The sequence below is a fragment of the Vombatus ursinus genome, unplaced genomic scaffold (assembly GCF_900497805.2).
Source record: "Vombatus ursinus unplaced genomic scaffold, bare-nosed wombat genome assembly UNPS02000582.1, whole genome shotgun sequence".
NCBI lineage: Eukaryota > Metazoa > Chordata > Mammalia > Diprotodontia > Vombatidae > Vombatus > Vombatus ursinus.
In genome coordinates, this window is record NW_020940360.1 from 15986116 (window position 1) to 16054553 (window position 68438).

Genomic DNA, 68438 nt, shown 5'->3' on the forward strand with positions numbered 1-68438 from the left:
CCACAGTCTTTCTTTATATAAGATTCATTTTGTCTCCATGAAGGTGCTTAGAGTCTTATAATCTAGCCAATAGCTCACTAATTTTCAGACTACTTAAGAGTCTGCCTAATATGACAGATGTTCTAATAAACCTTGTCTTTGACTGAAAAAAAAAGAAATGAGGTATGTGATGAATAAAGAGAAATATGAAAAGACCTAAATGAACTGAAATAGAGTAGAAAAGCCAAGTTAAATAAACAAAATACACAATGATTATAACAATGTAAATGGAAAAAAAAACCCAACAATCACAAAATAATTAAATTACATGCTTTGAAATTATAGTGCCCAAGCTTGGTTACAAAGAAAAGATATGAGAAAAAATTACCCATAATTCTTTGCAGAGACTGAGATCCACTTGTATGGAACATTGTGTAGAATGCTAGATATTTTTTAGTATGTTTACTGATTTTGCTGCCTTCTTTCATCTTAAAAAAAAAAACACAAAACTTTGCCATATGGAAGATAGAGGTAGAAAAGAGGAAATATGGATGATTTAAAATTTTGTATACATATATACATATATTAAATATCATAAATCATTTTAATACATACATCATTGAAATACATACATCAATTGAATATCCAATCAATCATCAAGAAACATTTATTAAATGACTAATATGTGTCAGGTACTGGGCTAAACATCCAGAAGAATGAAAGGGGGAAGAACTAATAGAAAGACTGTACTTAGGCCAAAAATATGTCTGAGCCTTAAAATGGCCTCAAAATAATGAACAGAATAGTGATTCTAGATGTACCATTAAAGCCATTTTCAAAGAGGACACACATCCCCCAAGGAGGAAAAAGAAAGAAAATACACAATTTTTGTCAATTATCAAAAGAATCTTTCAACATAAATATAAAAGTCATGAAAACTTCTTCTCCCCTGGGTGCAGAAACAAACAAACAAACAAAAAATGGCAAGGATTAGTTCTATTCATGGAGAAATCTCTAGTCACAGTCTGATCTTTTTTTCCACATCCCCAATAGGATGGAAGCATCATTCACATCATTTCTTGAGCACATCATTTCTAAAGCCAAATGATCAAGGTACATAAGCCACATTTACTACTTGTGTGATTATGGGTAAGTTAAATAACTTCCCTGAGCTTCAGATTTTCATCTGCAAAATTCAGGTTATTATAAAAAAAAAACTCCCATGAGTTTAGGAATGATATCAAGATATCAATAATATAATGAAAAAAAAGTTGGAAGACCTGGGTATGAATCCATATTATAACACTATTAATTGTTTTTAATGTTAAGGTGGATATACTTCAATGAATATGTATAATGTGTTGTCGATAAGACAGCCAAAAAAAAAAGTTTGAATTAAAGATGGATACTTTAAGACTTGCTGTTAAATGAGCCATTTATTTAAAACACTGCCTTGATGTTTTATCCTGTAGTATAAAATGAGCTATCCTGTCCTGGAGAGACAGAGAGAAGTGGACATAAGCAGATTTAATGGTCTGTTCCTAATGGAGTAATTTAAATATAACACCTATTCAGAATGTTCTAATTTTGATGAGTCTGTATTTATTTCTTTTTGTAATACAAGGACCTTGCCTTTTCTGTGTTGCAACATGAAGTTGAATCCCTTAAATAGATCAAAGTTGTCCACACTCCATATTGCCATAATATTCCTATTAGCAAAATCTAGACACAAGTTAAAATAAGATATTTCAAAATACAGGAACTCGATCATTGTAAAACCTTATTTATTTTATCTAAGACCTGGAAAGAAAACCAGTTGCAACATAAATCATGAAACCTCTCTTAGCTTTAGTTTCTTGATCTATAAAATGGGATTATAATATCTGTAGGACCTAACAATATTTCTGTGAAACACAAATGATATGATGTATGCAAAGGATTCTTAAAACATCAAAAAGTGCTACATAAAATTATATTATGCTTACATCATCAGTATTTTTTGTGTTTAATGGAATTCAGATTGAAGTGATCTTCTTTGCTGAGAGGAGGAGAAGAAAGAGGAGGAAGAAGAGCAGGAGAAGGAAGAAGAGCAGGAGGAGGAAGAAGAGCAGGAGGAGGAAGAAGAGCAGAAGGAGGAGGAAAAGGAGGAGAATTCTGTTTTTAAATTTTGCAAGCTCCCAGACAAGTCAGTTAATTTTTTTCCCTTTAAATTAATTTATTTCTTTTTAGTTTTTGACATTCATTTCCACAAAATTTTGAGTTCCAAATTTTCTCCCCATCTCACCCCTCCCCCCAACCCAAAATCTGCCCTCCTTTCTATCTCCCTGCCTTCTCTAATCTCCTTCTTCTTCTATTTTCCTGTAGGGAAGGATAGATTTCTATACCCCATTGCCTATATATCTTATTTCCCAGTGGCATGTGAAAGCATTTCTTTTAACATTTGTTTTTAAAACTTTGGGTTCCAAATTTTCTCCCTTCCTCCCTTTCCACCCACCCTCATTGAGAAGGCAAGCAATTCGATACAGGTTATTCTTGTGTAGTCTTGCAAAACACTTCCATTGTAGTCATGCTGTGGAAAACTAACTATATTTCCCATCATCCTATCCTGCCCCCCCAATTTATTCTATTCTCTCTTTTGACCCTGTCCCTCCTCAGAAGTATTTGCTTCTGATCACCCCCTCCACCAATCTGCCTTCCTCTCTATCATCCCCTCTATCATTTTGTCTCCTTGCCCCCCTATTTTCCTGTAGGGTAAGATAGATTTCCATACCCAAATGAGTGTGTATATTATTCACTCCTTAAGCCAAATCCTATGAGAATAAGATTCACTCATTCCCTCTCATCTTCCCCCACTTCTTCTCCATTGAAAAAGCTTTTTCTTGTCTGTTTTATGCGAGATAATTTACCCCATTCTACCTCACCCTTTCTCTTCCCAGTATAATCCTCTCTCACCCCTTAATTTTATTCTCCAGATATCACCCCTTCATCTTCAATACATCCTGTGCCATCTATCTATCTATCTATCTATCTATCTATCTATCTATCTATCTATCTATCTATCTATCTATCTATCTATCTATCTATGTATCCATACACACACACATATATATTACTCCCTCCAACTAACTACCCTAATACTGAAAAAGGTCTCATGTGTTATAAATCTCATCTTTCCATGTGTGAATGTAAATATTTCAACTTCAATAAGTCCCTTATGATTTCTCTTTTCTTTTTACCTTTTCATACTTCTCTTCAGTCTTGTATTTGAAAGTCAAATTCTCTATTCTGCTCTGGTCTTTTCAGCAAGAGTGCTTGAAAGTCCTGTATTTCACTAAATGTTTACTTTTTCCCCTGAAGAATTATACTCAGTTTTGCTGGGTAGGTGATTCTTGGTTTTAATTCTAACTCTTTTGACCCCTGGAATATCATATTCCAAGCTCTATCATCCCTTAATGTAAAAGCTGCTAAATCTTGTGTTATCTCCCTCTGTCAGCCCAGAAGCAGCTGCCACCCTGTGGCTGTGCTAGGACTGGGGCTGGACCAAGCTCCTCTCTCACTATGGTTGATAGACCTTTCCTACTGACCTTCTATGTCTTTGGAGTTTGTAGGTTGAAAAGTCTGGAAACAGCCACAGTTGCCCATGATTCAGTCCCCTGAGACTTACTCCAGGTTTACTGAGGCCTGGTGTTTGTTTGCACAGCTCAAGCTGAGCTGTGTTCTTCTCCCAGCCAGGTGTGACAGACTTTTCCAATCAACCTTTCAGATTGTCTTGGGCTGGAAATTTGTTTCACTTATTTTTTTTTTGTGCATTCTGCTGTTGTAGAATTTGTTAAGAGCCATTTTTTACAGGTATTTGGAAGGGTTTGGGGGAAGAGTTCAAGTAAGTCACATCTTTTACTCCACTATCTTGGCTCTGCCTCCAGTTAACTTCTTTGAGTGTTGCCTTCTCCATATATAAAATGGGATAGGTGAATGAATGAACTCTAATATCCCTCCCATCTCTTAGTCTATAACATTATGATTTATTACCCTGAGATCCTATGAATGATGGAACCATTACATGTTTATAAAAAGAGGTGGCCTGAATTTGGTTGACACTTCCAAACAGGATGTTTCCCTATGCAACAATAGAAAATTATATAGTCCTATAATCTCAGATGTAGAAGGGATCTCAGGGTCATCTAATCCAGCCTGTATCTGAAGAGGAATTATCTTTGCAAAATACTTTAGAAGTGGCTGCACATCCTTCCTTGAAAATTCAAATATAAAAGCTAATCCACACGGTAGATGATTGTACTTCAACTTGGCTTAATCATTTGAGAATTTTTTCATCAGACTTAGTAAAAGTCTGTCACTGTAATTCCCAGACACTGCTCCTAGATATATCCTTAGGGGCCAAGTAGAAATATATTGTCTTCTAATTTACCATATCCTTGAAACCTTTACCTTCCTCCAAGTCTCTTCTCTAAGCTAAATAGCCCCAGGTCTTGAAAATGATCCTTGTACAGGTAAATCTCTTGTTTCATCATCTTTAAAATGACTTGTGGGGGGGGGCAGCTAGGTGGTGCAGTGGATAGAGCACCAGTCCTGAAGTCAGGAGGACCTGAGTTCAAATCTGGCTTCAGACCAAACACTTGACACTTACTAGCTGTGTTACCCTGGGCAAGTCACTTAACCCCAATTGCCCAAAAAAAAATAAGTAAACAAAATAAAATGACCTGTGCAAATTTGACTATGTCCTACATAAGGTTTGATACCTGCAAGTAACAAAAAGTATCCCAGAAGGGTTCTGATCACAGCAGAATATAATAAGACTATAAAATTCCTCATTCTAGACATTGTGCTTCTATTAATGCAGTCTAAGTTTCCTCTAGCAGGCAGGACTAGTTAATTCCTAGAGGTAGAAATAATTCATAAGTCATAGAAATACATTCTAAAATGTGGATTCAGTTTCCACCTTATCATTATCAGCTTTCTCAGGTGAGCAGACCTCAAACCATGGGACAGCTTCATGTCTTCCATGTCCTGCTGGGAACAGAATTTCCCCTGAAGGAAGTTTGCAAGGAGTTAGGCCAGTTCATCTATACCAAAACAGTGACTCCCATCTATGATAGCACAAGACAACCACCAGTTACTACTGTCAGTTCAATCTCCCAGCTGGGATATAGAGAACCTCTGGTACAAAGAGGAACAACCTACTCTCTGATGTCATGTCTTCTTTGTCTTATTCCACTGATCCTTTGAGGTAAGTGGATAAGGAAATCTGGTGGAGAATAGAGCTTCTTTCTTCTTCTGTGCAGGCTTAATTTCCATCTTTAGCTATGCTCCTTTCCTGCCCAATCTCCAGGTTTTGGAAGAAATAGTACTTATGAAACAGGTTTCCTGTTTGACTGTCTGACTGTGTGCCTCTCATCTCATATTGTACTTGCCTCCAGATTTCCAACCTCCTTTCAGTAGAGGAGTGGTACCCTCCACTAATGATGAATATTCTCATACCTGGTCATATACTTCACATATTTGTAGCTCTGAAAGCCTGTAGATAATCATATAAACTCCATCTCCCACCCTCAGCCACCTGATTCCTCATCTTCAACTCCTTCAATCCTCTCACTGCAAGTTTCAACCAAACACTACCCAGCCCTTTCACTGTGCCCTCTGGAATGCTTGTTCCATAGGTAACAAACTTCCCTTCATCATTTTTTTTCCCTCTCCAACTTCTTCCATCTATTAGCTTTTATTGAAACCTGTCTCTCTACTGATGATGCAGCTTTCATGACCACTCTTTTTAGTACTGGCTGCACCTTCACTCATTCTCTATGGTTTACTGGTCTGAGAGAGGGTGGTTGAAGTACTCCTCATTTACCATTTCCACTTTCAGGCCCTATCCCTACCTCTATCACATGAAAATATCTCTTCCTTTGAGGTCTGTGCTATTCATGTCTACCACCTAATCAAAATTCTGGTAGCTGTTGTGTACAGACACCCCTGTCAACCCTCTGGCCAGAGCATTCTTCTTTTTTCTTCATTGAGCTTGGTACCTGGTACATATTTTTTTTCCTCCTCTCCAACTTCTGCTCACATACTAGGGAACTATAAAATGCATATTGACTATTTCTCAAAAAAAGAAACCTAACCAGTCATTTCCTCAACCTACTCACTTACCACAAGCTACTCCTCCATCTCGGCACAGCCACACACAAAGATGGTCATACCTTCGATCTTGTCATCATCCAGAAATGCATTATTTCTTTTTTCAAGAATTCTGAAATCCCCTTATCCAACTATAATCTATTGACTTTCTCCTCCCTCTGCCTTCCCTTATAAAACCTTATTCTTCATCCATACTGTGACCTGTAATCCTTCAATTCCTTAATCCTTTTTTTTTTTTGGCTTTTTGGTGAGACAATAGGGGTTAAATGACTTGCCCATGGTCACACAGCTAATAAGTGTCAAGTTTCTGAGGCTGGATTTGAACTCAGGCTTTCCTGACTCCAAGGCTAGAGCTCTATCCACTTCGCCACCCACCTGCCCCAGATTCCTTAATTCTTAAGCCATTTCACCTCTTCTAACCATTCTTCTCTATTCCCTATCTTGACTGCTTCATGAAGCAATTCAACTCTGTACTATCTTCTTCTCTTGAATCCCTTGCCTCCTTATCATATTGCTGATTATGCCCAACCAAGCCAGAGCCTTGCTTCACACCTACTATCCACCTCTACACATGTGTTGATGAATGAAGATGGAAAAAATCATTTTGGCTCAATTCACTACAAATTTATGTTGCACAACCTCAACTGGACCCTCACTGCTGCTAGGCAATCCTATTATGCCTCCCTATCTACTCACTATCACACTTTTCACAGAAGCTCTTCCAAACTTTTTCATTTCTTCTCAACCCCACAATGGCTCAGCCTCCCTCAACTCTTTCAGCTAAAAACTTTGCCTCATAACTCACAGAAAAAAAAAATGAGGATATTCACCATGAGCTCCTTCTTCCTCTCTTCCCATCTCTATCACTCAGATGCCTTCTGTCACTAACTCCTCCTTCAACCTTGTCTCACATGGTGAAGTAGCCTTACTCCTTTCTAAGACTAATCCCTCTATTCAAGTGATCCCTATCTTAACTTTTCTAATTAATTGCCTCCTCTGTCATCCCCACTCTTTCACTTATTTTCAATTTCTTCCTATCTACTGGCTCATTAGCCTACTGCTTACAAACATACCCATATATCCCCCACCCCAAAAAATCCTTCACTTGTTCCTTCCTTTCCCATTATCATCTTGTATCTATTATGGTATTTGTAGCTAAACTCCTCTCAAAGCCCTTCTACAATAGGTACTTCCATTTTCTCCTCTCTCTTTTTGACCCATTACAACCTAGCTTCTGCCCTTATCATTCCACTAAAACTGCTCTCTCCAAAATTATTAATGACTTCTTAGTTCTCAAATCCAATGCCATTTTCTCTACCCTCATTCCTTTTGGTTTCTCTTAGTCTTTTACATTGTTGATCAGCCTGTCCTCCTTGATACTCTCTTTTCTCTAGATTTTTAGGAGACCACTATCTCCTGGTTTTTGTCCTATATAGCTGACCACTCTTCTGATTCCTTTGCTAGATACATTTCCAGATCATTCTCTCTAATTATAGGTGTCCCTCAGGGTTGTGTACTGGGTGTTTTTCTCTTTCCCTCTATACTACTTCACTTGGTGATCTCATCAGCAAACCTGATTTAATTACCTCTTTATGTTGATGGCTCTCAAATCTATTATTTTGTCCCAAATTCTCTGCTTACTTTTAATCTCACATTTTCACCTGTCTTTTAGACAACTTAAATTGAATGTTCAATAGACATCTTAAACTCAACATATTCAAAACAGAACTGTTTATCTTTTTCCTTGTCCTCCCCTACTCCTACTTTCCCTATTGCCATAGAAGGCAACATCATTCTCCAGATCTGGGCCTGGAATCAGAAAGACCTGCATTCAAATTGGGCCTCAAACACTCACTAGCTGTGTGAACTTGGGCAAATCACTTAACTTTTGTTTGCCTCAATCTCTTAATATGTAAAAAGGGGAAGGGGGGAATAATAGTACCTACGTCCCAGGGTTGTTGGGAGGATAAACTAAGATAATAATTGTGAAACACTTAGCACAGTACAGTGCCTGGCACATTGTAAGTGTTATATGGATGTTAGTTACTATCATCATCATCATCATCATCATCATCATCATCATCATCATCATCATCATCACCATCATCATCATCATCACTATTATTATCCTGAACTCCTCATTCTCACCCCTCATAGTCAATCTTTACCAAGACCTGTCACTTTTACCTTTACCACATCTCTTGAATATGCCTCTTCCCACTTCTCTCTGCTGTTATTTCCACCGTTCTAGTGTTTCCCATCTAGAACCATTGATTTTTTCTATCCTTATTTTAACAGTTAAATCTAACTCTATCAGCCTTTCCTTTTATTCCCCCAGAAACAAGAAGCAACAGATTTTCTAATTAAAATAAAAAAAAACAACCAAATACAGAAAACAACAATAACAAAAAACCTAAAATTTCTTTTCAGGATATTTGTAGTAGAATGGGATTCACATAAGGGACACGTTGATCAACTGAATACTTATTTAACTAGGAGGATTATCAAGGACTGATTCAATAGTGTACAGTCCAGTGAAGAAAACAATGGATTAGTGGGCAGTGGAGTTCTGGAAAGCCCTTTTTAGAATATTATCATTCTTTTATTTACATTAGTTAAGGGTAGGAATTTTTTTTCCTTGCATAAATCTCCTAATGTGAATCCCTTTCCTAATTACTTACTAACAGCATTTTATCTTTCAAGCTAAGAGCTTTGTTTTCAAAATAGTCAGCAGAACAATAGAGATTGTTTTGCACTTCTGGTTTATGTAACAGTTCAACAGGATCCTAGGAAGAAAAGTAGATAAGGCCCTCTATTTAGATTGTTTCTATTGTGTCTTAATCTACTTTTGCTCCTAAATGAGTGGAATTTAATATGTTAAAAATATTTCTATATCATGAACTGAGACTTTCTTTTGGAAATTTAGGTGAATGGTAGGTGTACCTGGGGTGGGGTAGCTGGTGTCAGGAATTGTTAATAGCCTTGAATGACTGCACTGATTGCACCAAAATGCTTGAGGGGAAGAAATTGGGGCAAAGGGAGGTGTTTGATAACTCTTGGACAAGTGGGCTCTTTTCTGTTAGTTGGAGAGAACTGATTTATCAACACAAAAGAAGAAAGGGCTTCAGAGCTTCAAGTCAATCCCACTAGAACTTGGAACATACACACACACACACACACACACATCATACATATATGCATATATACATATGTGTATATATATGAATATATACACACACATATGTACATACATATATATACACACATACACACATACATACTATGTGTGCATTTGCCTTGTTTTAGTGAAAATGGATCAGAGCAGAGGATCTGTTCTGACACCTATCTTTGCATGTATGGAAATTATCAGAAGTGGTATCATAAGAAATCACCTCACTAAGAGGGATAACTCTGATATTGCATCACTAGAACTATAGTACTCTCTGGAGCACAGCCCTTTTGGCCTCTTCCCCCAGTTGGCAGAGTCTACACAGAAAGATAGACAGCTTATTGTTAGAGAATGATATAAATGCAACATCATATGAGAGGCACACTGGAGCTATTCTTGAGTCTGCATCCTACAATCAGTGGTCAACAGGAGAGAGAAAATAGACATTAATAAGATGCATAGAAGGTATCAGAAAGAGGGACAGTCATTTTGGAAATAGTACTGTGAACAAAGTCAAGGCTTCTCTAATGAATCAATTAATCAATTGGAATGCCTCTGTCCATTGGATGGATGAAATGAAGTGAAGCTGCACAAGAAATTATATTGGGATTGGCTGAGGAGACTAAGCCATACACTGAGAGAGCAGCAAAATAGCAACCTAGGTTGGAACACAAATACTCAAGTCTCTGGAAGTCTTGAGGAAATAGCAGTTCCAGCCAAGTCTATGAGAGGATATGAGAGAGATTTGGGAGAATAGCAGAAGAGCTTCTGTCTAAGCCCACTTCACTCCATTCTTGACCAGAGGAAGACTCTTCAAACCTCAAAACATCTGGAAGATTTTGAATATTTTATTGGTGACCCAGCAATGTCCCCAGAAGAGTTGCTTAAGCAGCCAATTACAAACTAGATGCAGTGAGGAAAGGTAGTTTCAAGATTCTATCAGGAACCTAGTAAAAAGCTATAGCAAGCTTAATGATAACTTCATGAAGGCCCATGGAAGGAAGAAAAAAAAGTCTTCCAACAAAATTACTTCCAATAGGCATGAATAACAAACACTCTTTGTCATATCATATGTTCTAAGACGGAGCCCACTTATCCTGGACTTCCTAGGCATTTGTGGAATAATATACCCCGGTTTGTGTGATGTTTTGTCTCAACTGCTCTTACTAAATCACGTTATTATGTTCCAATTAAAGAAATAATTAAGTTTGGCAATCTATTTGATATTAACATATAATGGATGGAGGAAACACACCTATGGGTGCACCAGAACTAGAGTATTAAATAAAGATACTCCCAGCTCCTCAGGGTTACCTCTTCATTCCAATTCAGACTACCCTCCTGACTGTCCTCCTAGACTTTTCCTATAATGCCCCAGAAAACTCTCCATGCTAGAAACTCACTCTAGCTTCATACATTGGTGCTTTGATATGAACCAGTCAATCTCTGTTTGGTTGATTCTTCCCAGAACCTCTATTCTAAGGAGGATTCCTAGACCACATGTATCTTCATTCTTCTCCAGACTACATTTGTGACTCTCCTCCTGGATTTTCTTTACAATGTCCTCAATGTGTATCTTCATCCTCCCCTCCCACTTGTATATGATGTTTTATATAATGTTATATGATATGCCTTTTATATGTGTTTTTTCTTCCATTAGAATATAATCTTCTTGAGGCCAGGGATTCTTTATTTTCTATTTGTATTGCCAGCTTGTAGCACATTTCCTGGCACATAATAAGCATTTAATAAATGCTTTTTGTTAACCTGTTGACATCAAGAACCCTGAAGGCAAAAGAAATAGCCAAACTCTGGGAATCTGATCTGATCATGCTAGTGAGAATTGGGAAAATGAACTGAGATACCAGACCAAATACCAGACTGAGATACTAGTGACCAAAGCTAGTACTATATTTAATTGGTATGTTTTGATTTCTGTGAGTTGTGAGTGTACTTGTACAAAATATGCTCACGTCACATGTATGAAGATCAGTGATCCCCATTCCCACTTGGCACTTTGGCTAAACTTTATCAAGAATGATCTATCAGGTTCAACTTTATGAAAAAAAAATATTTTCCCCTCATATCAATTAAGTCTCTCAGAACGCATATTAGCTACAAATGTCTGTTTCCCATAACTTATATACTGATTTCAGGATTTTAGAATTAAGCTTCATTTGTAATAAGCAGAGGACAGCTGGACTAATAATCTCAGCAGGCCTACTTAATTCTGGGACACTAGAATTTGCTATACTTGCTCTGTGGGACACTATTGCTTTTATCATTAGGAACAAAAAAAATAACAATGATAATATCTTACACTCATATCACACATTTTATCCTCAAAGGTTTTGAAACATATTTTAAAATGTGTGTCAGGCTAGATTCTTAAAGTGAAAGGAAAAAAAAGTCAAAAGAATAAAGGTAGCTAGTTTTAAGAAGATACAGATAATTCTGGTCCCTGGAGAATGTCCTGGCCTACTTCTCTCTCAGTCACATAGTTGAGATTGGATTTAAATTGGTGAATTTAGAGAATTATAAGCTGAAAGGTATCTCAAGAGATCATCTTGTTCAAGCTGGGGAATATCTATACCACCCAAAGCAGATGGTTATCTATTTGTTTCTTAAAGACCTTCATAGATTTTGAGGGACCCTTGACCTCTCCATAGCCCACTGAAATGCTTGAGAACCTTAAGAAGAAAAATAAAACCTTTCTTTCTGTCAACCCAAATATCTTCTTGTTTAATTTAACACATTTCCTTTTATTCTATCTTCTAGGGAACCAGAGAACAACTCTTATTTAAAAAAAAAAGTTCCTCTTTTTGCCCACCCAGCTTAATATTATTTTCACATTCAAAATCTGAGCACAAATTTAGGAATCAGAAGATTCTTTCCTCTGCTCCTTACTATTTGTGTGACCTAATATAAAGTACTTAACATTTTGGAAGTAGAGCAGAAAATACTACTTCATCTACCTCATAAGAATATCATGAAAAGCAGATGAACATTTTCTTTCAACTACCTTATTTCTTTTGATTGTACCACTATCCTCATAGTTTTCTAGTTTTGAGATCTAAGTCATCTTTGTCACTTTACTTTGCTTCCTCTATCCAAACAATTTTCAAGTCCTTACCTATATATTCAAATGTCAGGTTCTCAACATATCTTGCCTGGAATACTGCAATAGCCACTTAATTAATGTCTTTGCCTCAAACCTATTTCCATTTCATTCCATGTTCTACAGAGTTGACAAAGTGATTGTTCTAAAGCATAGATTTATCCATGTCACTCTACTACTTAATAAATAACATTTACTTCCTATTACCTCTGCATCAAATACAAACTCCTCCATGTAGCATTTTAAGGTTTTCACTAACTGTAACCTTCATTCTTAGTCATGTAGTGGATCAGAGTCCTGGACTTGGAATCATGAACACCTGAGTTTAAATCCTGCTTCAGATACTTACTAGCTATGTGACTCTGGGCAAGTATCTTTACTTCTTTTAGCCTTAGTTACTCATCTGTAAAATGGGCATAATAGTAGTATCTCCCTCACAAGGTTATTGTAAGAGTCCAATGTAAAGTAAATACCTGAAGTATTTTACAATCCTTAAATCATTGTATAAATGCTAGCGATTGTTATTAGTTTCAATATTATTATTATTTCTCCAGTCTCCTTACAGATCTCTGCCTTTCAAATACTATGGTCTAGACATACTGACCCACTTGCTATTTCTTACACTCTAAGATCCATCTTCCATCTCTGCAGCTGTACACTAACTCCTTGGAATTCTCTCTTCTCACATCTGTTATTGAAATCTTTTACTTCCTTTAAAACCTCTTCTCAAGTGTCATCTATTGCTGGAGGCCTTTCCAGATCTTCTTAGCTTTTTGTTCTTTCCTAGACAAGATTACCTTTGTCCCCTTGCACATACCTTCTATTTACTTATACATGTACATATTGTCTCCCTTGAGAGAATATAAACTTCTCAAGGGCAGGGACTATTTCTATTTTATCTTTATAGCTCCAGAGCCTAGGACATTTCCCAATGCCTGGGAAAAAGTAAGCACTTAATATATGCTAGTTGATTGGGTGATCTTTCATGTCTATGCCATCTTTCCATTTTTGCTGCTACCAACCTAGTTCAGACCCAAAGACCCTCTTCTCTCCCTTTAAAAAAAATTACATCAATACATATTTATGGAATAAAACAAGCATTTCTATAACATAGTACAATAAAAAAGATGATTGTACATGAATCTTTTCAAATATATTAAAAATTGCAAATCTTTCAAATATATTACAAAATTATCATGTAAATTTCCTTTTTTCTCATATTTTTCTATCCTCCCCCATCCCACCCTAGAGATGCCTACCATTAAACATACACACATATGTGTGTATATATACACATATATGTATACATATGCATATGTATACATGTAAATGTAAATATATTTATGTATATGTGTGTGTATATGTGTATATGTATATATGTGTACATATATATATATATATATATATATATATATTTCCAGTTCTTTCTCTGTATGCAGATAGCATCTTTCTTCATATGGCCTTTATAGTTAATTTGAGTATTTATAATAGTGAAAATCATTTTTTCACTCAAAGTCATTCTTAAAATAATATTGCTGTTACTGTATACAATATCCTCTTGGTCCTGCTTGTTTTGCTTTTCATTGTTTCATACAAGTCTTTCTATGTTCTTTTAAGATTATTGAGCTCATCATTTCTTATAACACAGTAGTATTCCATCACAATCATATGCCACAGCTTGTTCAGCCATTTCCCAATTGATTGGCATCCCTGCAATTTCCAGTTCTTTGTCACCACAAAGAAAGCTGCTATTAACATTGCTATAAACCAGATCCCCTCTTGGTTAGAATTTTTTGATATCCTCTTAATAACTTTCTGCAACCTGCAGGTTTGCTTCCTTTAATATGACTTATATGTAGATCAGATATTTATCTTCCCAAACCACAGCTTCAACCATGCTGTTCATCTGCTTTAAAACCACCATTAACTCCTCAATGCCTAAATAATTGTCCAAGCTCCTCTTCCTAGGGTTCAAGGATCCCTATAATATTTTGTGCTTATACGTTACTAGTTTCCTATACATAACCCATGGCTCAGCCAACGAGCTTTTTCAGCTTCAGAACGCCTGTACCCAAAATACCTTCTCTCATTTCCTGACTATCCTCATCCTGAGTAACCTCAAAAATGGCTCATTTAGTGCTCTAGTCAGGAAGGCCCAAATTCAAATCCAGCCTTATTGGGTATGTGATCCTGGGCAGTCACTAAAACTGTGTTTGTCTTAATCTACTGGAGAAAGAAATGCCAAACCACTCCAGTATCCTCACCAAGAAAACCCCATGAACAGTAGGGTCCACAGGGTAACAGAGTTGAACAGGACTAAACAACAAATTCTTTATGTCATCAATAGTATTTTCACATAGTGGCTGAATGTAGTAAATAATGAATAGTAAATACTTGTGAGACTGTATTGTATCTTAACTGTGAGTCAAATCAACAAGCATTTAATATTTGTCAGACACTATGCTGAGTATTAGAAATACAAAGAAAGGCAAAAACCAGGGGCGGGGAACCTGTGGGGCTCAAGGCTACTTGTGGCCTTCTAAGTCTTTGGGTGTGGCCTTTTGATTGAGTTCAAGTTTTACAGAATAAATCTTTTATTAAGGGGATTTGTTCTGTGAAATTTGGATTCAGTTAAAGGGTCACATTTAAGGACATAGAGCACCACGTGTGGCCTTGAGGCTGCAGGTTCCCCATCACTGGGCAAAAACAGTCCCTGACCTCAAAGAGCTCACACTCTAATGAAAACATTCAGACAACTATATCCACACAAGATATAATAAAAAAAAATAAAGGTAATCTCAGAGTGGAGGCACTCATTAAATAATCTGAACTGGCTATAGGGATAGCACAGTATTGAAAAACAAAATGTTGGACTGAGGTTGTTGCTATGATTCTAGTAGGCCAATCTAAAAGTGGAGGAAATGGAAGAGAGAAAAACATTGTGCAAGTCCATGTCATGCAGAACCTGGAAGAGAACAAACTAATAGACAAATGAAAAAGTAAGCAAAATCAAAGAGATATAAAAAGTTCAAATGTTAGGCCCAACTTCCCACCTCCCCACTCCAGACCTATATCAGTAGTTAGTTGCAAATGGGAAATTAGATCATGGGAAAAAGCTAGAGAAGGAGGACAGGATAATGGTAAAGAGGTGAAAGAAAATAGAGAATAAGTAGAGGGGAAAAAAGGCAACCAGAATGTTTGTTTCATAATGAATACAGGAATAGAGGAAAGCAGAAGATAAGAAAGTACATGGAATTTCCATTTGAGATGGAGGGCAGTAGAAAAAATATATTTGAATGAAGATTCATTGTTAGAATCTGTGTAGCTGAGGAGTGGTTGCCCAGGAAGAAATTATATGGAGGAGACATTGAGCATTAATTCATTTGGGATGAACCCAAGAGTTATATTTGACATAATTACTTGAAAGCAAAACAAAGAGTTTGGTGAGAGTGTTAGATTAGTAGAGAAATTGAATTTATTTGGTAGACTTCATAAGTCAAAAAATGACCAGAATTGCTAGTGATAATCCACTGAGATGGTTAAGATTAAAGTTTGTTTATTCTTCTCAGAAATGAGACAAATGTGTGTGTGCATGCATATTCACACACACAAACACACATACACATATACATATACACACATATATGCATAACTACCTATACAAATATTGATATGTGTGTGTGTCAGTGATTACACAAATGTGAAAAAATGTTGTGGGAAGAAGAAGCTCAGGTTAACTATCTGTAAGTTGCTCTTTGATTTAACATTAATAACTCATATTATTTAGATCTTTAAAAACATTATCTCCTTTGCGTCACACAACAACTCAGGGAGGTAAATGCTACTGAAATTCTCCCTATTTTAAAATCAATATAGATTATCTCTCCCTTTTTAAACTAAAATTCAGTAGTCTATCCACTATATCATGTTGCCTCTTTTCTACCTTAGGGACAGTAAAGACTTTATAGTCAATATAAAGGATAACCAAAGATACAATACAAACATGGCTCAAGAAATTCTTTGACTGTAACATGAAGTCAGGAAAAGCGTTCTAGGTATGGAGAATGGATGATGAGGAAGACATAAATATTTCTTCTTAATGATAATATTTATAAATCCAGAAGAATATAGGTAGTTCATTTTTCTAGGTGTTAGGTTTGTTTGCTTGCTGGATGAAGATGATGATGATGATGATGATGAAGATGGTGATGATGATGATGATAACAATAATGTTAATATTTATATAGTTCCTACTATGTAGCAGGCATTGTGCTAAGTGTTTTACAATTATCATCATGTTTGATCCTCACAACAATCCTGGGAGATAAGTACTATTTTTATTAAATATTTTATAGATTAGGAAACTGAGGCACACAGGGGTGAAGTGATTTGCCCATGGTCACATAGTTAGTAAGGATCTGAGTTTGCATTGGATCTTAGGTCTCCTTGATGTCAGGTCACTGAGCCACCTAACTATTAGAACTTGGTGTTCTGCCATTTAGAATGGCTACTGAAAAGAACCTACCTTTCAAGCCTGAGAGTTAATGGTTTCTGACAATTTCTTTCCCTATTCATCTCAGATTAAGGGAAAATGTCACTTGGAACCTTAACAGAATCTTTTGCTTTAGCAGATAATGGTGACACATGCCATTTTGGGGGAAGCCTTAATCTCTTTTATACATACATTTATATATGCATACATGATAGGACATATTAAAATACAATATTGTAATTATAATCATTAAATAATGTATAATAATAACATATAATATAGAATAGAATGTATTATATATCTATTATACATTCATAAATATACATATATAAGATGAAATGTTATTATAAATATGGTAGACTCATTTTCTACAAAAATTATATTTTTATTATTTGACATCCATGGATGAGTTCCATATATAGCCAAACAAAGACATTAGATATATTCCTTTTCTTACAACAGTAATTTTTTTTCCTTATAATTTTAGGGAATGTGTGATTTAATATAAGCAATGTTTTAAGCAAAAGTAAACATTTATAGAAAAGTTTCATATTTAAGCTATTTTAACCCTTGTCTCATCATGCATATTTATTTATGGTTTATAAGAAGACCGGAAATTGGATTGTAAAATAGCATTACTATAAAGTATCAGATAAGCTTTTAAAAAATTGTCCACTTAAACAATCACCTTTTTGGCCTATATTTCATGTAGTTTTAAAATAAAAGCACTGGTTTTATGGATGCCACTCTTTAGCTGTCTAACAATGACTTCTAATGTCATTCAGTAAATAAACATTTACTAAGTGCCTACTATGTCCCAAACACTCTGCTAAGTGCTGAGTATACAAAAAGAATCAAAAGACAATCCCTGCCTTCAAGGAACTCACAATCAAAAGAGGGAAACAACAAGTAAACAAATGTATATAAAAAAAGCTAAATATAAGATAAATAGGAAATAATTAAACAAAGCATTAGAATTGAGATTAAAATCTTACCTTCAAGTGGAAGATAGGGATTTAGTTGGGATTTAAAAGAAGCTAGAAAAGAGAGATGAGGAGGGAGACATTTCAAGAACTAGGGGACATCTAGGGAAAAAAAAATTCCTGAAACCAAGAGATGGAGTATCTTTCTTTGTGGAACAGCAAAGGAGCCAGTGTTGTAGAGTACATGGCAGGGTATAAATAGACCAGAAAAGTAATTCTGACATTTCATAAATCAAGCACCTTTCAGACATTTTCCCAGTATGTAAACGATTAGAGAACTATCTATCACCTTAGATGTAGAAGGTTGGTTGGTTAGTTATTGTCCTTCCTTCTCAAAGAAGATTAAAATGACAACATTATGTTGGAGTCAAGGTACACTGCAGCCAACTGCAGCTGATCACACTAATATGCACTCAGAAGGCTCTACTACAGGTTGTCACAAATAGTCCATATGAACATTTGGAATGGAGATGTGTTTAAATTTGCACATCTCATATTTCTTTTGAGCTACTGCAATTCTGCTTCACTCATAGAGCACAGTACCTTATTTAATACAGGCATGCCATGATGAGTGGTCCTTTGTCAGTGTCTCCCACATCACACACTCAATTCTAAAGTTCTTCAGAGAGACCTTGAAAGTGTTCTTGTAACGCTTTTAGTGACCTTCACGTGAGCACTTTCCTTATTTTAGGCCTCCATAAAATAGACTTTCAGACAAATGTATATTTGGCATTTGAATAACATGTACAGCCCAATCTGAGGTTGCATTCTCTGCAGTCAAATTTGAATGCTTGACATTTTAGCTCAATAAAGAAACTCAATGTCCAGTATTTTCTATTGCCAGGTGATCTTCAGAATCTTCCTGAGACAATTCAAATGGAAGCAATTCAATTTCTTGGCATGGCTCTGGTATACTGTCCAGGTCTTTCATAGGCATACAACAAAGAGGTCTGAACAACAGCTTTGTAGACCTTCAGTTTGATAGGCAGTCTAATATCTCTTCTCTCATAGACTTTCCTTTGGAGCCTCCTGAAGACTGAACTAGCTGTCAATGCACATGTCAACCTCATCATCTTTGTGGATGTCCCTAGAAAGTATACTGCCAAGGTAAGTGAATCATGTATCCACAGCATTCAAAAGTTCTCCATTTCCTGTAAATGATGATTCCACATATGAATAGTGTGGTGCTACCTGGTGGATAACCTGAGTTTTCTAGGTGTTAGTTAGGCTAAAATTAGCACAAGCAGCAGAGAATTGATCCATACTTTGATGCATCTTAGCCTCAGAGATTTATTGAGTGCATAATCAATTGTAAACAACAACAACAACAAAAATATGCACTAACTCTCCTTCTACTTTAATCTTCGCTTGTAGTCTTTTCAAGTTAAATAATTTATTGTCAATGTAGTCGAGGTATAAAAGTGACTAATTTAAAGTTACACAGGTAGTAAGTAGCAGAGTTGAAATTTGAACCCACTTCCTCAGACTCCCAAACCCAGGGCTTTTCCATTCATTGTTACTTAATAAAATTTCAAAGTTCTAGTTACAAATATTATATTTTTAGGATGTGGAATTTTAAAAATCAAGATTAAAAACCTGATTCCAATGGAGACAAGATGGTAGAGAGAAGTCAGGAAGTTGTCTGAACTCTCCCTACTTTCCCTTGGAAACAGAGTTAAATGTAGCTGCTAAACAGATTCTGGAGTGACAGAACCCACAAAAAGAATGAGTGAAACAATTTTACAGCTTAAAATAACTTAGAAGGACTTCAGGAAAGTCTGTCTCACCTGGGTAAAAGGGGAATACAGCCCAGCAAAGATGGTGTCCGAGCAAACCTGCAAGAGACTCTTAGCCACAGCACAGATCAGCAACAAAGGCCTTTCAGTTCTGGCTCACCAGCTGAATGGCACAGCAGGCCAGCTGTGAGGCCTCCAGCCCCAGTGCAGAAGGCAAATTGCCAACACCAAAGCACTGACTCAACAGGCTCGACTAGGCTGGGCCACCACAGCACAGTGGGCAAGTTGTAAGCACCTGAGGCCCCAGCATGGAAAGCAAGTAACCAGATTCCTGGCCCTCAGCACAAGTGCTTGGGACAGTGCAACTTGTGCCCCAGGAGTAGAGCTTAACATTAAAAAAATGAGAAAAAAAGAGAGTCCTGACCATAGAAAGCTATATGGCCACAGGGAAGATCAAAGCACAAAGCACAGAAGAGGACAACAATGCTAAAATGGCTACACCTGAATCTCCAAAGGGGAATATGTATTACTCCTATACCCAAAAAAGTCCTCTTGGAAGAGCTCCAAAAGGATTATAAAAATCAAGTAAAAGAAGTAGAAGAAAAACTGGGAAAAGAAATGAGAGTTATGCATGAGAATTATGGGGGGGGGAGTCAAAAACTTGGAAAAGCAAGCAAAAAATTAACTGAAGAAAATTCCTTAAACATAGAATTGGTCAAACGGAAAAAAAAATCCAATGGGGGGAGGGGAGGACAGCTCCTTTAAAAGATGAATTGGCCAAATGGAAAAAGAGGTGCAAAAGCTAACTGAAGAAAATAATCCTAGCAGAGCCAAGATGGCAGAGAGAAGCTGGGAAGTTGCCTGAGCTCTCCCTAGTTTCCCTCAAAAACAACATTAAACCAAGTCCTTAAACAGATGCTGGAACAACAGAACCTATAAAAAAGATAGGATGAAGCAATTTTCCAGTTTAAGATAACTTAGAAGCACTTCAGGAAAGGTATATCTCACTTGGGTAAAAGGGCAGCACAACCCAGCAATGACAATGTGAGGGAAAGCCAGCAGGAAGCTCTTATCCAAAGCATAGAAAAGCAATGGAGGCCTTTTGGTCCTGTCTGAGCAAGCCAGTAGCACAACAGGCCAGCTGTGAGGACTCCATACCCAATGCAGAAAGTAAATTGCCAGCCCCAGAAACCAGGGAACAATAAGGTTATTCTGTTTATATCCCTACAAAGGAAGATGATATTTGTAACTCTTGAGAGCTGTGTCTTATTACAGCAGTTAGAAGGGGGTACACATAGACAGAGAGTACGGGTATAAGCTGAGTTTAATGTGATGATTTAAAAAAAAAACAACTAAGGGGTGGAAAAGGATTGTATTTGAAGAAGAGGAAAGGGGGAAGCAAAACAGGGTTAAAAAAAATATCAGATGAAGAGGCACAAAAGACCTATTACAATAGAGGGAAAGAAGAGGGGGTGAGCATTATTTCAACCTTAATCTCATAGGATTTGACTCAAGGAGGGAATAACATACCAGTTCAGTTGAGTATAGACATTTTTCTTGCCCTATAAGGAAGTAGGAGGAGAAAGGGGAAAGAAAATGGAGGGGAACTGATAGAAAGGAGAGCAGATTGGAGGTGGTGGTGGTCAGAAGCAAAACACAGCATACTAAAAGGTACCATAGACAGTGAAGCAATATCAATACAAAACAGTTGTATGGCGACCAAATTCTTAGAGGAGAAGTTCAGTGAGTTATAGGCAGAAATAGAGAACAAAGCAATACTGGTGGGGGATCTTGACCTTCCCCTCTCAAAATTAGATAAATCTAAAAATAAAATTAAAAAAAAGAAACAAAGGAGGTAAATAGAATTTTAGAAAAGTTAAATATGATAAACATCAGGAGAAAACTGAATGGAAATAGAAAGGAATGTACCTTTTTCTCAGCAGTACATGACATCTGCACATGGCATGTATTAGGGCATAAAAACTTCACAATCTAATGCAGAAAGACAGAAATATAAAATGCATCCTTTTCAGATCATGATGCAATAAAAATTATATGTAATAAAAGACCATGTAAATGTAGACTAAAAGTTATTGGAAATTAAATAATATCCCAGAGAATGAGTGGGTCAAACAGCAAATCACAAAAACAACCAATATCTTTATCAAAGAGAATGACAATAATGAGACAACATACCAAAACTTATGAGACACAGCCAAAGCAGTTCATAGGGAAAATTTTATATTTCTGAATGCTTACATGAATAAAATAGAGAAAGAAGAGATCGATGAATTGAACATCCTAGTGAAAAAGCTAGGAAAAGAACAAATTAAAACTCCCCAAATAAACACCAAATTAGAAATTCTGAAAATCTAAAGAGAGATTAATATAATTGAAATTAAGAAAATGATTGAACTAATAAAACTAAGAGCTGATTTCATGAAAATGCAACAAAATAGATAAACCTTGGGTAAATTTGATTAAAAAAGAAAAAAAGAAAGAAGAAACCCAAATTGCTAGTATCAAAAAATGAAAAGGGTGAATTCACCAAAAGAGGAATAAAAAAAAATTGGGAGCTATTTTGACCAACTGCATGCCAATTAAATCTGACAATCTAAGTGAAATGGATTAAAATACTTAAATAACCCTATTTTAAAAAAAGAAATTAACAAGCCATCAATGAACTCCCTAAGAAAAAATCTACAGAACCATATGGCTTTACAAGTGTATTCTGCCAAACATCTAAAAGACAATCACAATACTATAAAAGTACTTGAAAAAACAGGCAAAGAAGAAGTCCTACCAAATTCATTTTATGACACAAATATGGTGCTGATACCTAACCCAGGAAGAGCCAAAACAGAGAAAGAAAATCATAGACCAATCTCCCTAATGGATATTGATGTAAAAAAAATTTAAATAAAATATTAGCAAAGAGATTACAGCAATTTATCAGCAGGATAATACACTATGAGCAGGTGAGATTTGTATCAGGAATGCAGGACTGATTCAATATTAGGAAAACTGGCAGCATAATTGACCATGTCAATAACTAAATTATCAGAAATCATATAATTATCTCAACAGATGCAGAAAAAAAAGATTTTTGACAAAATACAGCACCCATTCCTATTAAAAACACTAGAGACAAGAGGATTCTGGAAAGATGGTGGAGTAGTTCAGAAAATTCCAAGCTTTCAAGATTTTCCTCCACAAAAGAGATAAAACAGCACCTCAGGGAAATCAGAGAGCAGTAAAAATAAACAACAGAAGGGGCAGAACAGGGATCCTCCTGGGACAATCAGAGAAGATCTGAAGAAATCCCAGGACCAGGTTTGGTCTCTGTGAAAAACAAATACCTCCAGCCCAGAGACCACTAAAACAACAAGAGGCAAGCCCTGGGCTTAGCTGGGTTGCAGGTTGCCTGGCCCTAACCACAAGAACCTGTACCACTAGGACAGTGAGGGGATTTCAGCATTTGAGTAGGAGAAGATTGAAGGAATTTTTGCTGACAAGGAATGCCAGGCCCAGCTGTGCTGCTGAGATGAGACAGGGGTGAGAAGGAACCATCACATGCCCAGTGAGTGCAAAAGCAGTGGGGTGGGGATGCTGCTGGGGACTTACAGGAGGATGGAGGTCTTCGTTCAAGGTCAGAAGGAAGAAATGAAGAAGGATCTGAGGACAGAGGGAGCATAACCTAGGAATAGAGGTGATTACAAAAATTAAACTTTTTTTTAATTCATAGGCAAAGGAGAAAGAATCAAACCATAGAGGGTTATTTATTATTACATGTAGTTTTTTAATTGATTCTCTAGGATTCTCTAAGTGTACCATCATATCATCTGCAAAGAGTGATAGTTTTATTTCTTCATTGCCTATTCTAATTCTTTCAATTTCTTTTTATTCTCTTATTGCTAGTACAAAATTGATTAACAGACTTTAAAAATCAAATGAGAGAGATTGAGGAAAAACAAGAAAAAATGTGAACAACCCAGGAAAAACAAGAAGATTATGAGAAGAAATTCAATCAATTAGAAAAGGATATCCAGAATCTTAAGGAAGAAATAACTCCTGGATGGTTTTAGATAGATGCTTTTTATCATTTTGAGGGAAACTCCATTTTTTCCTATGCTCTATTTTTTTTCTTTTTAATTTTACTAAAACTTAAATACATAACAAGAAAAGAAAAAGAAACGGTATAGATTTAAGTATTAAAACTTAAATATAAAATTAGAAATGAAAAAAAATGTGCCATGTGCAAGCAGAACATAAGAAAGGATTCAAAATATATAGCAATAAATTTCTATTTCAAGAAAGCCTATATATTAAATACTACATGTTGTGTTGAAAGTTGTCCATCTTTTCTTCACTTCCTTGAAGGTTTTCTTTTGTTCTCTGCTGTATACTTTTAACTTTGATTGGTATGGCACTGAATAATTAAATTAATTTAGGTAGAATTGTCATTTTCCACAAAACTGCAGAATATAAAATAAACCCACATAAAACATCAACATTTCTATATATTACTAGCAAGGAGAAATTAAATTTAAATGAATTATAGACAATATAAAAATATTTGGGAATCTACCTGCCTAGACAAACCCAGGAACTATATGAACACAATTAGAATTTAATTTTCACATAAATAAGGTCAGATTTAAATAACTGGAAAAATATCAGTTGTTCAAGGGTAGGCCAAGCTAATATAATAAAGATAACAATTCTACCTAAATTAATCTACTTATTCAGTGCCATACCAATCAAACTACCAAACATTATTTTATAGAATCGGAAAAAATAATAACAAAATTCATCTGGAAGAAAAAAGGTCAATAATATCAAGGGAATTAATGAAAAAAAAATCAAAGGAATGTGGCCTAGCCATATCAGATATAAGACTATATATGAAGCAGTAATCATCAAAACTATTTACAACTGGCTAAGTAATAGAGTGGTGGATCAGTGGGATAGGTTAAACACAAAAGACATGGTAGTCAATGACTATAGTAACATACTTATTGTTTGATAAACCCAAGACTCCAGCTTCTGGAATAAGAACTCATTATTTGATGAAAATTGCTGGGGAAACTGGAGAATAGTATGGCAGACACTAGGCATAGACCAACATCTTGCATTGTACACCAAGATAAGGTCAAAATGGGTACATAATTTAGACATAAAGGGTGATACCATAAGCAAATTTTCCTTTTTGAGTCTTTTGTACTTGTCTTGGATCACTATGTTGCTAAGAAGAGCTGAGTCATTCATAATTGAACATTACAAAATGTTGCTGATACTCTATACAATATTTTTGTGGTTCTGCCCATTTCACTTTGAATCAGTTTGTGTAAGTCTTTCCAGTTTTTTCTGAAATCTGCCTGTTCATCATTTCTTGTTTTACAATAGTATGCGATTACATTCATACATCACAGCTTGTTCAGTCATTCCCCAATTGATAGGCATCCTCTAAGTGTTCAACATTTTTCCACCATGAAAAAGGCTAATATAAATATTTTTTGCACATGTATGTCCTTCTTCACTTTTTTATGATCTCTTTGGGACCCAGTAGGGGTATTGCTGGATCAAAGGGTATACACAGTTTGGTTGCCCTTTGGGCATAGTTCCAAATTGCTCTTTAGAATGGTTGTATCAGTTCACATCTCCAACAAAAGTGCATTAATGTCCCAATTTTCCCACATCTTCTACAATATTTTTTCTTTTTTTTCATCATATTAGCCAATCTGATAGGTGTGAGTTGGCACCTCAGAGTTGTTTTAATTTGCATTTCTCTCACCAAAAGTGATTTAGAGCACTTTTCATGGGCCTATAGAGAGTTTTGATTTCTTCATCTGAAAACTGCCTGTTCATATCCTTTGATCATTTATCATTTGGGGAATGGCTTGTCTTCATATGAATTTGATTCAGTTCTCTATATGTATTTGAGGAGTGAGACCTTTATCAGAGACACTTGCTGTAAAGATTTTCCCCCCAGTTTCTGCTTTCCTTCTAGTCTTGCTTACATTGGCTTTGTTTGTACAAAAACTTTCTATTTTAATATAATCAAAATTGTCTATTTTACATTTTGAAATGCCATCTTTTGTTTAGACATAGTTTTCCCCTCCCCATAGATCTGACACAGAGACTATTTCTTGCTCTTCTAATTTGCTTATTGTGTCACCCTGCATGTCTAAATCATGTCAAATGTCTTTCATATCTAACTTTTCTAATATTCTATTTACCTCTCTAATTTTTCTTTTTTTTTTTGTTGGATTTATTGAGTTCTGAGAGGGGATAGTTGAGGTCTCCCAGTAATAAAGCTTTGCTGTGTATTTCTTCACTTAACAGAATTTTCCTTCAAGAATTTGGATGCTATAACACATGGTACATATATGTTTATTATTTATATTGCTTCATTGTCTATGGTATGTTTTAGCAAGATGCAATTTCCTTCCTCATCTATTAGGTTTATTTTTGCTTTTACTTTGTCAGAGATCAGGCTTGCTACCCTTGTTTTTTTTTTTTACTTCAACTGAAGCATAATAGATTCTGCTCTAGCCCCTTACTTTTACTTTGTGTGTGTCTCTGTATTTCAAGTGTTTTTTTTGTAAACAACATATTGTATGATTCTGGTTTTTGATCCATTCTGCTATCTGCTTCCATTTTATGGGATAGTTCATCTCATTCACATTCACAGTTATGATTCCTAACTATTTATTTCCCTCCATCCTATCCTTCCTTCTGTTTGTCTTCTCTCTACTTTTACCCTTTCCCTCCTCACCAGTATTTTGCTTCTATCACCTCTCATGATCTGCCCTTCCTTCTGTCAGTTCCCACCTCACCAACCTTTACTTGTTCTTCTCCCCTCCTGCTTCCCTGTCTGGTAAGACAGATTTCTATATTCATCTGATTGTTTATATGATTGCCTCTTTGAATCAATACTGATGAGAGTAAGGTTCAATCAATGTTCATTGCCCAACCTCCCATCTTCCCCTCAACTGTACTAGGTCTTCATGTGAAATAATTTACCTCTCCCTTTGTCCTGCACCCACTGTACTCTTTCTCACCCCTTAACTTTTTTCATGTCATTCCCTCAAATTCACTTTATACCCATTTCTATACCTTTGTCTATGTATATTCTTTGTAGCTGTAATATTAGTCATACAATTTCCAAGAATTACAAGTATCATCTTCCCATGTAGGGATGTAAACAATTTAGCTCTATGGAACACCTTATGTTTTCTTCTCCCCTTTACCTGTTTATACTTATCTTGGTTCTTGATATTGGATGTCAAATTGTTGGGTTAGTTCTGGTCTTCTCCTTATAAAAGCTTGAAATCTTTATATTTCATTGAATGCCCAATTTTTCCCTTGATATATTAATTTTTCCAAGTGATTCTTGGTTGTAGTGCTAGCCCCTTTGCCTTCCAGAATATCATGTTCCATGACCTCCAATATTTTAAGGTAGCAGCTTTCAAGTCCTGTTTAATCCTGATTGTGACTCCCCAATATTTGAATTGTTTCTTTCTGGCCACTCATAGAATTTTTTCCTTGATCTTAAAGTTGTGTAATTTGACTATAATGTTCTTTGGAGCTTTCATTTTTGGATCTCTTTTCTAAGGTGATTTTCGTCAGTACTTTTGTGTCTCCTTTTCCATTTGGCCAATTCTACTTTTTAAGAAGTTTTCCAAGCTGTTCATTCATTTTTTTCATAATTCTCTTGCATCACTCTCATTTCTTTTTCCCATTTTTTTCTTCCACCTTTCATATGGTTATTAAGCACCTTTTTGAGTTCTTCCATGCGTTCCTTCTGGGCTTGAGACCACTTTCTGTTTTTTCTTTATGGTTTTGCCCTTAGGTGTTTTAACATTGTTTTCCTCCTCTGGGTTTGTGTCTTGGTCTTCCCTGTCACCATAATAAATTTCTAAGGTTTCTTCTTTGTTTTTTTTTAATCTTTTTTTTAAATCTTTTTCCTTTCTTTAAATTTAAGCTCTATACCCAGGCTAGAAGTGGCACTATCTCAGGCTTATTTTGTCAGTGACTCCAGGCCTTGGCTGTTTGCCTGGTGCTGTGCTGATGTTGTTTTGAGGCCCCCAGGGTACCCTAGTATAAGGTGCTGTGAAGAGCTCAGTGGTATGTGTCTGCCACTGCTGGAGGCTATAGGGGTCTGACAGCTTACCTGGTGCTGACCTGGGGTCCTAGTGGTGGTGTCTGATGTGTGTTCAGGTTGGTGTGGTGTTTCTACATTTCCCTGGGGCACATGGAGGTCTGGCCACTGGAGGATGCCTGTTTGACCTGGCCTGTGCTGAAGCATTTGGTGGTTCTCAGAGCTGAAGTCTGCCTGTTCCTTTGGCTATGCTAAGACAGGAGAGGTGTCCTTGTATTGGCATTTGCCTGATTCATCAGGATCTCTCACTGCTTTGCTGATGTGGGGTTGGCTGCTGGCTTGCTCTGATACTTCCTGTCCTGGAAAGTACTCCTTTTTTACCTGAGTGAGAGAAGACCTTTCTTGGAGATCTTCCAAGTTTCTTGGACTAAAAGATTGTTTCAACCTGTATATTTTCTGGTTCTACTGTTCCAGAATTTTTTTTTGGGGGGGGGAAGGGTATGGTATTTTATGACTGAGGTGAATATGGGAGAGTTACAGCAATTTACTGTTTATATTGCCATCTTGGTTTCTGGAAGCAAAACTCAATCAAAGACAATTTCCAAAGACTTTTGATGGAAAATGATATCCACATGCAGAGAAAAAAACAAACAAACAAACTATGGAGTCTGAATGCAGATTGAAGCATACTATTTTCAATTTTGGGTTTTTTTTTCTTTCTTATGTTTTTTCCCTTTTGTCCTGATACTTCTTCCTTTCTTGTTTTTTTTTTATTTTTCCAGATTTTATTAATTTATTTTTTGTTTTCAACATTCACTTCCACAAGATTTGAGTTCAATATTTTCTCCCCATCAAATCCCTCCCCCCACCCTAAGAAGGCATGCATTTTGAATACTCTTTCCTCTAATCTGCCGTCCCTTCTATCTCTCCCCCTTCTCTTATCCACTTCCCCTTCTATCTTCCGGTAGGGCAGGATAGATTTCTATATCTCATTGCCTGTATATCTTATTTCCCAGTTTCTCATGAAAACAACTTTTAACATTTGTTTTTAAAATGTTGGGTGCCAACTTTTCTTCCTTCCTAACTCCCCACTCACCCTCATTGAGAAGGCAAGCAACTCAATACAGGTTATACCTGTGTAGTCATGCAAAATACTTCCATAGTAGTCATATTGTGAAAAACTAACTGTATTTCCCTTAATCCTATCCCACCCCCCATTTATTTTATTCTCTATTTTGACCCTGTCCTTCCTTAGAAGTGTTTGCTTCTGATTAGCCCCTCCCTGAATCTGACCTTCCTTCAATAATCCCACTGCTCTCTTGTCCCCTTCCCCCATATTTTCCTGTAGGACATGATAGAATTCCATACCCAATTGAGTGTGTATGTTATTCCCTCCTTAAGCCAAATCCAATGAGAATAAGATTCACTTATTCCCTCTCACCTTCTCCTGTTTTCCCTCCACTATAAAAGCTTTTTCTTGTCTGTTTCATGTGAGATAATTTACCCTGTTCTACCTCTCCCTTTCTCCTTCTCTCAGTATAATCTTTTCTCACCCCTTAATTTTATTCTCCAGATATCACCCCTTCATCTTCAACTCACCCTGTGCCATCTATCTATTTATCTATCTATCTATCTATCTATCTATCTATCTATCTATCTATCTATCTATCTATCTATCTATCTATCTGTATACATATAATTTTTTCTGTCCAACTACCCTAATACTGACAAAAGTTTCATAAGTTACAAATATCATCTTTCCATGTAGGAATGTAAACAGTTCAACTTTAATAAGTCCCTTATGATTTCTCTTTCATGTTTACCTCTTCATGTGTCTATTTGAGTCTTGTATTTGAAAGCCAAATTTTCTATTCAGCTCTGGTCTTTTAATCAAGAAAGTTTGAAAGTCCTCTATTTCACTGAATGTCCATCCCCCCCCCCCCAAAAAAAGATTATACTCAGTTTTTCTGGGTAGGTGATTCTTGGTTTTAATTCTATCTCTTTAGACCCCCGGAATATCATATTCCAAGCCCTATAGTCCCTTAATGTAAAATCTGCTAAATCTTGTGTTATCTCCTGATTGTGTTTCCACAATACTTGAATTGCTTCTTTCTGGCCACTTGCAATATTTTCTCCTTGACCTGGGAACTCTGGAATTTGGCTACAATATTCCTAAGAGTTTTCCTTTGAGGATCTCTTTCAGGAGGTGATTAGTGGATTCTTTCAATTTCTATTTTGCCCTCTGATTCTAAAATATTCATGCAGTTTTCCTTGATAATTTCTTGAAAGATGTCTAGGCTCTTTTTTTTTTTTTGATCATGACTTTCAGATAGTCTAATTTTTTTTAAAATTCTCTCTCCTGGATCTATTTTCCAGGTCAGTTGTTTTCCCACTGAGATCTTTCACATTGTCTTCTATTTTTTCTTCCTTTTGGTTTTGTTTTACAATGTCTTGATTTCCCATGAAGTCACTAGCTGCCATTTACCCCATTCTAATTTTTAAGGAAGTATTTTCTTCAGTGAGCTTTTGGACTTCCTTTTTCATCTGACCAATTCTTCTTTTGAAGGTATTCTTCTCCTCTTTGGGTTTTTTTGGACCTCTTTTGTGATTTGGATTAGGTTACTTTTTAAGCTGTTATTTTCTTCAGTATTTTGGGGGGATCTCCTTCAGCAAACTGTTGACTTGTTTTTCATGATTTTCTTGCATCACTCTCATTTCTCTTCCCATTTTTTCATCTACTTCTCTTACTTGCTTCTCAAAATCCTTTTTGAGCTCTTCCATAGCCTGGGACAGATTCATATTTTTCTTGGAGGCTTTGGATGTAGGAGCTTTGACTTTGTTTTCTTCTTCTGGTTGTATGTTTTGATCTTCTTTGTCACCAAAGAAAGATTCTATAGTCTGACTTTTTTTTGCTCAATTTGCTCATGACCCAAGACAATTAGTTGAGTTATAAATGCTTTGTTAGGGTAAGGATCTGCTTGTAGTGTGGAGAATGTACTATCCCACACTTTGGGGGTTTTGTGCAGCTCTTTTAAGAGATACTTTTAGGGACCTGAAAATTATCAGTTCTTCCAAAGTGGTATAATCAAAGGTGAGATGATTACTCCTTTCCTGGCCTGTGCTCTTGTCTATGAGTGATCACAAGCACTCTTTTCTGCCTTGAAACTGTGAGGAGGATACCTTCTCCACCACCACTACAAGTTCCACCAAGCCATCATTCTTCCTTGCTCCAGGACTGCCACCCAGAACTGTGACCCAGATCCAAGCATGGGCAAAGCAAGAGAATCCTGCACCAGCAAAGAGATCCCTGCCATCCGCCTATGATCAGCCACTGGATTCCCTCTCAGTCTTTGGAGTGAGAGCTCCAGAAGTAGCTGCCACCCCATGGCTGTGCCATGACTGGGGCTGGGATGGAATTTCTCTCTCACTGCAGTCACAGACTTTTCTTACTGACCTTCTAAGTTCTCTTTGGCTTTTGTGGGTTCAGAAGTCTGGAAACTGCCACAGTTGCCCATGATTCAGTCCTCTGAGGCCTGCTCCAGCTTTGCTGAGGCCAGTTTTGCCTGGGGGCCTACATTGAACTTCATTCCTCTCCCAGCCTGGTGCAATAGACCTTTCCAATGAACCTTCCAGGTTTTCTTGCCCTAGAAATTTGTTTCACTCTGTCTTTTTGTGAGTTCCGCTGCTTTAGAATTTTTTAAGAGCCATTCTTTTCACTGCTTTTACTCAGCCATCTTGACTCCTCCCCCCATTGTTCCCTTCTTTCACAATATGCCTGATGCAGAAATATGTTTAACATGATTGTACATATATAACTTATATGAGATTGCTTGCTGTCTGGAGGAAGGAGGAATAAGGGAAGGGAGGGAGAAAAATTTGTAACTTAAAATCTTATAAAAAAGAATGTTGAAAACTATCTTTACATGTAATTGGAAAAAATGCAATATCATCAAGTGTAAAAAATTATTTCATTAAGTTAAGGTTGACTTGACAAGAATTGTAGATAACCTTATTATTACATGGGAAATAATCATTCCTTTTCTACCGCAACATTTTATTCCAGAAAGAAGCTAAGGTTGCTGATGAAGAGCAAACTTCTTAAATAACAAATTATGTTAATTATCATATAAAACATTATAATTCTAAATGAGGATTTGCCTCCAAGAATAATGTAACAAAAACTGAATGTTTTAGAAATGACATCTTTGATGTCATATTGAATTATTACTAGTTATGATTATTTTTTAAAAAAAGATATTTAAAACCACCTTATGATAATTTGTATAAGAGCAATCTTATTCATAGTAGAATAGATATTTCTATGAAATTTCAATTTTTTTTCTTAAGCCTTTCTCTATTTAAATGATTATTACATTGGTGAATTCAGGAAAAATGACAAACAAAATTTTTCATTCAATAATAATCATAATTGTTCGTGTCAACCTGTACCTAAATCACTAACCAAATTATGGTTTAATTCACTGAGGCATTAGCACACTAAATTTTATATTAATGATATAAACATATTACTGAAGCTTCCAAACACACTACTGAAGTGCCTATCTTATGTTATGCAGGAACAGTCTTGAACAGAGTATGGCTCAATGAACTGTGTTATGGTATGGCACTAATTAGTTGATCTGTGTTTCTGTTTTCTCAGTGGCAAGATAGGATTAATCCATCTAATAGGCTATTATGAGGATCAATTCATAACTAGGTAAAATAATTAATCCCTAGCTTCTTATGTCTTAAATAAGTGCTGAATACATAGTGAAGGGTGATGTTGAGAAAAAGAGATGTTCAGGGAATCACAATTAGAAGAAAAAGAGCAGAAAAATGCTAGCTAGCTTAAGGAAGAAAAAAGAAACATGCAATGTAATGTTTGAAATTATACATATATATATATATCACAAAGCATACATAATCTATAGTATTAAAAATAAAAGAAAATAATTTTTGACTGTGGACATCTGAGCACAGCAAAATTTTCAGAAAATTTGAGAAACATTTATATTAATATGATTCACCAAATAAAATTACAGATGACTGAAGATATATCAAATAATGATATCCACATCAAACTGTGTTGTGGTTTTAGGGGTATTTTGAATATCTTACATAATGGCAATATTTAATTAGGTTATGTTGAGGATAGAATAGACAACTGCTAATGTTATATTCTTTCTCACTCTCTCTCTGTGTGTGTGTATGTGTGTGTGTGTGTGTGTGTGTGTGTGTGTGTGTGTGTGCAAGGATACATTTAAAGTCTCCATCTGTCCCTGATTCTCCCTCTCCTGTTGCTTTGGCAAGATATCACTGATAATTCTTGCCTTAAAATTTCTGTAATTCCTGTCATTAATGGGATAGAAAGAAAGCCATAGATGGTCAGACAGCAGTCATGACCTAGGTTGAAATCCCACTTTGGAGAAATCACTTAACCTCTCAGTTTCTAAGTAAACTCTCTAAGACTACAAGTTTCAGAAGAGTTGTAGTTCAGATATGGTAGTGGGACTTTCATAAGAAATTCTCTACACTACTGAAATTATAGGATAAAGCAGAGAGAGAGGGAGAGAGAGAGAGAAAGTAAAAGTAGTTTTGGGCAACAAAAGAATAAACACTTTTATCAGGTACCTTGAAAATTCAAATATACCACACAACTTTTACCACATTATCCCTTCTCCATAAACAGTTATTAGTTCCTCAGATTAGCTAGTTGACAGTTTGGAAATATAAGTAATTTGCCTGTAGGGGTAGGAATAAAACAAGTAAACTTTAGGAAACAAAGAACATGGCTAAACAAATCCAGAATGGCAGCTTGGGTTACACTGTTGCTTTTATATCAGTGCTAGGTAGGCTCAATGAAAGAATGACCCATTCTCTTTCTTGAGAGAGTGCACTAATGTAAAACTTTATGCACTTATCATTTTTTATTTTCTGCCAGCCTTGACCATCATGCTAATATAGTGAAAAATATTACTTGCTAAAATTTGTTAGTGTATTTCACAATAGAGAAGCAGCATGACAGTGGATAGTTGAATTTGGACAAATTTGTTATTTACCAAAACAAGGTGTAATTTGATCATGGTCAATTTGGGTAAAGACTTTATGCTCTAGAGAGATTGTTTCAAGTTAGTTGGGATTTACATAGTCCATTAAGTTCATCAAATTACTTCACCTACATTATCTAGTTTGAACTTCAAATCAATTATATTAGGTAGGTACTACTAGGATTATTATCTTTGTTTTATAGATGAGGAAATTGATGTTTATATATGTGAAATTAACTGGCCAGAGTCATACTGCTAATAAATGTCTTAAGGTAAGACTAGATATCCTGGCTACAAGTTCTGTATTCTATTTCATGTGCCAAGCTGCCTCCCATATTTTTATAGTGACACCTCTCTCAAGCTATTTCCATGAATCAATCAATAAACATTAAGCACCTACTATGTGCCAGGAACTGTATGCTAACAAGTAGATTTGTGTAAGCAGAAAAAAAAACATTTAAGAATTTAAATTTTGCAGCTTTCATCTCATTGAGTGGATGTGTATAGAAAGAGCTTAAATTGGAGTACTTTACAGATTTGATGGGCCAGGTCTCAAGATGTCATCTCAGTATATCTCCTCTTGGGGTATTATAGGTAACTCTGGGTACAAAATTCAAACTGACTTTAGATTTTTAACATTGTCACCCATAATCTTCAATCTGGTGGGCTCTGTTGATTATCACATAGCCAGTCAGAATTAATTAGCTTTCAGAAAGTGGTATTTACTAAAAAAAAAAGTTGTTACAAAATCATCCCAACCAGGAAGGGTTACTCTAGAACCCTTGGCTTCTAGAACTGGCTCTAATTATAAGGATATTTTAACATCTGTTTTGGTAATAATCTCTTTTATACATAGAGGTTTTATGCATATTTTCTCTTTAAATTATTTAGACCTATTTGTTTTCTAAATGTCATTTTGTGGGACTTGTTTTAAAATAGTAATAAATGGTGTTATTTTATAAAGAAAAAAAGTTGTATTTATTAAAGGATAGTTGTTACAGAATCATCCCAAACCAGGGACATATTCCCCACTTACACAAGACATTTCTGAGGAGAGTAGACTCAAACATAAGTACTCATATTTCCAAGGTGTAACTCCTGGGGTAATTTATCACAATGGCTAACTTACGACATAGGGAGCTAGAATTAACTAGTTTTTAGAAAGTTATATTTACTTTAAAAATGTTATAGAATTATCCCAAACCAGATGTATATTTCCCTCTTGAACAAAAAAAAAGGTTTCTGAAAAGAGTGGGCTCAAACTTAGAAGACTCATTTCCAAGAAATAACTCCTCATGAAAACTCTTGTGAAATTCCCTTGTGTTGTAGTTCTATGTTGGACTTTTATAGTCAGGCTCTTCATAAAGTCCTGAAATTGTCTTTGCTCAGTGAACCTAGTTTTTCTTGAGTAACTGCTATTATTGGGCTACTGACACCATCAATTGTGAGAAGTGCAAATCTTTTGATTCTTTAATGTCATAATATTTTCCTTTGGTCAAAATGAGAACAAAGTGGTATCACAAGGACAACAGGCCAAAATTGACAGATAAAGTAAGACTGTAGGCCATGAAAAACTAGAAAACTGTTGATAAAGAAATGCATTCATCAAGAAATTAACAATAGCCCAACATGAGTTTTAATAGCTACAAGTATAAAGTAGTCCCACATCATCTCTTTATGTGCTACCTAGACCAATGAAAGCTAGAATATCCAACTACTTTTTCCTCCTAATGAATCAACATTCACAAATAATTTCCACTGAATGTTTTACTTACTGATTAGACCTGTCCTCAACAAATTTATAAAGTAATGATTGATGACAGCACACAAAAGGAAGTTGAAAGGGGGCTGCTGGTGTTGGTGGAGTAGAATCTAAGCAAAGCAAATAATGGGAAATGAAATTAGCTAGAAAATGCTGAATCCTCTAAAAAAAAGATGCTTTGGCAGAAGTCTATTGCTCCTCTCTCCAGCCTTCCAACCTCCCCAATGAGAGGGGAGAGACAACTTAGGGTGCCAAGGAAGTGAAAAGTATGAAAGCTGTATCACTCTCAGTGATGATGGGATTTTAGGTGATGAACCTATCTTGGAGGAGGTATTCTGTTCCTGGAGTTAAAAACAAGCAGAGAAGCTGATGGGGAAAATGAAGCTAGTTATAAAATTCTGGGAGCAAAATGAGCAAAATCTTGGTCTTAATAGTATATGAGCGAAAATGACTGAAGAAGAATAAGAAGTATTTTGGTGTTGCAGATATAAAACACTCCATAATACCACAATACCTCTTTTTTTTTCCTCATAGTCATTTTGGACTTAGAGTGAAGGACTGGGTTCAAATCCAGCTTCTTACAGGCACCAGCTGTGTTACCATGTCGACCTCATTTAACTTCTAAGAGCCTCAGACAGTCCTCTAAGGAATGTTATGTTAAGTTTTATATGGGTTGTAATTAGTATTGGAAAGTGAAGGGAGTTGACATAAATAACATCAAAGACTATTGCTTTCTTGATATAATGTATTATACCTATCAGACAGCTATGAAGAACAGTCATTGCCTAAACTAGTTTAATAAAGAACATACATATTTGTGTGTGTGATTGTGTGTATAATATCTAGAAAGCAACATCATTCTTACTAACTCCCAATCTACTTTTCCATCTCACAATTTAAGAAACAAAGCAAAAATATCCGGTGGTGATTCTTAAAATCAATTAAAAGATTAAAGAAAAGAAGCTATGAGAATTAGAATTATTTAATCTACCTAAAAGAATCTAATCTTCAACTACATATAAATTATTTTATGTAGGACTCAACCTGATGCTTTTCATTTTCACTGATACTAATATTAGTGATGATAGCTTTTAAAGTATAATAACATATTTTTTTAAGATACAATGAAGAACTTCCATACTGAAAATCTTGTTAAACTTTCAGACTTTTGGAAAAAGTCTGAAGCCACCTATGTTATCTCTTCTACAGGAGGTCTCATATAATAAGCCTCAATGGACAATGTAATGAGTCAGTAGTTACTTTATTTGCTATTATTACTGCTCTTACTCACCCTTACTTCCTCCTCCTCTTCCTCCTTCTTCTTCCTTTTTAGCTGTGAACAAATGTGAAAAAAATCTTTGTTAATATTTAATCTTCATGTTTACTGAAATTGTATAAGTACTCAAAGGAAATATAATGAAAAATATCTGCTTTTCAATACTATCAACCACTGACAAATTTTTAAAATGAATTACATTTGGGATATCAAACTTTTTTTTTTCATTCCCTCTTCCCATTTGCCTCTGCTTTTACCCAACTCCATACAGGTCTATAGTGAATAGCAGATAAAACTGTCAATATTGGCAGGAAAGGAGCAGGTTGCATGGCTGGCTTTATGCTGTTATGGAATTGTATAATCTGTTACACTCCAGATCTCATGATTACAACATGCCTGATCATATTAACGCTATCAGTGATTTGACTTTAAAGATCCCTCCTGCTTACATTAAGCCTTGGTCCAGGTGTGGGGAACCTGCAGCCTCAAGATCACATGTGGCTCTCTAGGTCCTCAAGTGTAGCTCTTTTACTGAATCCAAACTTTACAGAACAAATCCCCTTAATAAAATTATTTGTTCCATAAAATGTGGACTCAATAAAAAATCCACACTCAAGGACCTAGAAGGCCACATGTGACCTTGAGGCCACAGGTTCCCCACCCCTGCACTAGTCCTATTACAGATGTGTTAGTAAAATGGTTATGCTGTAAGGTCCAGACAGGGGGTAAGGAGTGCTTTTCTGGGATTTTCATTTAGGGTAATCAAATACATGCAAAAAGTAAGAGTTATGCTATCTCAATAGCACTAATATGTAAATTAATTAACCCAAAATATGGAATTCAGATTTAACAAAGTTTCTACATAGCATTTAGTCAGTCAAAAACATTTATTAAACTCCTACTATGTAACAGGCACTTTGATAAGCTCTGGGCATACAAAAAGAGGAAAAAGGCAGTCCCTTCCCTCAAGTAGCTCACAATCAAATGATTTGGTCTACCAAATTCATATTCAAGTGTAGCACTGTGACTGGATGATTCTTCTTTTCATATTTTATGGACTGTATAGAAAATGTTACTACTCAAGGTTATTAATACTGAGTTTACTACAAGATATTGCATAGACTTGACTCCTAGCCTCTTTAATGCCTTGCTCTTCTGACCTTTCAAAGTAACAAATGATAGCCTATAACTTCTTTCACCAAAAATTAGCAAACTACAGTTCTGTTGCTACAATGGGGGAGTGAGGCAATAATTTCCTGAAGTCCTCTCATATATCCCTCTAAACAATCTTGAAAAATGACTTAGAACCAATTTAGGAGCAAGGAAGCAGCCTACCAACTCAAGACAGCTTGGAGGCTCAGCAGAAAAGTTCCATTTTACTGAGATGAAATGGGAGCCTGGTTCAGAGCAACAGCAGCAAGATGTACTATGAGAAGGCTACAGCAAGACTCCAACCCTTGGGGCAACCTATCAGTGGGGCCTGGCCCCCACATTCCAGCCCCTACAGCCAGCAGCCCTGAGATAAACCAGCAGTTATGGAGACCAGAAGCACAGCAAGGCCCAACCATGTGCCACCAGCAAAATCCAGCCCCCATTCCTGGCTGGCAGTGAGACCCCACCCATGGAGTAAGCCAGAAGTGAGGCCTCACCCATGGGGCAGGCAGCAGCAAGACCTTGCCATTAAGGTTGGCCAATGGCAGAAAGGCCCAACCCCAATAAAGGCCAATAGTGAGGCCACATGCCTTAGAGAAAGCCAGCAGAAAGACTTGGCACAAGAAGCTTGGAAGAGGACAAGTGCCTAACTCTTACTTAAGAGCAAAAAGTCACAAAATAGGCAGAAAAACAAACAAACAAACAAAGGAACTTGATCATAGAAAATTAGTATGTTGAGAGGGAAGCACCACAGACTTAGAAGATGACAATAGTGTCAAAATGGCTACTTGAGAAGCCTCAAAGAAAAATGTAAAGTGGTCTCAGGCTGAAAAACAATTCCTGGAAGATCTCAAAAAGGATTTTAAAAAACAAATAAGAGAAGTAGAAACAAATTGGGGGAAAAAATGAGAGTAATGCAAGAGAATCATGAAAAAAGAGTGATAAAAGATTGGTAAAAGCAGCACAAAAAATGGAAAACGACATACAAAAAATAACCAAAGAAAACAACTCCTAAAAATAACATTGGCCAAATGGAAAAGTAGGTAGAAAAGCTCACTGAAGAAAATAAATCTTTAAAAAACTAGAATTGGGCAAGTGGAAGCTAGTGACTCCATGGGACATGAAGAAGGGATAAAATAAAATCAAAGAAATGAAAAAAATAGAAGAAAAAGTGAAATTTCTCTTTGGAAAAATAACTGATCTGGAAAATAAATCCAGTAGAGATAATTTAAGAATTATTGGACTACAAGAAATCTATGATAAAAAAAAAAGAGCTTGGACATCATATTTCAAGAAATTATCAGGAAAAACTGCCCTGATGTTCTAGAACTGAAAGGCAAAATAGAAACTGAAAGAATCTACCAATCAAAACTGAGTATAATCCTTCAATATGAAATAGAGGTCTTTAAAACATTCCTAGTTAAAAGACCACAGCTGAATACAAATGTTTAATTATCAAATTCTAGACTCAGGAGAAGCATTAAAAGGTAAACAAGAAAGAATAAAGAGAAAACACAAGAGATTCAATAAAGCTAAACTGTTTATATTCTTATATGGCAGGATGAACACAATTACAAAACATTTTTTTCATGCAAATAAAGTAAGATCTAAATTGGAAAAATGTCAATTGCTCATGGGTAGGCCAAGCCATTATAATAAAAATGGCAATCTTGCTTAAATTAGTTTACTTAGTGCCGTACCAATTAAACTGCCAAAAAATATTTTAAAGAGCCAGGGGGAAAAAAAACTGATCTGGAAGAACAAAAAGTCAAGAATATCAAGAGAATTAATAAAGAAATATACAAAGGAGCGTGGCAGATCTCAAACATATTACCAGATCTCAAAAGTTATCATCAGAACTATCTGGTACTTGCTAAGAAATAGAGTAGTGTAGCAGTGGAATAGATTAGGTATACAAGACACAGTTAATGACTATAGTAACTTAGTCTTATCCCCCAGCTTTGGGGTTAAGAACTTCTGGGAAAACTGGAAAATGACAGGACACAAATTAGGTATAGACCAACATCTCACATTGTATGCCAAGATAAGGTCAAAATTGGCACACAATTTAGACATAAAGAGTGACACCCTAAGGAAATTAGTAGAGCAAGGAACAATCTACCTGTCAGATCTATGGGGAGGGGAAGAATTCATGACCAAACAAGAAATATAAAGCATTACAAAATGTAAAATACATAGTTTGATTATGTTAAATAAAAAGCTCTTGTATAAACAAAAGCAATTAATCTGAAATTAAAAGGAAAGCAAAAAGCTGGGAAACACTCCTTACAGTAACTGTCACTAATAAAGGCCATATTTCTCAAATATATAGAGAACTGAGTCAAATTTATATGGATACAAGTCATTTCCCAATTGATAAATGGTCAAAGGATATGAACAGGCATTTTTGAGATGAAGAAATCAAAGCTATCTATAGCCATATAAAATGCTCTAAAACACTATTAATTTGTAAATTAAAGCAACTCTGAAGTACCACCTCATACCTATCAGATTGGCTAATGTGACAAGAAGAAAAACGATAAATGTTGGAAAGGGTGTGGAAAAATTGGGACGCTGATGCAATGTTGGTGGAGTTGTGAACTGATCAAACCATTCTGGAGAGCAATTTGGAACTATGCCTAAAGGGCAACCAAACTATGCATAACCCATGAACCAGCAATGCCACTACTAGGTATCTATCCCAAAGAGATCATAATAAAGGGAAAAGGACCTATATGTGCAAAATTTTTATAGCAGCACTTTTCATAGTGGCAAAATATTGGAAATTAAGGGGATGCCCATCAATTGAGGGATGACTGAATCAGCTGTGGTATATGAATGTAATGCAATACTATTGTGCAATAAGACATGATGAACAGGCAGATTTCAGAAAATCTTGGAAAGGCTTGTATGAACTGATACAAAGTGAAATGGGCAGCATCACAAAAATGTACACAGTATCAGCAACATTGTGTGATAATTGCCTATGAATTACCCAGCTCTTCTCAGCAACACAATAATCCAAGATAAGTACTAAGGACTCACAAAGGAAAATGATATCCATATCCAGATAAAGAACTGATGTACTCTGAATACATATTGTAGCATTTTTTTCACTTACTTTAATCTTTCTCATGTTTTTTTTTTCCTTTTGATCTGTTTCTCCTTATACAGTTGTGATTAATACAGAATTTTTTTTTTACATGGTAACACATGTATTAACTATATCCAACTGCCTACCATTTTCAGATGACAGGAGGGAAGGGAAAGAGGGAGAAAATCTAGAACTCAAAATATTGTAAAATTGAATGCTAAAAATTTGCTTGACATGTACTGGGGAAAAATAAAATACCATTAAACTTAAAAATAAAAAAAAGAAATCTATCTTACCCTATAAGGAAGTCAAAGGGGATGGGAATAAGAGAAGGAGGGGAGGAACTGATAGAAGGGAAGGCAGATTGGGGGAGGCCATGGTCAGAAGTACAACAGTTGTGAGGATGGACAGGGTGAAAGGTAAGAGAGAAAGAGATAAACAGGGAAAAATAGAATGGAGGGAAATGCCTCATTATCAAAACTACAAATCTGAATGGAATGAACTCACTCATAAAACATTGACATGCCAGAATGGATTAAAATGCAGAATCCTACAATATACTATTTACAAAAAATAAATTTGATACACAGAGACACACATAGAGCAAAGGTAAAGGACTGGAGTAGTCTATTATGCTTCAGCTGAAGTTTAAAAAAAAAAGAAAGCAGCAGTTGCAATCATGATCTCAGACAAAGCAAAAAAAAGAAGATGTAATTAAAAGAGATAAAGAAGAAAACTATGTTTTGCTGAAAGGTATCATTGGCCATGAAATAATATCAATGCTAAACATTCACACACTGCATAGTATAACATCTAAATTTTTACAGAAGTTAAATAAGTTATAGGAGAAAATAAACAGTAAAGCAATGCCATTGGGGGACCTAAACTTTCCCCTCTCAGAGGTAAATAAATTTAACCAAAAATAAACAAGAAAGAAGTTAAGAAGGTGAATAGATTTTAGAAAATTTGGATATGATAAACCTAGGGAGAAAATTGAATAGGAATAAAAAGGAATATACATGACACCTATACAAAAACTGACCATGTATTAGAACATAAAAACTTCACAACAAAATCCAGAAAAGAAGAAATGTTAAAAGCATCTTTTTTCAGATTATAATGCAAGAAAATTACATTTAATAAAGGGCAGTGGAAAGATAGATTAAAATTAATTGGAAACTATATAAATTAGTCCTGAAGAAGAAGTGGGTCAAAGAACAAATCTTAAAAAATAATTAATTTCATTAAAGACAATGACAACAAAGAGACAAAATACCAAAATTTGTGGGACACAGCCAAAGCAGTTCTTAGGGGAAATTTTGTATTTCTAACTACTTACATCAATAAAAGAGAGAAAGAGCATATCAGTGTATTGAACATGCAACTAAAAAAACTAGAAAAAGAACAAGTTAAAAATCCTCAATTAAATAACAAATTAGAAACCCTAAAATCAAAGGAGAGATTAATAAAATTGAAAGTAAGAAAACCATTGAACTAATAAATAAAACTAGAAGCTGATTTTATAGAAAAAATAAAATATATAACTAATTGATTAAATTGATTTAAAAAGTAAAGAAAGCAAAATCTTCAGTATCAAAAATGAAAGAGGTGAATTCACCACTAATGAAGAGGAAATTAAAACAATTATTAGGAGCTATTTTGCCCAATTATATGACAGTATATCTGACAATCAAAATGAAAGGGAGTAATATTTGCAGAATATAAATATAAATGGTCCAGATTAACAGAAGAGGAAATAGAATATTTATTAAATATTAACTCAATATTATTGAATTCACATTATAACTCAACTGTAGAAATAACTCAATTGTAGAAAAAGAAATTGAACAAGTCATCAATGAATTCTCTAGGAAAAAATTCTTGGAACCAGATGGATTCACAAGTGTATTCTACCGAACATTTAAGACATTCCAATACTATAAAAAACTATTTGGAAAAATAAGCAAAGATTGAGTCCTACCAAATTCCTTTTAAGACGCAAATATGGTGCTGATACTTAAACCAAGAAGAGCCAAAATGGAGGGGTTAAAAAAAAAAACTATAGACCAATTTCCCTAATGAATATTGATGCAAATTTTTTTAAAACAAAGTACTAGCAGATACGTTATACCAATATATCACAAGGATCATATAAGATGGGAATGCAGGGCTGGTTCAATATGAGAAAAACTATCAACATAATTCACCATATCAATAATAAAACCAACAGAAATCACAGGATTATCTCAATACATGAAAAAAAGCCTTTGACAAAATACAACACCTATTCATAACAAAAACAAAAACAAACGAGCAAACAAAAAACCAAACACCTCTAGACAGCATAGTAATAAATGGACTTTTCCTTAGAATAATAAGTAATATCTATCTAAAACCATCAGTAAGCATTATCTATAATTGGGACAAGCTAGAGTCTTTCCCAATAAAATGAGAGGTAAAGCAAGGATCCCCATTACTACCACTGTTGTTCAATATCATACTCAAAATGCTAGCTATAGCAATAAGAGAAGAAAAAAGAAATTGGAGGAATTAGAATAGTCAGTAAGGAAACTAATATATCTCTCTTTGCAAATGGTATAATGGAATACTTTGACAATCAATTAAAAAACTAGTTAAATAATTAAGAAGTTTACAAAAATTGAAAGATACTGTATAAACACATAAATCATCAGTATTTCTATACATTACTAACAAACTCCAGCAGTAAGAAAAAGAAGAAAAATTCTACTTAATATAATGGTAGTCAATATAAAATACTTGGGAGTTTACCTGCCAAGACAAACCCAGGAATTATATGAACATAATTACAAAACTCATCTGACATACATAAAATCAGATTAAACAATTGGAAAAATATTAATTGGTCATGGGTAGACTGAACCAATATAATAAAAATGACAATTCTACTTTATTTATTTATTCAGTGTCATACCAATCAAAGTACCAAAAATTGTTTTACAGAGCTAGAAAAAAAATTCATCTGGAAGAAAACTGGTCAAGAATATCAAGAGAATATTTGAAAAAAAGTGAAAGAATACGGTACAACTGTACCAGATCTCAAACTGTTTTATAAAGCAGTAATCACCAAAACAATCATACCGGCTAAGAAATAGAGTGGTGGATCAGTGAAGTAGGTTAGACATACAACACACTGTAGGAAATGATCATAGTAATTTAATTTTTGATAAACCCAAAAATCCTAGTTTCGGGGACAAAAACTAATATTTGACAAAAACTTCTGGGAAAACTGGAAAACAGTATGGTAGAAACTAGGTGCAGACCAACATCTCACACTGTATACCAAGATAAGATCAAAATGGGTGTTTGATTTAGACAAAAAGGGTGATACCACATTGGAGAGTATGGAAGTCATTCCCCAGTTGATAAGTGGCCAAAGATATGAACAGGCAATTTTCAGACAAAGAATTCAAAGCTATCCATAGTCATATAAAGAATGTTCTAAATCACTATTGATTAGAGAAATGCAAATTAAATCACATCTGGGGACCACCTCATACATATTAGATTGACTAATATGAAAAAAATAGTAAATTATAAATGTTGGAGGGGATTTGGGAAATCTGGATAGTTGATAACTGATGTAACCATTCTGAAAAACAATTAGGAACTATGCCCAACTGGCTATCAAATCATGCATATCCTTTGATCCAGCAATAATACAACCAGGTCTATATCCCAAAGAGATCACAAAATGAGAAAAAGACCCAAGTATATAAAGATATTTATAGCAGCTCTTTTTGTGGTAGCTAAGAGTTGGAAATTAAGAGGATTCCCATTAATTGGGGAATGACCAAACAACTTGTAGTATGTGATTGTAATGGAATATTATTTTACTGTAAGAAATGAAAAGCAGGATGCTTTAAGAAAAAACTGGAAGGACTTACATGAACTGATAATAAGTAGAACCAGAAGAACATATTGTGTGCAGTAAAAGCAATATTATATGATGGACAATTCTAATGACTTAATATTCTCAGCAATACAATGATCCATGACAAGTGCAAAAGAGTCAGGGTGAAAAATGCTATCTGCCTCAAGAGAAAGAAGTGATGTCTCTGAAAACAGATTGAAGAATACCATTCTATATCTTTCTTTCTCTTTCCTTCCTTCCTTCCTTCCTTCCTTCCTTCCTTCCTTCCTTCCTTCCTTCCTTTCCTCCTTCCTTCCTTCCTTTCTTCCTTCCTTCCTTCCTTCCTTCCTTCCTTCCTTCCTTCCTTTCAATTTTCTTGCACAAAATGACTAATATGTAATGTTTTTTATGTGACTGTACATGTATAACTTATATCAGATTGCCTACTATATCAGGAAATAAGGAGGGAAAAGAATGAAGGATAGAATTTGACACTTAAAATTTAAAGAAAATAAACAATTAATGTTAAAATTGTTTTTACATGTAACTGGGGGATTATTTTTTTTAAATGAGCAAACAGGGAAGAACAGGAATGAAGTCCATATTCAAAGAGCCACATTTATTTTTCAGCTTGAGAGGGCCCAAGGCCATTCCCCTTATAGCATTTTTTTTCATATAAAATCACCTGCAGGGGTCAAACCAAGAAAAGAGGTCCAATTTAGAGAGAGCAGAAGGCAGAGGCTAGCTGAGTACTTCAGACAATATCTCCGCTTCTATTTCTAAAATTAGTCAATCAAAAAGGCTACTTTCCATCATGTGATTAACAAGCCAGAAACACTTACAGAATTTCTATAAATGCTACATGTGATGTCTTTCCAAGGAAAATCCATTACAAACATCATAACTCTCCTGGAACAATGTTCTCTACCCTCTTCTGCATGGAGAATTGATGCCCTCTGAGCAGATTCCTATTTTGTCTTTATTCTCCATTATAAGTGTAATAAATAAACTATAGCAGTTCAAACAGAAGAAGGACAATGGTGTATGGTTTAGGGGGTAAGAGGTAAAGGGGATTTCTATGCTGAGGCTTTCCTTCTGAGAAGCTAGACTGAAAAGCTCATGTAACTGACAATTACCCCAATTCTATCAATTTGATAAAGCGATCAATCACATAATTATTCTTTAATTAAAACAAACTCCTTGAGATCTTATGTTAGCTGTTCCTATAAAAAGCACTCTTCCCCCACTTCTAGACATGTATTCTTCAGTTTTCTTATCTGTAAAATGGAGTTAAAATATTTTTATCTGACAATATGTCCCATGTCAGTGCTTTTTTTTCTTTAAGTAAAAAGGTGTCAGTATAAATATTCAGTATCAATATTTTGATCATTAACCAGGAGTTAATATCTCAGAGAAAGTTAGAAATTTGAGATATTGTAATGTTAAAGAATCAGAAGGAAGGGAAATGTATTTTGTAAATATTAAATTTAATCTAAAATTATCAAGCAGTTTGTTAGGAGGGACATATAAAGTTAATATAATTTTAAGTAATATTGCATTCAAGAAAGGTAAGAATACATTCAATTTCTATGTATTCTAGGTAAAATGGTAGAGCTACTATGCAAATGCCATCAGAAATGATTATTTAGGCATACTAAATATTTTATCAGGAACATTTTCATCTATCTATTTATCTATCTATCTATCTATCTACCTATTTAAAGTTCTTATGGTTGGCATTTTCTCAAATATATTAATTTTCCCATTTGAGCATCAAGAAAAAAAAGTTGGAGATGTTCTATATTCAGTGCTTTAATTGAAAACATACAGCTTATTGGAATCTAGCAATAAAAGATTTAACTTTTTTAGTGAGTAATTTAAATGACTAGTATTTAAAAAATCAACCTTGATAAGTGACCATGATAAAAGCTGACAATTGCAGGCTTCATTACCAAAGGAAAGATTTTCCAACATCTCCTTTTATTTATCTACTTAGAAAAAGTTCTGTTGTTACTGTTCCTTTTTTTTTCTTTTAAAATAAAAATTCTCTCTATGTCTTTCTTTGAGTCCTTGTTCTTGCTGCCTCTCTCTCTGCCTCTATCTCTGTCTTTGTTTTCTATCTCTATGTCTCTGCCTTTCTCTCTGTGTCTATCTCATTCTTGATTTAATGACAAGAATACCTAAAATGTATGTGACAGGTAGATAGATAGATAGATGGATTTCATTTTTAAGGGATCTGCTTAAATTTTATAAAATTTATTAAATCTGAATGAATTTTATAAGATAAAATTATATATATTTATATATTATCTTTTATTTATAAGATAATATTTATATATTATATTTATAAGATAATCCAAAATCTACTTTTTTGGGGGGTTGTTATTCACACCAGTCAATAAGGATCATTTCAGTAAATTATATTCATATTAAGTTTATTCCCCACTAAAGTGTACTCAACTATATAAAGATAGGTCTTGTCAATAAAGTGCCGTCAGTTCCTTCCATTGTTGCTAGACTCTTTCCCATGATGACATTAAACAGATGGTCTCCAAAATTATTTTTCCTCTCAGATCTTTGACAATTTAAAGACTCATAAGTTGAGAGTCACAAAGAAAACAAATAACTTTATATATGTATATGTAAATAATTGTGTGGAGAGAGAGAGAGAGAGAGAGAGAGACTATTGTTGCTAAACTTAAAATGCTAAATAAATTCTACTAGTAGTAGTAATAGCAGCAGCAGCACATGAAGATGATTTATGGTTTTCATTTGTTCTTGTATACCTTCTTGTGGCACCAGAACACATAAGGAATTCTATGTCCACTGTTGTCTTCCATGTCATTGTAATCATCATGACAGTTTTGATTAGTATCAATCTGTATCTTTCTACCTTGTCTTGTATTTCTTCAACTCAAGTGCAGTTTTATCGTATTGATCAGGTTGAAAACCCAGTCAATAGTATTTGCAGAACTTGTAATGGGCAAAATGAAAACAAAGTCCCCATGGTGAATGTAGGAGGTGGCACACTGAACAATTTTAACATGACCACACAAAGGGCACAGATCCATTTCACAAGAAGCAGGTTCCACTTCCAAAGGATCAAGTTCTCTGGATTAATTTCTTTCCTGCCTCAGGAAGAAGCCTATATATAGACATAGAAGGCTTATGTGGTCCTACCTGGTTTTCTTCACCCTGTCATTCATGCTATTCTCCTGGAACATGGCCTTCCATAACACCCTCCTGCTGCTCTTTGCCTATGTGCTGCTCATGGATTTCTACTCCTCACACCTCAGAGCTTATCCTCTATGCCCTGGTCTTCATCCTCCTCTGTGATGAAGTGAGACAAGTGTGTAGCCCCATTCCCTAGCGGGAGGTCATCTCCCTCAGAAGCCAGAGAGAATAGGGGCTGTATTCAGAGTCCAAAGGGAGCTGGTTCTAAACTAACTTTCCTGTCGTAAGTAAGACCTGAAGACAAGGAAGTACTTTACACAATCCCCCCATAGTTGTGCATTCCTTCATCAGCCCCAGGAAAGTCCCTTCACATCCCAATCCTTCTTTGTTCTCAATTCAATTCTACCATGGTACATGAATAGGATTAAGTACTTCACAGACCTGGGAAATGTCATGGACTCTCTTAGATTACTTTTACTTCATAGCAGGGATTCATAGCTCCACTCCTTTAACAAAAGCTCCCTATATTCTGTATGTGTCATCTTTTGCTTGGATGATATCATTTTCACTCTGTATACAGAGCAGTACAGGGTGATACTAATCAAAACTGTCATGATGATCACAATGATATGGAGGACAACAGTGAACATTAAATCCCTTTGTGTTCTGGTGCCACAGGAAGATATACAATATTTCAATCTGAAAATTATTATATCATTTTCACCCATATGTTCACTGTGAACAGAAATCTGGGGCCAAAATCATCATGTTGCAGAGGATGCTAATTGGCCTCTTCTATTCTTCTTTGTGGTTTGGATGGTGGCCTTTGGGGCATCCTATCAGGGCATCCTGAGGCAGAATGAGCACTGCTAGGAGTGGATATTCTGCTCAGTGATCTACAAACCCAACCTGACCATGTTTGGCCAGATGCCTAGTGATATGGATGGCACCACTTATGACCTTCCCACTGCACCATTGTTAGGAATGAATCCAAACCTCTATGTGTGGAACTGAATGAACATGGGCTGCCCTAGTTCCCTGAAGGGATCACCATATCCCTTGTATGCATCTATATGCTCTCAATCAACATCCTGCTTGTGAACCTGCTGGTTGTCATGTTTGGGTATGCTCTGGAACAGTGCAAGCAAACAATGAACAGGTGTGGAAATTCAAGCATTACTTCCTGGTCTAGGAATACTGTAGCTCCCTGAACATCCCCTTCCCCTTTGTGGTCTTCACTTATTTCTATATGATAGTGAAAAATGCTTCAAATAATGCTGCAAGGAAAAACACTCAGCCCTCAGCTTGCTATGTAACAAATGAGGACAACAAAACCCTGGCATGGGAAACTGTAATGAAAGAAGACTACCTTGTCAAGAGCAACACCAAAGACTGACAATTTAGAAGAAATGAGACACCAATTTAGATGGTTGGATACAAAACTGAATGATCTCAAAGGCCTTCTGAAAGAGATTGCTAATAAAATAAAATAAATTAACACAAAACTGAATCAGAAACCACCAACTGCATCTAGGAACCAGCTCCTAAAAGAGATGTCCTGGGATCACGATAAACAGTGAAAAGACACTAAAAGCTGAATAAACAGAAAGACTCAAAATGGTCTTAACTGCTGAGTAACACTTTTTTCAACTCTTCAGTGTGAGGAGGATTTTTAAGCGACCCTGGTCAAATTGATGCATCAAAACAAAGGGCCATGTGTTCATCCATGAAGATGGACATCAGGGAAGACATTATGTGTTTCTTGTTTCTCTTGACTCAACCTTGTCTCCTAGTCTAGTTCTCAGCAAGTACTTTATTACATTTTCTTCTTTCATATTAAGATTTGCAATTATTCAATCACTTGTAGACTCTTGAATCTCCTAAGACAGCTCCTTATCCAAGAGTTAGATCAAAACTTTTTTCTACAGTTCAGATGGTGATGGTACAGTAGGAAGAGTGTTGAATTTGGAATAAAAGGAAATGAGTTCAAAACCCAGATCTATTAATTACTAGTTACATGGATAAGTCACTTAACTTGGACCTCAGTTTCCTTCTTCAAATATACCATGAGTCATTTAACCAAGATGGCCTCTGAGATCTTTCCCAGATCTAAATATTGAACTCTTTAATCCTCTTGCTAGTGTGTTCCCATTTGCCTCTCTCACCACATTCTTCTGTTTTACTTCTCAGTCATCAGTTTTCATCAGTGATCCCAAACTGGCAACCACAAGAGCCATGTTGCTCAGTCCTAGAATCGCTACTTTCTTTTTTGTGGATCTCTCCCCCCTATTAAAAATGACCAATAAGCTATGCCTTCCACAGTAAGATTTGCAAGGAATTCCCTACTGAAGGGAGAAAAGATCCTAGGAAAAGCACAAAAGAGCATTGATTATTATCAAAAATGTATTTCCTATCAAGGGAGGATCATATTTTTTATTCTTTTATTTTATCATTTTTTGGTGAAATATTGTTCTAATTTGCTGAATGGAAAGGCCAATGTCTACTAGGCTGTGATGCCAGTAAAAGATGAATACAAGGAACAGGGACACTCTGGGCAGTCATTCCCTTCTTTTGGTTGTTTCCCATTGAACCTCGTGAGAGAGCTCTCCTCCCATGAGATGCAAGGATGATGATAAGACTTACCAACACAGAGCAATTAGAAATGCTCAAATAAAACAATCAACTCTTACATTAAAAAGGAATGAATGTAGTCACCTCATTACTGTGAGGTCAAGGGAATTGTGCTGAGAAGTTTCACTATGAACCATTGTTGTGCTTTCCTGCAATCTTCAGAGCTCTCCAAAAAGTAATGTTGCTTTTGCCTAAGAAAAATGTGTGGAAAGTTTATGGGGGAAGTATGACTTGTACAGATATAATTACAGAGATCAAACATGTATAGTGGAACCATTTTGTTTTTACTCCCAAGGAAGCCTGAAAATAAATCTGACTTGAGTACTATCTACTCCACAATCTTAAGTGATGAAAGTAGATTGGAAGCAAAACTTGACTGAAGCAAACAAAAATAATCAATTAATAGTCTTTCCAAGTTTTCTAAGTTAGCTTGGTAGCCTTTTGACCATGATTGTCCTGGTTCATTTTTCCTTAGAGCATGAGGACACCTACCTTTATGATAATACTGGAGTAATGTTCTAGCATCTTCATCACTTGAGTCATCTGTCTGCAAGGCAATAGGCTAGGCAATTGTATAATAGAGCTCAGAGAAAAGACAGTTCCAATCCCAAGGACTGGATAATAAAGCTCTGTTTTAACAAAATCATGAAATCAGATGAAGGAGTCGACAGTCTTTAAACTTAGTACTAGAATGCAAGTTCCTTGGAGGCAAGGACTGTATCTTTGTATCAAAGGGTACCTTGGTATAGTGAATAAAGTAAGCTTAGAGTCAGGAAGATCTGGATTCACATTCCTTCTCAGCCACTCACTAGCTGGTATGTCCCTAGGCAAGCCACTTAACATCACCTGCCTCAATTTCTCCATCTGTAACATGAGGGGGGCTGGTCTTGGTAGTCTCTAAGGATATTTCCAGGCCTAAATCTTAGATCCTATTCACCTACCAGAGTGCCTGACACATGGCAGTCATTTAATAAAGATTTGATGAGTTGGATTGGATTGAATATATTCATTGATGTTCTTTCAGGTTCTCCTTTGAAAACTTGCATTTTAGATAGGGAAATGGGGCAGAGTCACCATCAAGCCAATGAGCAGCCCAAGACTAGATGCACAAAAAAGCATCCCTGTTTAGTAGAAACACCTTCTTATCCTATCAAAGGTGACCCCTGACTTAGAGGACACTAGAGAGACATACTGTGGCAAACCACAGGATTCACTCATGGGAACAAACCTCTTCAAATGGTGGTTGAAACAGTTTCTACATGACCCAGTCTGTTTGTGGGAAAGTGTCAGTTTAAAAAAAAAAAATGCAACAAGATGGTTCAACAAGTGCTGTAAAGTAGCTCAAACCCAAGGCACTATGTCTGTCCCTATGTATGGTGCAGAATATGCTCATCTGTACCTCAGTCCAACTACTGACAATAGCCACATAATCTAATTAAGTATAGAGTACTGTTTGGTTTTAAGAAAGTTTGCCTATGAATTAAATATTTTACAAATTGTAAAAAAAAAAAAAAAGTCCCCATGGTATACAATTCTCACTGTCATTCCCCTACATTGCTATTTCTACCCTCTCCCTTCCCCAATTTTCATGTTTGTAGATGATGAATTGGATTTTGAGAGTGTTATTTGAATTAGTATTCTTATTTTTCATATTTTTATTATTGTTTTTGCTTCAAATACTGCCAAGGATAGTAGGCATTTAGTAAAGGCTAACTGTCATATATAATGACCTAATATTCCATAACATGATAAATATTAGATACTCATTTCTTTTTCATTGGACTTCTGCCACTGAAGCTACCAAGATCCCTATAAAACTTCAAACTTAAATTATGTTATATAATAGCTGTTGTCTTAACAACTATAGTAATGTTCCTTAATCCTTTAAGGATCACTTTTTACAATTTATGTATGGTTATGAACAAAGAAATTGCCAAATAACTACTTTTGATCCACCTTATATATAAAAATGCTCAGTGTATAAGTCCAAAATCCAAATCTTCACCCTCCCCCTCAAAAAAAAGGTCAAAGAAAACACAGCACTATGAAGCTTGTATATTCATGTAAACTATCATTTGAATGAATGTTGATGATTAACATCTTCATAGATATATTCCCTATACCTATTTGAAAAGTCATTCTCACCTAAAGCCAGGCTTGGTTAAAACAAGTATAAAACAGAAGGACACATATTTTCCCTAGGTAGACTTCACATTCCTTGAATGGGTTGAACAGCTTGTTTTCTGTTTTTTGGCAGTTACATATTTCTTTCCCTATAATTTGTGCTACCAGTTGAAAAGCTCATTGTAATAAGGATTAACAGACAGAGCTGACCGCTATTATTTTTAAGGACTCACTTAAAATTGGTAGAAATATGCTAACTGTACTGCCTTTTTGAATTTTGATGCTTACCTCATGTTTTGAGAGCTCACATTTTATTTTAAGCAATGATCGTTCAGGCTTATTTCTTGGAGAATGTATCTACAACTACTAATTTTTCATTTTTTCTATGCCAATAATGCACAATTTTCCAATATTAAGTGGAATCTAGTTTGTTGGATGCCAGATCTTCAAAGACCAGGTTTGTCAGTGTAGACAGACAGATGTAATAATTATAGTTGCTCCAATTCTTCCAATGTCCTAATGATGTGGTTTGGGTTCTCCTAATATTATCTAGATAATTTTTTGCTTGCTCTGGACATGGAGGAATTTTCCAGGGATAACAAACCTCAGCACTTTGGGTTACCCCTTGAGGTTTAATTATTTGATAGCATGGACACCAGCTACCTAGGATTGACACTCATGCTTGGATTGCAATTTCTGTGGTGAGAGAGGCAACCAAAATGATGAGATTATACACCTATTTGAAAAGTTTCCAATCTGGATAATTGTAACTGCAGTAGTGGCCAAGATTGAATACAGAAAAAAGTACTGAAGAACACTTTGCGGTGGTGGAACTTGAGGGGTAAATGGGAATAATAATGAGTTGGTAGAAAGATAAGGGAGAGGACCGACACTCTCACTATATGCAAAAGAATGTTCAAAAGTTATCTTCTCACATTTTACTGTTTTGTTTCCTTTTCTTTAAGAACTATTAAGGACAAAGCATCAGGAGTGTGGGAGTAGTCTGATGTAGAATGTTGAAAAAGGAAATCTGTTAAATTTGATACAGTGTGAAAAAAGTATTAAAGATAATTGAAGTTTATTTTTCTTTCTCAAACTAAAATCCTAATTATTTGCAATTGTCAATCACTAATTTAGTACTATCATGTCACATTCAGGGACAGAAGGATAATGATTCTTCCTTTTGTATACATTTAAGGTATTATGGTAGCTCATATTAAATGACAGTAAAGGAATCAGAAATATTCTCTGTCAATGGGCCTTAGGGGAACAAGGTACTTTATGGCTCAGTTTTTAATGGTTCTCATGATTCCTAAGGGGAGTCATAATTTTTTTAATCAGGCACAGATGTCATTTAATGAAAGCCTATTTTCTCAGTTGAGGCCACTGACAGTGTGTTTAACAGTTGCCTTAATAGCTTTGAGTATTTCTTTTGGCCTCAGCTGATCTACATTTCAGGCCAATTCTTCAACTAAGGGGAGGGAAACTCTATAGGATTTTAAAATATTCTTTGCAATGTAACAAAAGGCAATACGGGTTATCAATTTCAACTCCAGATTAGGTCTGATTTCTTTGAGTCTGAATATTAACAGAATCAGAAATTTCATTCTGGATTGTCCTGGTCTTTATAATGACCCAGAAATCTCTTTACAGTGGAAACTCATTTCACTCCTGGACTTCACACTTTGAAAGTGCCCTCCACCCAAGGGTGTGTTAATAAATGTATTTCTGAGAAGTAAATGTAGTCAGAACACACTTTTGAGTTTAATCTGCATTATTAACATTTTTCCATCACTTTCATAAATCTAGACAATCCAAAAAAATGATAAATCATTCCCCTATTTGTAGTGTTTGCTGATTTCTGAAGTGTAAATGCTCATACTGAAATGTTAGCAATCTATTCTTGAGCCAATAAGATCTGGCTCGAATATACCTCTGACCTTTTCTGTGTTATCTTTCCATTAGAATATCAGCTCCTTTAGAGTAGAGACATCTTTCTTCTTGAATTTACATTTTTAAAGCTTAGTATTGTGCCTGCCATACAGTAAGAACTTAATAAGTGCTTGTTGCTGATGTCTTCTTCAATTTAGAATCACAAAATCAGAATTTTATTAGAATAATACTATCCATCAAGTCTAACATTTAACTGAAAACAAAAATTCTCATTATAATACACACTATGAATGTGTATGGCTTTGGGGGAGAGAGGTGAAAGAGGCCATCTGCATTGGACTTCTTGACAGCTCGGATTATCATTATGTTTAACTTTACAGTAAGCTTAAAGTTGCCATTTTTCATGACTGTCATTGAATTGTTCCTAGTTCATGTAATTGTACATATAAATTGGGAAATTCCTTGTGTGGCATGATGTTGAAACAAAACTGGTTGTGTTTATATGGATTCTTTCCAGATGATGATAATAATGACCACAAAGATATCTACCATTTATATTGTACTTTAAGATTTTCCAAGTTCTGTACAAATGCTATATTATGTTATTTTCACAACAGCCCTGGAAGGCATGTGCTAATAGAATCCCTGGTGAGGTAGTGAAGTGAAAGAGTATTGGACCTAGTATCAAAAAGACTTAAGTTCAAATCTAGTCTCAGAAATTTACCTGCATTGTGAACATGTAAAAGTCGCTTAAACTCTGTCTGAGTTTCTACATTTGTAAAGTGGGGGATAATCATAGCAGCTATCTTAGAGGGTTCTTGGGAAAATAAAATGAAATACTGTTCATAAGGCACTTTTTCTTTTTAAACATTTTATTTTTGCCAATTACATGTAAAAACAATTTTAACTTTTTTTTTTAATTTTGAGTTCCAAATTCTCTCCCTCCCTCTCTTTAATTCCCCCCATTGAGAAGGCAAGCAATTTTATATAGGTTATACATGTGAAGTCATGCAAAATATATTTCTGTATTAGCAATGTTGAAAGACAAAAGACAGAACAAAACAAATAAAACACAAAAAATAGTTTTTAAAAAAGTGTATTCAGAATCCATCAGTTCTTTCTCTGGAGATGAATCATATTTTTCATCATAAGTCCCTTGGAGTTGTCATGAATTATTGTTTTGCTAAGAATAGCTAAGTCATTCACAGTTGATCATCATATAACATTGCTGTCACTGTGTACACTGTTCTCCTACTTCTGCTCACTTAATTTTACATCAGTTCATGTAAGTCTTTCCAAGTATTTTCTGAAAGCATCCTGCTTGTCATTTCTTGCAACACAAAAGTACTCTGTCACAATGATATAGCACAACTTATTCAGCCATTCCCCCATTGGTAGGCATCCTCTCAATGCCCAATTCTTTTATTTTTAGGCAATTAGGGTTAAGTGACTTGCCCAGAGTCACACAGCTAGTAAGTATCAAGTGTTTGGTCTGAAGCTGGTTTTGACTTCAGGTCCTCCTGACTTCAGGGCTGGTGTTCTATCTACTGTGCCACCTAGCTGCCCCTCAATGCCCAATTCTTTACTACCACTGAAAGAGCTGCTATAATATTTTTGTACATAAAGGTCCTTTTTTTTTAATCACTTTGGGTTACAGACTTAGTAGTGATATTGCTGGATTAAATGGCATACATAGTTTTAAGCCTTTGGGCATAATTCCAAATTGCTCTCCAGAATGGTTAAATTGGTTCACAACTCCACCAATTATCCAAATTTTCCCAAATCCCCTACAACATTTGACATTTTCCATTTTTGTTATATTAGTTAAACTGATAGGTGTGAGGTGGTATCTCAGAGTTGTTTTAATTTGAATTTCTCCAATCAATAGTGATTTAGAGCATGACTTCTTAAACTTTTTTCCACTAGTGGCCCCTTTTCACCCAAGAGATTTTTACATAACCCTGGGTATATAGATGTATAAAATAGGTGAACAAATCAAACATTTACTGATAATAAATCATAAAGAAATTTATTTTAAAACAATTATTTGGCATACATATACATAAAATTTTACCATTTGTTAAAGATAAAAGCAAATTTGCATACTAATGAGATGGATGTGTTTGTTCATTTTTACATAAAGAATTAAATCTTCGTGGAATATTTGATACTGCAAACTGTAGAGCACCTTCAATGTTTTTCAGAGTTGATTGATATTTTGATTTTATAATCATCAATATTGACAATGCCACTTCACGTAAATATGTGGAACAAAATGGCAGAAGTGTGTTTAGGACCATTTTAGAAATTGTTGGAAATTCTGTCTTAATCCCACGCCAAAATTCACTTAAATATTTTTTTTTAGGAAACTTAAATTTTAAATCCATGTTGCTTAATACTTCAGCAAATTCTTCTTGAACTTTTAATGGCACATGATTATTTTTTTTAATTTCAATTGAATATGGTTTATGAACCAAACTTAGTTTTTTACTAAGGAATACTTTAGGAAAGCATTTCTCAAACTGTGTCTCCAGGCACTTCAGATGATCAATTATAACTCTTACAATTAAATCTTTGGAAAGGTTATTTTCAATTATAAAATCATCTGTAGCTGTAAACATCTCTAAAGAACCATTTTTTACTCTATTCCTCCATATGTTAACTTTTTTAGTAAAATTTTAAATTTTATCTTTTAACATAAATATGCTACAATTCTTTCCTTGAAGCAGCATATTCAAATCATTGAGTTTTTTTTAAAATATCTGACAAATAACAGTTTTGAAAGTCGTAAGTAATTATGGGGAAAAGTTAACAAAATTGGATTTCTGCTCAGTCAAAAATATAACAACTTCATCTTTCTGTTTCAATAATCTGTTTAAACTTCTCCCTCTTAAGAGCCGCCTTACATCTTCATGTAGTAATAAACTTTTGTAATTGGAGTCCATGTCTTTCCAAAGGTTTGAAAACAAACTGTTAAAGTCATGGCTTTTAATGAAGTTAATGATTTGGATAGTACATGAAGCACAACATCTAATTCTCATGACTTTTTTTTTTTTGGCTACAAGTGCCTCTTGATGGATCATGCAGTAAGTGAAAGTGATATGTTCATTGCTACCAGCTTTAACTTTTGCTACAAATCCAACATTCTCACCCATCAATACTCCAGCACCATCTGTGCAGACTCCAACATAATTTTTCCACTATAAACCTTCATTTGTGAAAAATTAATTGACTTTAAAAGATATATTTTCCCATCTTGTGTGACCTTCCAAAGGGTGATAAAACAATAATTTCTCATGTATGTTTCCTTCATAAATATATCTTACATAAAGTAACAACTGTATCATGATAGAAATGCCATTTGTTTTATCAAAATGAATTGCAAACTTTGGGCTGCCCTTAAGCCTGGAAATAAGCTGCTGGAATTGATCATTATTAATTTCAGAAATTCTTTTGGAAACATAAAGGAACTTTAAGAATTTCATCCCCATTCTTTTTCCCATGAACTATTTCTGACATTTTAATAGCAGCAGGTAACACAAGATTTTCTATGATGTAAGGATAGAATTAATAATAAATTAAATAAGTTTCATAAGATGCAAGTAAATACTTTTCTGTTGACAGTAACAAATTTTCCAAACATTGTTGTTCTTTGTTTGAAGATTTTAAAAGTCATTCAAAAAATTCCATTGGCTTATTTCAGTATACTTCATGCTTGGTATTAAGATATCATTTTAGTTTGGCTTGTTTCATGCTCTCTGCAGCCAAAACTTCATTACAAATTAAGTAAAGAGGTTTTCCCACACCATCATCATTATTAGAGATAAATTCATATTGCAAAAATGATTTAACATATTTTCTTTCTCTTGTCAATTTAGGTGTACTAAAACCTCATAGTGAAGACTCTGCCACATTATCATCAGTATTTTTGCCTCTTTTCTCTAAACTTAGCCACTTATCCATAAGCAAAAGTATTTTTGTCCTAAAATATAAATAACTATTGTTAATAAATTCTCAAATACTGGCTTTAGTGTATGATTAACTTTAAAAATGATGTTCACATGTACATATACATACAGTGGTGATGGTGGAGCTATATTATTAAAAGGATTTTGTCTTATTTGCTGCAATTAAACACATGCTTCTGTAAAAAAAAAGAGATAACAGCAATTCTTAAATCAAACATTCTAACACAATACAATACAAAGATATACTAATTTGATACTTATATGCCAAGGAATAAGGTAGGGAAATATTAAAACTCTTTATTTTCCCTAATTAAACTATTATGTTCCTGGAAGAGCAGAAATATTTGCATTTACAGTAAAAAAAAAATTGCAATTCATAACATACAATCATCTTGAATATGAGCTGAGGTGTTTCTAGCACTGTTTGTTGGTTTTGCTTCGCATAAGCATACACAGTGCAAAATGCTCATGTTGTGTGTTCAGAACCAAGGCTGCAGTGAAGTTTTGTGTTGCAATATGGACAAGTGCTACCAGAAACACCTTGGATTCATTATGCATTTGATTTTGAACTAATTTTTGGTTGTTGCACATTCAGAAATCTTTTACTGTTGCCAAATTTTTCACAACCCCCACATTCATTTGCATGGTCATGACCCACAGTTAAAGAAACACTAATTTAGAGCATTTTTTTTATATGACTACAGATAGCATTGACTTTTTTTTCTTTTGAAAACTGCCTATCCCTGTCCTTTGATTATTTATAAGTTGGGGAATGACTTGAATTCTTATAAATTTGACTCCATTCTCTATAGACTTTTGAAATGAGGCTTTTATCAGAAAAAAGCTATTTTTTTACACTTATGATTACTGTGCAATTTTCTCCACCCTACTTCCCCCTCTTTATTCTTTTATTTCTCTCCTTTCAGCCTGTCCCTTCTAAAAAGTTTCTTCCTGACTACATCCTTCCTCAATCTGCCCTTCATTCTAACACATACACATATACACACCCTCCTCATCCATTTTCCCTCCTACTTCCATTTAGTATAAAATAGATTTCTATACCCAACTGAGTGTGCATGTTATTCTCTTTTTGAGTCAATTCCAATAAGAGTAAGTTTCATTAATTGTTTGCCACCCCTTCATCTTCCCTAACAATGTAAAAGCTCATTAATGTCTCTTTTATATGAGATAATTTACCTCATTCTACTTCTCTCTTCTCCCTTCTCCAAGTGCATCCTATTTTCTCATCCTTTAATTTTTTTTTTAATATCAACACATCATAATCAACTCAATCAACACTCTCTATGTATTCTCCTTCTAACTACCCTAATATTGATAAAGGTCTTAGGAGTTACAAATATAATCTTCCCGTGTAAGAATATAAGTAGTTTAACTTTATTGAATCCCTTATGATTTCTTCTTTTTCCTGTTTACTTTTTTATACTTGCCTAAAGTCTTGGATTTGAAAGTCAAATTTTCTACTTAATTCTGGTATTTTCATCAGGAATGCAAGAAAGTCCTCTCTTACATTAAATGTATGTTTTTCCCCTGAAGGATTATATTCAGTGTTGCTGAGTGATTCTTATAATCCTAACTCCTTTGCCCAAGGCAATATTGTATTCCAAGAATTCTGATCCTTTAGTGTAGAAGCTGCTGAATCTTGTGTTATCCTGACTATAGCTCCACAATATTTGAACTATTTCTTTCTGGCTTCTTGGATTATTTTCTCCTTGGACCTAGAAGTTCTGGAATTGGCTATAGTATTACTGAGAATTTTAATTTTGAGATTTCTTTCAGGAGGTGATCAGTGGATTCTTTCAATTTTTATTTTACCCTCTGCTTCAGGGATATCAGGGCAATTTTCCTTGATAAATTCTTGATTTTTTTATTCATGAATTTCACAAAGTCCAATAATTTTTAAATTACTTCTCCTGGATCTGTTTTCTAGATCAGTTGTTTTTCTGGTGGGATATTTCACATTTTCTTCTATTTTCCCCCATTCTTTTGATTTTGTTGTATCATTTCTTGATATCTCATGGAATCATTAGCTTCCACTTGCCCAATTTTAATTTTTAAGGAATTATATTCTTAGCTGACCTTTTGTACCTATCTATTCATTTGGCTAATTACATTTTTAAGGAATTCCTTAGTGATTTTTTTGTCCCTCTTTTTTTTGTTTGGCCAATTCTGCTTATTAAAGAGTTATTCTCTTCAGTGAGTTATTTTGCACCTTTTACCATTTGTTTTATTCTGTTTTTAAGGTGTTATTTTCTTTAGTATTTTTTGTGCTTTTTTTCAAACTGTTGACTCTTTTTTATGATTTTCTTGCATCACTTTCATTTCTTTTTCTCAATTTGCCTTCTATCTGTCTTACTTGATTTTTTAAAATCTTTTTTTTTTTAGTTTAATCAGGAAGTCTTTTTGGACTTGAGACTAACTCACATTTTTCTTGAAGGCTTTGGATGTAGCTGTTTGAACTTTGTTGTCTTTTTTTCTGAGTTTGTTTTGCTCTTTCCTGTCACCATAGTAACTTTCTATGGTAAGGTTCTTTTGTTGTTGTTGTTGTTTGCTCATTTTTCTAGCCTATTTCTGGACTTTTAACTGTATATTAAAATTGGGCTTTGCTCTTTGAGTGGAGTGGCACTATTACAAGCTTCAGGCTTTTCATGTTGCTATTTTTTTTTTGCTTTTTGGTGAGGCAATCGGGGTTGAGTGACTTGCCCAGGGTCACACAGCTAGTAAGTGTTAAGTGTCTGAGGCTGGATTTGAACTCAGGTCCTCCTGACTCCAAGGCCAGAGCTCTATTCACTGCACCACCTACCTGCCCCTTCATGTTGCTATTTCCAAAGCTAGTTTTGGGATCTATAAGCTTTTAGTTCTTCCAAGGTTGTAAGGTCTAAGGAAAGATGTTGTCACTGCCTTCCTGACATGTGCTCTGGTCTCTGAGTGACCATAAGCACTCTTTTCCACCCCAGTATTGTGACCAGGGTCTCTGATCCTGCTAGTGCTCCTCTTTGGCCAGTGACTGTGAACCAGAACTACATGTATACATGCAACAGAGTCCTGCTCCTAGAACCAGCAAAGGGAACCCAGTAATCTCCTTCTGAACACTTTTCTGACCCCCTGACTGTGAGCTCAGAAGCCACTGCTGTCAATTCAGCCACTTCCAGTGACTTCTGCTGGCCTGTGCTGGCATGGTCTGCATTGGATTAGCTTTATCCATATCCCAGTGAGATAGGCCTTTCCTTCCAACCATTTAAGTTGTCTTGTGCTAGAAAATTATTTCCCCTTATCCTTTGTGTATGCTACTGCTCGAGAATTTGTTTTAAGGAGTTATTTTAAAGTTGTTTGAAATGGAATTTGGGAGGGGTCTGGTGAATCCCTGACTTTAATCTGCCATCTTGTCTCTGTCTCCCATAAAGCACTTTTCAAATTTTAAAATTCTATATAAATATTTGCAGCTACTACTATATTACAGATTAGAAGGTAGAAGCAGACAAAACAATTAGTGATTTGTTTAGGGTCACATAGCTAGCAGTTGTTTGAGGAGGGATCTGAACTCAGTTTTCCTGACTCCAGGTTCTACAATCTATCCACTGCATCACCTAACTACCTGTTATTATCTTCCCAAATTGTTGTGTCAAGGATTGAACACAATTATCTGGGTATGGATGTGCTCTGACAAGAGCCATCTAGTTATTCATCAAAGCTATGCCTTTCAATGCAACCTACGATCACATTAGTTTATTTTATCGATACATTAGAATAGTGACTCATGTTGAACTTGCAATCCATTAAAACATAGAATCTTTTTAAGTGAACTTCTACCTAACCATATCCTTAACCTTGAAATTGTGAAAATGAACCTATATGTCTAACTTTACATTTATCTCTATTAAATTTAATCTTACTTGATTTAGTCCAATATAATCTGTAAAAGTTTCTGTGTGTGTGTGTGTGTGTGTGTGTGTAGATTCTGCCATCCAGAATGCTATTTTTTATAATTTTATATAATCTATAAATATCCTAATCATATAATCCTATAATCTATGATTTCAGATGCTAATGGGGCAGCTAGGTGGTGCAATGAGTTCTGGGCCTAGAGTCAGAAAGATTCATCTTCATGAACTGAAATCTGGCCTCTGACACTTTCTATTACACACTGGCACATAACAAGACTTAAAAATTATAACAAAATAATAATAATAATAATAATAATAATAATAACCACTATCATTTGTATAATGCTTTAAAAATATTTACTCATTCTATCCTCATACTCCTACATGATTAGAAGTATTTGCATTTTACACATGATGGAATTGAGGCACAGGGAGGGAAAATGACTTGTCTACGATCAAGCATCTAGTCAGTGTCTGAAGCAGGATTTGAACTCATTTTTCCCTAACTCAAAGTCCCACATTATTTCTATCTTGCCACCCAAATGCTTGTTGACTTGACTTATTAGGGATTGGGCATGGAAAAGTGAAATAATTCCTGTTCTTAAGGATCAAACATGTCCTTCTGAGAGAGTTCTCATTTGTGTAAAAAGTACATGGCAAAAAAATTTCACATATAGATTAAAAATTAAGAAGATTTATTTTCTGTATCTGTTATATCCATTTTATTGAAAAGTCTTGATCTTCTCTAGTTAACATCTGCTTCCTTTTCAATGTTCATACCCTGAGTTTAATTTTCAACATTAAGATTTTTTTCTCTTGCACTCGGCCTATTATTATCTTCTTCTTACTGTCCAGGCTGTAGCTAGTACTGTGTCCAACTTTGCTGAACCCTTAACACTGCTGTCAGAACTGTCTTCTTTTACCCTTGGGTAGACACTGGAAAAATGACTTTAAGCCATGAGTATGAAAACCCAGATTAATTTCAGTAGAGTTGTGGTTGGAATATTATATTATCTTTTTGCACTGAAACTTAACCAATTTTAATTTATCTTATCTTTCTCTTCATGTTAACTAAATAAGCATTTTAAAAAAGATAGTATACAGAAAAATAAGATTTCTACCAAAGATAGATGAGAATTCTTTAAAGTCTATTTTACCTCAATGTTTCTCTAGCTCTTCTTTCTAAATAAATGTTTATTGACTGTCTACCCAAAGTAAGCTGAGTTGTCAGTATGAACAATGAAGGTTTCACTTTCAGCTCCAAACATTGGAAATCAGAAAAAAGAATATTTCATTAACTTTGTTTAACAATCATCATTTTTCCATCACTCTAGATGGCAGTACTGATAAGGAATGAATATATTGACTTAACCAGAGTTCTCAGGGAGATAGAGCTCTAGAGTTCTATAGAACTTTCCCCTTCTCCCTCCCCCAATCCTTCCTTCCCACCTTACTCCCTGTTCTAGCCTACCACCTGCAGCATAATAAATATACAAGACTTGCCGGATGGAAACCATCTGTACAGTAATTCATCTCATTGAAACGGTGCTGCATTTAAGTATTATCAGTGTCTTCTGCCATCCTGTGTATTTTATTTATCACTCAAAAATAATCCAAAGTATTCTCTTTGGCACAATAGCAAAGACTTTAAGAAGCAGATGTCCAAACTGCTTGTTTCTTTTGCATATTGAATCTCCATAAGGGTTAAGGATGAAGATCAGCTTACACAGTGGATCTTTGTATTAAATCATGTAATTCAATTATGCCTCCTTCTTTATAGGTGGTCATGGTAGAGACCAACTGTGTATAGAATCTGCACAGAATCTTCTAATAGCTTTGTTATTAGTCTATGCTCCTCTAGGGTAAACAAAGTCAAGCAACTGAGGCTGATGCCCTATTTTAAATTTTACCTACTGCGAATGGAAAATATACAAACAGCAGGAAGCACAAACAATAGTGATACACAGAAAGTTGGAGTTTTCCTTAACTCAATATTTTCCTATTGCAGGCTGATTTGGGAATTTTCTTTTGCTATCAATGAGAGTTTAGGATGAGCTGAATTCACTACGATAATACAACTGTTAACTATGTGATGTTCCCCATGCCATCTGGTGTCTGGCTATGAATAGAAATAGGCTTTTGATCATCAGATTCTTTTATAGGAATTATAACATTTCTAGAATAAAGTAGACATCTTTTAAATTCCTTTGTAAAACTTTGTTTTTAAAGATGTAAATATTAACTTTAATAAGACAGTAACAAAAAAAATATTATATGCAGGTCCAAAGGAAAGTCATTGAATCCCTAACAAATCTGAATCCATTCCACCTTTTTGGTGTGGGGTGAGAAAATGAACCCCAGGGATGTACATGAAGAAAAGAGGACTTAAATATGACTGGGGAAGATAAGTTTCAATAGAGGAGAGTCCTGACTGACTCTCTTGGAATCCCAAGTTCTTTCACTTTGTAGCTGGCCTTATCTAGGGTAGTATATGCCTGAAATACTGTTTAGGACCCTAGAAAAGTGAGATCCACCAGATCAGGGTAGCTGTCTTGACAATCTATGAGCTTGAGCAGGAGTCTTTATCCTTTTCTCAGCTTAAAGAAAACTATCTTCTTTGATTTCATATTAGTCTGAATCCTTTTTCTTGAAACAACATGAATGAAATAATCATATTTATAAGCAAGAGCCAGGTCAGGTTCAAATGAACTATTAAGCTTTTTTAAAGAGATGTTCACAATTGAACCTAGCCCATTTGAACCTTGATCTACAGTTTATAATTGCAGTAAAAAAAGATCTTTATACTTATGTAGGCATGAGTTTTATATTGGAGGTTTCACAATAGTCATTAGTTCACAACTGATCCAAATTAGAGAATTTCTTTGTGTATATCAGAATCTAACTCATTTTAGCTCTACCTTAGTGCAAAATTTGCCTCCTGCAAGAAATGGAAGCCAATAAAGAATTAAGATAGAAGTACCTTCTTTTAATTTTTTCTTCATTTTCCACCAAAATCAATTGTTGTTGTTCCTGTTATTATTATTGTTATTATTATTTATTATAATTAATTTACATAATGGGTTTTTTGGTTCTGATTCCTATATTCTATATCCCTTTATATGTGTCTTCCTTTTTTATTCTTTGATGTGATCATTTTTTTGGTGAAATATTGTTCTATTTTATTTATTTATTCACCATAATTTGTTCAGTGACTTCCCAGTCATTGGATGAATGGGTGGTTTTGTGTCTTACCATTTCAACTAAAGCTATGATGAATATTGTTTTACAGAGATATTTTTTCTTCATTTTATAATGTTTCCAATTACTATTAGCAGGATATTTGAGAATTTTCTTTTTCCTTCAGTGAAGTCTTAAAATGAGTTGACCTCGCTACTATAACATAAATGTTAACTTTGTAATGTTCACCATGTCATCTGCTATCTGGATAATTACAGATTTATCCAGTTGTGAGATCAACATGTCAAAAGGTATTATTTGTTTTGTAGCATTTTTTTTTATTATTATGTTGCTTTCCAAAAAAAATTTGCACCAATTACCTATTCTACCAGCAATTTAATATCATTGATATGAAAATATTTCACTTCATCATTTAGAACTACCTTTCTCCATATATTGGTTGTAATGTTGCAGTATAGACTTATTTTAATTTGAATTCTTTAATATTTAAGAGGTTTGACAATTTTAAGCAATTATTGAAAATATAGTCTTCTTTTTAGAAATATAAAAACAGCATCTATACAACATTTTTTAAAGTATATAAGGCATTTTACTTATATTGTGTCGTTTGATCCTGATAACAACCCTGTGAAATAGGTTCTATAGTTAATATTCATTTTAAAATATAAAAACAGTCCAAGAAAAGTGAAATGACTGACTCATGTCACAAAGCTCATAAATATCTGCTTTGGATTTGAACTTTTGTCTTCCAGACTAAGCTGCATTTCAAATCTCTTTATGTCCTTTGCAATTTATATATTGGAGAATATATTTTCTCATTAATTATTGTCATTTACTTATAGATTTTGGGTGTTAGATTTTTACTGGAAATATTTGTGGCAAAGATATACCCCTACACACATACACACACAACAAAAAGCTAGAGTCATTGCTTTTAATTTGTAAGAATTATTTATTAGTATAAATTAAAATTCATTTAGAGCTATTGTAATTTTTACTTTTGAAGAGTAAATAACCTTCCTAACTCATTTGACTGCTTTCCTTCTTATCTTTGAGACATCAATTTTGTTTTTGCAGAAGTCTTCTAGCCTCATGTAAATGAAGCTATCTGCTTCATATTTTATAATTGCCTCTATCCAATTATCCTATTATTATTCAAAAAATATATTACTTAACCACTGGTGTGAGAAGTCTATGACCTGCTTCTCTTCCTTTTCTTTTTTATACTAAAATCTCTAATATTAAGGTTGTATCCATTTCTTGTTTCAATATACATGTCTAGGCATGCAAAACATTTCTATATTACTCATGTTGTAAAAGAGAACACAGACCAAAAAAATAAGAGAAGTAAAGTAAAAAAAAAAAAGTATGCTCCAATTGGTGTTTATATATATATAGTATATATATATATATATATATATGAATATGTTTATATTCAGCTCTTTCTCTGGAGGTGGATAGAATTTTTTATCATGAGTCTTTCAGATTGTTGAAAATAGCTCATTCACAGTTGATCATAAATTATTGATATTTCTATGTACATTGTTATCCTGATTCTGCTAACTTCACTTTGCATTAGTTTTCAGGTTTTTCTGAGAGCATCCTGATCCTCATTTCTTACAGCAACAATCGGATTGCATCACAACCTTATACCACAACTTATCCAGCCATTCCCTTGTTGATGGGCATCTCATCAGTTTCCAATTCTTTTTTTTTAATTAATCAATTTATTTTTAGTTTTCAACATTTACTTCCACAAGATTTTGAGCTCCAAATTTTCTCCCCATCTCATCTCTCCCCCCCACCCCAAGATGGCATGCATTCTGAATACTCCTTCTCTTAATCTGCCCTCCTTTCTATCTCACCCCCCCATTCTCTTATCCCCTTCCCCATCTATTTTCCTGTAGGGCAGATAGATTTCTATACCCCATTGCCTGTATATCTTACTTTTTGAGTTGCATGTGAAAACAATTTTTTTCACATGTGTTTTTAAAACTTTGGGCTCCAAATTTTCTTCCTTCCTCCCTCCCCACCCACCCTCATTGAGAAGGGAAGCAACTCAATATAGGTTATACATGTGTAGTCATGCAAAACACTTCCATAGTAGTCATATTGTGAAAAACTAAGTATATTTCCCTTAATTCTATACTGCCCCCCATTTATTCTATTCTCTATTTTGACCCTGTCCCTCCTTAGAAGTGCTTGTTTCTTAATACCTCCTCCCCCAATCTACTCTCCCCTCTATCATCCTCCTGTTCTCTTGTCCCCTTCCTCCCCTATTTTCCTGTAGAGTAAGATACATTTCCATACCCATTTGAGTGTGTATGTTATTCTCTCCTTAAGCCAAATCCAATGAGAATAAGATTCACTCATTCTCTCTCACCTTCCCCCATTTCCCCTCCACTGTAAAAGCTTTTTCTTGTCTGTTCTATGTGATATTATTTACCCCATTCTACCTCCCCCTTTCTCCTCTCCATATAATTTTCTCTCACCCCTTAATTTTATTCTCCAGATATCATCCCTTCATCCTCAACTCCCCCTGTGCCCTCTATCTATCTATCTATCTATCTATCTATCTATCTATCTATCTATCT

The 68438-nt window shown here is 35.0% G+C and overlaps 1 pseudogene; it reads left to right on the forward strand.

The window, feature by feature from the left end:
• The first annotated feature begins 38205 nt into the window (after positions 1-38205).
• On the forward strand, positions 38206-49621 carry LOC114037464 (annotated as a pseudogene).
• The last annotated feature ends 18817 nt before the right edge of the window (positions 49622-68438 follow it).